This window comes from Ammospiza caudacuta, chromosome 5, assembly GCF_027887145.1.
Source record: "Ammospiza caudacuta isolate bAmmCau1 chromosome 5, bAmmCau1.pri, whole genome shotgun sequence".
In the NCBI taxonomy this organism is placed as follows: Eukaryota; Metazoa; Chordata; class Aves; order Passeriformes; family Passerellidae; genus Ammospiza; species Ammospiza caudacuta.
Window position 1 is genome coordinate 29,365,550 of NC_080597.1, and position 69,978 is coordinate 29,435,527.

At 46.3% G+C, this 69,978-nt stretch overlaps 2 protein-coding genes across 9 annotated transcripts in view; both read left to right on the forward strand.

The window, feature by feature from the left end:
• The first annotated feature begins 2,467 nt into the window (after positions 1-2,467).
• Positions 2,468-49,648, forward strand: ZC3H7B (zinc finger CCCH-type containing 7B). 4 transcript variants are annotated; one of them, XM_058804439.1, is made up of 23 exons: positions 2,468-2,703; positions 8,857-8,917; positions 10,833-10,866; positions 11,250-11,447; positions 12,301-12,459; positions 15,062-15,142; positions 16,595-16,654; positions 18,009-18,051; positions 22,069-22,328; positions 23,791-24,139; positions 25,058-25,167; positions 26,023-26,185; positions 26,271-26,432; positions 27,263-27,468; positions 28,930-29,030; positions 29,714-29,895; positions 33,441-33,526; positions 38,952-39,085; positions 40,662-40,767; positions 41,829-41,937; positions 43,644-43,777; positions 44,493-44,656; positions 45,420-49,648. In XM_058804439.1, exons 2-23 carry the CDS (start codon positions 8,865-8,867, stop codon positions 45,610-45,612), a joined length of 3,087 nt encoding a protein of 1,028 aa, XP_058660422.1. In that variant the 5' UTR covers positions 2,468-2,703; positions 8,857-8,864; the 3' UTR covers positions 45,613-49,648. The 4 variants fall into 4 exon arrangements, with proteins under 4 accessions (XP_058660422.1, XP_058660423.1, XP_058660424.1 ...); XM_058804440.1 differs by having other exon boundaries at positions 25,058-25,116; XM_058804441.1 differs by having other exon boundaries at positions 16,598-16,654.
• Positions 49,649-57,856: 8,208 nt separating this feature from the next.
• Positions 57,857-69,978, forward strand: part of TEF (TEF transcription factor, PAR bZIP family member) — a 22,126-nt gene continuing 10,004 nt past the window's right edge. For 3 of the 5 annotated variants that reach the window (XR_009274791.1, XM_058805894.1, XM_058805896.1), the window contains exons 1-2: positions 62,632-62,870; positions 68,386-68,712. Coding sequence is in view for 4 of the 5 variants with exons in the window: in XM_058805894.1 (XP_058661877.1) it covers positions 62,699-62,870; positions 68,386-68,712 (499 nt within the window). In the remaining variant the exon portion in view is untranslated. Of the gene's footprint in view, positions 58,148-62,631; positions 62,871-68,385; positions 68,713-69,978 lie in introns of those variants that run through there. The other 2 variants (XM_058805898.1, XM_058805897.1) reach the window with 1 other exon arrangement.

Consider the following 69,978-nt stretch of genomic DNA (forward strand, 5'->3'; position numbering starts at 1 on the left):
AATATAAGCAAGAAATTTGGCACTGGATATTACTTCTTCACAATTTTTAGTAAAACAGGATCTTATCAAATACATTGATCCATATATTCATTCTTCCTAAAAAATAGCTTTACAAATCAAAGCAACTTCTATGACATTGTATGTGGTTTGTAGCAGGGATTTGCAGTGTTTGACTCTTGCTGACTACCTACACATGAGACTAAGACCTCAATAACAGCACTTGCAACCTGTGAAAATCTTCATTTTAACAGCTAAGGAAAGATTTTACTTCATGAGAGGAGTGGTGCATGCCCCATGACCTTGCAGGACACCTCTCAGTCTTACAGACAAAGGAAATTGGGATGGAGAAAAGCATAACTTGACTTTCAATTGAGAAATGCAGTCCTGGAAATGAATGCTCTTAAATTAAAAGCTAGTGTTTATTCCAGCATAACTCTTGATTGTGTGTACATTTTGGTTTTGTTCCTCTTTTTTCTCATCTCCTCTTAACCTTTCTTCTCATCCAGCAGTGATGTCTTTTCCTTTCACAGGTGCTGCAGGGTTGGAGGTGTCCTGGGCTCTGTGACTCATTTAGTGATGGCTCTGTAGGGCTGCCCTCCCACTGTCTGGTATATCTGCTCTCACTGTGTTTGCTTTCTGCCTCCAGACCTGCTCCACCTTTCTTCTGTCCAAAACTACTCCATCAGTAGGGTTTGTCATTTAATGTACATTTTACCCTGCAGCTTCTGCACCAGAGGCCCAGCTTAGTTTAGGTTCTAGACATTGTCACAGTGTCACCACCTTAAATTAAGAAATAACAAATCTTCTGAAGAGTTAATGAAAATAAACATTATCCATAGATAGTAGCAATATTTGGAGCAAAACCAATACCTAAAAATGTGCATTGTTATAAAATATTGTGAAGAGCATTAGATAATGCTCTCCAGTGTCATAAGGTACACTATACAAGTCACAGCCTGTATTTCATAAATTATCAGTTTAATGTGTTGGCAATGCTGTCAGAAGCCAATCCTACCCAGTATAATAAAGTCTTTCCTTTTCTGATCAATGCATTTTAAATATCAAGCAAGGCTAGTATACTTCAGATGTTCCTTCTATCTGCCTTTGAATCTTGGCAGAGTACCCCATTGCAAAGCACAAGCTGACATTCTTGTGGGTCACTGTAAATAGAGAAGTGAGACACTCAGGAGTAAACATGTCACTGATTAGATTGGAAAAAAGCTGGTAATTTAAGCCAGTGTCAGTCTGGAAATTATTAATCTAAGGATAGACAGAATCCTTTAGGGAGAGGGAAACTATTCTACCAGGGAGGCTGTAGGAGCATAAAACTCCTTGCAGAGGGTTATTTGAAGATAGCGGAGCTGGGTGGGGATGGGTGACCCCCCAGCTAAGGTGGTCTGTGCATCTGGATCTTCACAACCCATGGTAGAACAGGTCCCACTCAGCCTCCCTTTCCACCAGCAGTTCTCTTCCTGGAGCTCTGCTAGCATGGACTGCTTGGAGATTCAGTCCACTTTTGGAAAATATTGAGGGATTTGGGATGAAAACAAGCAAAAAATCCAATTCAAAAAAGTGTCTAAACTCACATGTGTATGCATAAACATAAAAAAATGTATGCATCCACATAGATATAATAAATATGTTGATTGTATATTACCCAATCATATAAAATTTAATATTAATATGGTTTATTAATGCTGCATATATGCATCTACATCTATATAACATATATTGTACAATCTACGTGTGTGTATATATATAAAATATATGTAGATTATATAATATCCAGGCATATAAAATATAGTATTAATTGAGATTTAATTTTTTTGTTTGTTTTATTTTTGTGTTTAGTTTGGTTTTGTTGTCGTTGTTTTGTTTTTTGGTTTTTTGTTTTTTGGTTTTGTTTAGTTGTTGTTTTGGTTTTCTTTCTTTTTTCTTTTTTTAATGCATATTCCCTTCCACCCAAATATTTGTGTTTTCAGATTATTTTATTTACAGGGCACCCCCTCAGCAGTGCAGGGTGGAGTAAGGAAGGTCTGGCTGGAGCAGATTATTGCCCGGCCATCAGCGATGGCCCTGGCCCCCGTCCAGCGAACAGAAATGGGTGGGCACAAGGGTCACTGCTTCACGGATGTGATAATCCCGGGGGGGTCTCACAATTCCTCCCCGCGTTCGTATGCATGCATTCCCTCTGCAGAGGCAGCTTTGCTTTCTCTTGGGGTATATTTTTTTGTATCAGCAAAAACAACCAGGAAGAAAAAAAATGTTTCATTAAAATTAGAACGGAGAATCGACTGCTGAAGCGCTTGATTTTTTAGATTTTTTTGTTTTTGTTTTTAAAGCCTAATTCACCTTAAAGAATCTCAAAAGCAGCCTCAAGGGAAAGATCTGTGATTTTTTGTAATGGAAAGCGGTAGCCTCTAGGGCCCAGAGGATATGCAGGGAGGCATTTTCTCCTGCTGGTGCAGCTGAGAGCCAGCGAGAGAGAGCGAGACCTGGAAATGAAAGTAAAGAGATCAGGAGGCACATGGAGGGAGCTGCAGGGGCAGCCGATCCAGAAGCAGAATGCTGCCTTCTATAATTAAATAGCACTTACTATTATTATTACTTCTAGTAATAATACATTAATAATATCTCTAGTAATACAATACCATTTATCAAGGAAAGTTTATGCCTAGTGTGGGAGGGAAAACCCGAGGAGAGGTGAGTTATTTATTATTATTTTGGGGGGATTATTTTTGTCTTAAATCAATTCTCTGTGTGTTTGTGTATGTAGAAAGGGGTGGACTTGAGTAACAAGAAATTCTGGATGTTGCTTCATTAGAAAGTAAAGGTTTCAGATAGTAGCTGCATAGATGAAAGGTTGTGTAATTGGAAATGTAAAGAAAATGTGGTGAAAAATAATACGGGTGAGATTTTGAAGCTAAACCCTCTTCCGCCAAAAATGTGGGGTTTGCAAAAAAAAATTTTGTCAAAGATCCTAATCCCACCCCCTGGAAAAAAATGTGGTAGTCTAAAATTGCATAGCTAGGGGGAAAGACCCTGGGTTTACGTGGAAAACTTAGTATTAATCGCGTTTGTGCCTGTTTGTGTTTTGTTCGTTCGGGATGTGTATTCTGGTCTGTATTTAGGCTGCAGTTTCCCCCTCTTGTTTAGTCCAAACCCCATGAAACGGCAGAGAAGCCCATTTGGAATTGCTTTTTAGATGGACTTTCCGTGGGGTCTCCTAAAGTTTATCAAATAAGAAGACTGTGCTTTTTTGGGTTTTGTTTTGTTTGTTTTGGTTTTAATTCTTTAATGTTTTAGACAGTTTCCGGGTGGCAGGGGACGTTATGTGTTGGATTTTGGTGGGTTTTTTTCCTCTTAAAGCTGTCTCCCAGACTCTTGGAGACGCGTGATTTTTATCTAAGTGGATGGGGGTGGGGAAGGAGGAAGAGTATGTTTTGGTTTGTTTTCCTTTTCCCGGGGAAACATGGATGTCTTCTGCCCTGGGAGACCCCTCCCAGCAGGGCTGCAGTGTTGGAGTGCCGGGGTGCCGGCGTTCGGCAGAGTCGCGGGGGTGCGGGAGGCGCCGCCGGCCCCTCTCCGCTCCAGCGGCCGAGGTGGCGCCTCTCCCGGCTGCGGCCTCTACGCAAGGCCGGGGACCCGCGGCCTAGTGCGGGCAGCGGGGGGAGGGAGCGAGCCAGGGCTCCCGCGCCATCCGTGTGGGAACGAGCCCCCGGATTTAGTTTTTCAAATGAGGCACAGGAATGCGAGCTGGGTGGGCAGAAACCCAAGAGCAAGTGGCTTAGGGATAGGCAGCATTAGCCCACAGCTCTCTCCTTGCTCCTTGGCTGCGCTGCGGTGGGGACAGGAGGAAGGGTGGTCTGTGGTACATGAAGGTGTTACGTATGGAGTGGTTATGTGTGGAGCTACTATGGAAGGGCTATGTGTGGAACACAAGGCTGAAGGGGCTGGAAAATGAAGTAATGGGGGTTGATGTGGTCAGTTGAGGCTTTAGCCCCCACTACCATCCCCCTCTCAGGGAAACTTAAGAGTCACAGCTTTTATTTTCACTGGGGGGTGAGCTGGTTGTTGCTACCTTGCTTTGCATTCACTGGGTGCAGTGAATATTGCTGGGTGCAGCTGGTGACACCCCAGCGACCCCAGTGATGGTGCAAAGCAGGTGTGGCACTAGTGGGGTGCTGGGATGTGAGATGGTGGCCATGGAAGTTCCTTGGGGCGGCGGGTGTGGGGAGGGACACAGGAGTCTGCCCTGGTGGGCACCGCACAGTGGTGGGGAATCCAAGAGCGATTGGCTGAGAGAAGTAGTGAAACCCAGGGAGTGGGACATGGCAGAAGGCAGCTGCAGGAGTGAGCAAGAGCCCAAGTTTGTAGTGGGTTCTGCAGTTTGTCCTTTACTTGATGTGTGTTAGCTATTGTGCCGTACCACTAAGGTGGCCAAACTTCAGGCAGTGAAAGACTCCCATGTTTCAGACCAGTGTATCCTGGAGCCTTTTTCCTGGGCAGCTCCAGTGTCAGCTCTGCAACCTGCAACTTGCATCTGAGTGTGCTTATTTCTAGCTGAAATGTTACAGTCAATGCCTGGAAGTCAATCAAGTGTCAGCTCATTGCCATCTTATAATACAGTGTGAAAAACTTTGCCCAAATTCAGTTCTGACAGGGTTATGAATAAGAGCTGTCCTTGATAAGACGAATTCAAGTCTTTCCGTTCATCTCATGTTTCTACCATCTACCCATCTAGATATCCACCCAATTTGTGATTCAGTCACCCAGTTTACTGCCTCATGCTTCCTTCTTAAGGCAAGAAAACGGTTTTGCCTGTCTGTAGCATTATATTCCTCTCTGGCAAATGGTTTGTAATTTATTGACAAACTGAATAAAGTTTTCTCTCGATGCTGGACCTCTATCCAGGGAGGATAAATGTCTCTGGACTGAAAGGATGAGAGTTTTGTAATGGAGATATAAATACTCGGTATTTGAATTTTGCTGGTGATTTGAGTGGACAAGTCTGGACAGAGAGATTTGGTGGGGGAGAGAAAAGGGATCCTTATATACAGTGCTTCATCAAATGTTTTCTATTGTGTTTCTAAAATTATTTAAAAGCTCAAGAAAACAAAAGCTAAACAAGCTTTGCACTTAAAATTAATTATGCGGTAGCTGTGGTATAGTGTGCAGCAGAACTGAAGTGTTGCTCATGTGGGTGGCTCACTGTGTGTTGGGTTTGCTGGTGTAAGAAGTGCATGGCTTGGTCTGAGTGTTAAATGCAACACAGTGAAGAGGCTGGAATGATGGGAGAGACAGAAGTGACTGGGTTTGCTGGTGAGGTAGTGGAGGAGGAGGTGTGAGGAGCAAAAGGAGGAGTCTGACTGGCAGCCTCCTGCAGTGGTTGGGGCAGGTAGGACAGATGAAGGATCTGCCACACGTGAAGGAGATTGTTGGTATGGAGTCACATTGAAGGGGAAAGAAAGGTAGTTGTTCCTGAGAGATGTGCAAGAAGTTGTTGGGTAGCAGCACATGGTGAGTGCTTTGAAGGTGCTGCCATGAGGGGATGAGTCTTATGTGCAAAGTCATGACTTAAGCCTGGAGGTGTGACAGACCTGTAGCAGAGAAAGCTGGTCACCCACTTGCAGGGAGGGAGGAATGTGGGGCAGTACCAGGGAACAACAGTCTAGAGTGGAGATCAGGACTGTGGTTTATGTTTAAAGAAGGCAATGGAGGGTTTTGGGTTGAAGAACATTCACTCTGAAGATAAGCGTCAAACTGCAGAGCACCAACAGCATGCAGGGCACAGAAGGTTGTCTTTTACCACGGTTTTATAACAAGGAGCAAATTGTAGCTGTGTATTGTGGAACTTACAGAGATGCAGTAGGCTGGTCAGCCATCCAGGTGAAACAAGGATGGGGATATTCATGCTAGATGCAGTGGCAGTAGTGATGAGGAGAGAAAAAACCAGAAAGGGAGCTTCAGGATGCAAGAAGAGTTAGGTAACTCTAGAAAGGAGACATTCTGTAGCCATTCCCAGTAGTCCTTTGGCTGCACTCCAGGTTTGGGTCAGTAACTTTTGAATGCCCTTCTCTCTGGGCAAGCAACAGTAATCAGTTCTCACTGTAACACAGACTCACATTGTGCTGTGTAGGATGTTTTAGCAGTGGGGTCAGGGTAACTGTGAGAACAGGTATGGATCTCCTCTCCTTGCAGAGTGTTTTAAAGGCTGAGCTCAGAAACAGAAGTAGACCATGTGTATTGAAAGTTTTTTAAGGTGGTGATGTGTTTTGTGGATATACACAGTTGTAAAGGTGTGCCTGGCATCTTTGGAATGCAGCCATTGCCTTGGTGGTGACCAGCCAGTGTTCAGCTGCCCTCCTCAGGGTCGCCAATAATCTCCCTTTTAATCAGATCTGTGGGCTTCTGCTTCACTTCCCTGACTTAGGTTCCCTCCAGCATGACTCAGGGAGCAGCAAGAACAGGGCTGCACCTCCAGGCAGGACAAATGAGTAGCAGCAGAAGGTGATGGCAGTCACCAGCAATGCCCTCACTCACAGGCTACAGTCCCACCACACGTGAACAGTGTAGGCAGAACTAGATGCCAATAGGAGTGGTGCATCAACAGTCCCAAAGAAGATGAGGTGGTGAATCTAGTCCAGGTCCACTCAGTGAGTCCAGTGGTAGGAGATGGTGCCAGAGACAGGACTGGAGACAAGCTGCCTGCAATGAAGATCTGAGATTTGTCCCAGAGGTAGACCTGAGGACTAGTTCACCTACAGCATGGCTCAGACAAGGCAGGACCTCGACCTGGACTGAAATGGAGCTTCTAGACTATGGACAGAGGGCCATAGGTGGGGGTCCAAGGTGAGGCTGTTTGGAATGCTTCAAGACTTTTAGTGTATTTAGCTAGAAAATCTTCCTCCCTGTGCTTTCCCCATGAGCCTTTGGGAGGGTCCATTTGACTCTTTTGCCTTCTCTTCTCCCCCAGAGTTTCTCTCTTGTCATTTCTTATGGAGGCCCTTTCCTCACTCTTGTCTCAGATGGCCCTACAGTGATCTGGGGTGGCTCTGTCCTTTCATGTCTTTCACTGCTGCCTTTGTGGAAATGGTTCCTTCTGCTCCTCTTCCGCTTCTCTGTTCTCTCTTTCTTCCTCTGTCTTTGCAGAATTTCACACAGGGAGAAAAAAATAAATTAATTATCTCTCTCTTTGTCTACCTCTCAAGCCTGTCTGCCTGTATCGTTAGTGATCATATTAACCTCACAATCTCCTTGTTAAATTTCCTTCTTTCTTCCTGATTGCTCATTATCCAGGCTATTTATGAATCAATGCAGGCATTCTGTTGATGTTGTACTGAAGTGTATCAGCTCTTCTCCATCACTTCTGTTTAAAAGCCTTTGTAGAGATGCTGATCATCCCTCACCTTGGCTATTGGCTTTCCCTTTCTTGCTGCACTACCCATCCTGTTCCAAGTTCAGCTGCTTAAAGTCTCCTACCTGCTGCTTGAACCAGGTTGCTCCCAAATTTACTGTCTGATGACTTAGAAACTGCAAAGTATCACTTTCAAGTTCTTGCTTCCTTCTGCTGCCACTTTCTCTCACTCCAGTCTTTCCTGCTTCCCCCCACTCTTCTTGTTGGTAAAGGGCAGTTCAGTTCTACATTTTGCATGGCACAGAGCACAATCAGTTAAGGGCGTGCTGGGTTGTCAGAATTGATTCTTATACCTTAAGATTCTTGTACCTTAAAGGCCCCTTCAACCTGTGTCATTGATACTGCAAGATATCTTAGAATGATAGAGATGGTCTTAATGTAGGAGCTGGATGATAATCCTCTCCAAGCTGTTGTAGTGTAGAGGTGGAGAAATTACTTTAGTATCTTCTTAGAGGCGGTCCTGGGTTGGGAAGGTATAAGGTCTTCATCTCCATCTCATTTCAGTGTTTCTGTACTTGCTGCCTTTGTCCCCAAGTTCCTGTTCCTCAAATGCTGAGCATTATTTGTGGTCACAGCTGGTTGATGAGAAATTTGCTGTCATCAGCAGCTCAGTTTTACCACAAAGTGCCATCCTTTCTTGCCTTCATTATTCTTTTCTTGTGCTACAGGCCTGTGTACCTTGGAGAAAGGTCACTGGGGAACCATTCCAAAATTTACTTCCAAACTGCAGAGGATGAAGTGCAGATAACTCTTGAGCCTTCATAAGGGTGATGCCCACCCCAGTTTAAAGCACTGCAGGATAGGGCTCTGTTCCCTCTCCAAAGTGTTCCCCAGTCTGTGCTGCTCTTGCCTGCTGATTTTCAGCATGAAATCCTCATTGCATGCATTCAGTGCTGTGCTTTTATGTGGACCACAGCAAGCAATTTCATCTCCCTTTGTGCTGTATCTCCATAAACCTTATGTAGATAAGGTATATTTCATATGCTGTGCAGTAAACTAGTTTAAAGCTGTCCCAGATAAATAGTGGTCAGAATTGTGTATCATGGGAGGGTCTAAGCACAAATTCCTGAAATGACTGCCAGTACAGGCAAAGATGGTATTTGGTTTCTTCCCTTTCCTAGAAGGCAGTCATGATAACAGTTGGTTCCCATTGCTTTATTTACTGGCAGCCTAAGCAGAGAGCTCAAATTGAAGTAATTCCTCTTTGCCCCTGCATCCTGTCAGTGGCATGTGAGAAAAAGCAGATACTTGGTAGCGAGCTGCTTGCCGTGCTGTATCTGCAGTGTGGATAAATCATGGGCTTTGCTGTTCAGGGCATCAGGTCTGGAACATTTTGTTAGTAGTAAATTCAGGCACAAACAAAATACTTTGCTGTTTAATTGCCAGCAAGACCTAAAATGACTCACTTTGTGTTGTTTCTTTTTCTTCTTCCTCCACAGCAACCATAATGGAGAGGCAGAAGAGAAAACAAGAAATAGAGAAAGGACTACAGTTCATTCAGTAAGTGGACAACCTCAGGGTTCCCCATGGATTTGGAGGTGGTCATCTTTCTGTTGAGGATTGCAGGAACTGAGTTTTTCCTATTCACTGCTTTGGGTTTGCTGCATGGGAAAGAAATACTGTCCTGAGGATTTTGACTGTGATTTTTTTCAGGGTGTTTCTTGTCCTGTTAACTTAAAATTCTGTAATTTTAATTTCCTTTGGTTTTGCCCTCCACTGCAGTTCCAGGATTATCTTTACAGTCAGCATAATGCTAATAGTACTTGGATCTTCTACATCATCTTCAGTATGAAGATCTCAAAGTGCTCTCTTAATAAGGCTGTCCCACCTTTGTTAGGAAGGGAGATAGTGTTTCAGCTCTACAGGTGGGGACACAAGGTACATAACTTGTTAGGCCCCCCCATATGGTGCCTATAGGAAAAATAGATAACCTGGGTTCTTTTACAGTTGCCAACCTGCAACTGTAGAGTTTCGGATCACTCCTCTATGAATGTCATGTGGCCTTCTAGAGCTTGAAGTTGCTCATGTAGTAGTTACAAATCCTAGTACTTCCTTATCAGATACAGTAGTATTTCTCCCTCCCATATTTGACTTAGCAGAGGCCTCAAACTCAGGTCCAGGTTCCATGGTGAGTAAGGAAGTAGTAAGATTGTAATCAGATAGGTTTCAGGTTTTTTTAAGGTCTGCTTTGTGTCCTGCAATTATTATGCCTGAAATCTGTGCCACTACAATAGGAAAGCCCCTAGATCTTCCATGTTACATATTTGTATCCTGTAATAGGACCATGATATTTTCATCCCAGTCTGAGACTAAATAGGGCTCATAGCCCGGTTTTGGAGAGGTAACATTGAGATTTATATTGGTAGCACTTATAAAAATGCATGAGATTCTGGAGAAGAAAATAATTTAGAAATATGAGATGTAGTTCATGCATCTGGGGCATATCTTGCACTCTGAACCAGGAGCAGTGCCATATGTTGGTTTGTTTTGATGTGAAAGAGGGAGTCCAAATATGTAAGCAGCATGAATATTTCTTACAAAGCCATGACATTTCCTGTTGTTAATTTTAAGGAGTGATTAGGTGAAATCTAAAACATGTTTATTCTGTTACCAGTAAGATCATGTATGCACTGTGGGTGAGAAAAGCTATGAAAGGTGCTGAGGATTCCTCTAGGGCCTATTGATTTGTTCTTGAAGAGAAACAATGAATATATGTGGACCAAGCCTGGATGAATTGGGTAGTCCAATTTGAAGAACAGAACATTTCTCTTAAGTCTCAGTGCTATTGTAGGGTAGGTGTTATCCTCACAAGCTCTGCCAGCATTTGTGGTTCAGCCTTGGCCAAGAAAGTGTGGAGGTTCAGAACTGGACTCCTGAACCTGCACTGTTTTCTCCCTTCCTTTTGTGGGGTAGGCCTAAAGGCATGTGGCTAAGTTAAGGCAGAGAAAAGTGATTGCATTTATCTCTGTGTGTGTGTCTCTGGTCTCACAAAGAATTTGAAGAGGTCTTGGAGTGCCACTCTGGTGCCTCTCATTAGAGCCAGATGCACATAAAATACACTTGTATTCTTCATGGCAGTCTCTCATGGGACTTTAATAAAGATGGGTTTTTTAGGTGACTGTCAGAAGGCACATTACAAAGGATCATGTATGCACAGAAAATAAATGAAAATAAGACTCCTCTAGTCTCAAGTCCCTCTTAGATGTGACCATTGCTTGACACCACTATGAGTGTCACTGAGCATAATGCTCCCTAGTTGTGCTCTCTTTGCCTCAGCTGCCTTTGCAGTGATAAAACGTTCAGTAACTTACTGAGGTCACCAGCACAGGACTAGAAAAAGGATCTCTTCATCAGACAAAAGCCCTTGTTTGCATAGATGCCTGTTTCATGAGTATTTTCTCTTCTTTTTCTTCAGGTCCACATTACCCCTAAGCCAAGAAGATTATGAGGTAATGGAGATTTTGTTTGTTGAAGCTGGGAGCCCTCTGGTTAGCAAGATTTGTTCTGTTGAACAGCCATTAGTTTACATGCCAAAAGTGAAGAATGTGGGATGCTCTGTCACAATTTACCTGTGACTTAAAGTTTTAAGGTTCTGATGATGACAACTTTCAGGGAAAGGAGAAGACACTGAAGTACTCAAGAAGAATGGGAATTTGACTGGATTATTCTCCTCTACCAAAAAACCTGATGTTTTACAGTAGGGTAGGGATGAAGGAGTATCTTAGCGGGCAAGCAGTTTGCTAAAAGATACAGAAAGGAATGGGAAATTGGGAAGCCTGTCCTGTCTCTGAATATCCATTTGAGTCTTATTTGTTCTCTCCCTGCTGCCCAGGCCTTTTTGCAGAAGCTGGTGAGAAACTTGTTTGCAGAGGGCAATGATTTGTTCCGAGAGAAGGATTTCAAGCTTTCCCTGGTCCAGTACGTAGAAGGGCTGAATGTGGCAGATTATGCAGCCTCTGATGAGGTGACCATCCCAAAGGAACTCCTCTGCAAGCTCCATGTCAACCGAGCTGCCTGCTACTTTGCCATGGTGAGTGCTTTCCCAAGTCATGCCCAGGAGCCAGGGTTACAGTGCTGTGCAGTTGGAAAAGATGTCATGAGATATTTCAGCTGGTTTTGTCCACTCCCTGTTCAAACACTGGAGGAGCCAACAACACACTGAAAAGTCTGCATTCTCCTCACAATTGCACTATGTCTTGCAAGACCAGAGGAAGGATGTGAGGAGAGGGGGCCAGGCCTAAGGTTCTAAGAACAATGCAGTTCTGCTCTTCAGTGGTGAGGAGTTAGAACTGTCCAGTGTCTTCCAGTGTTGAACAAGCATTTTTCTGGAATACTGTGTATTGTTCTGGAGGCTCTTGCCTCCTCCATTGAGACACTGGAAGACAGTAAGAAGGCTTTGGGTCTTGAAGGAACTTATGCAGCATACACATGGAAAGGGATTCTGAAATACCAGGCTTTGAAAGGTTGCATGTTTCCATTTTACTCAGGGATGTAACAGCTTTTCCTCATGGCACAACCCCAGAGCCAGCCTGTCCTGTTTGTAAGGACACTGAGTCCCTTGAAAATTAGCAAGCAGTCACATAATTAAAGACTTTCAAGTGTAACATGCTCAGGATAGAGGGGGAGACAAGATAAGGTTGCTCAAGCAACCTTAGTTCTGTCATTCCTTGACTTTGAAGTGTTTTGAGTTTTGCAAGATTTAACAAAATGTTCTGTTAATGTAGGTGTGTTTGCACGCTGGTCTGTGCATGAGGTAACATATGTACTTCCACCTGCTGCTTGTATTCCTGCTTTTTGCTGAGAGATAGAACATTTGCATTCACAGAGAAGGACAAGTTAGCCTGCTGTGCCTTAGCTGACTGCAGGTGGTCTGTTCCATGCAGGGGTTGTATGAGAAGGCGCTGGAAGACAGCGAGAAGGCTTTGAGTCTCGACAAGGAGAACATCCGAGCGCTGTTCCGGAAGGCCCGTTCCTTAAATGAACTTGGAAGACACAAAGAAGCGTATGAGTGCAACAGCCGATGCTTGCTGTCCCTCCCACATGTAAGTTTTTGACATACAACCCATCTTGGGTTTTGTGGCTCACAGTCTTTGTCTCCTCAACATGCTTAGTGTGAGGCAAGAGGATAGTGGAAGAGAAATTTTGTCTGTTCCCAAGAACATGCTTGTGCCCAGAAATTCTGTCTCTCTGACTCAAAGTTGTTTGTCCTCACATGTTTCTTCAGGCCTAATTACCTCTTACAGATAGTGCCAGCCAAGGACACCAGCTAGTGATAGCAGGTTCATGGTCTGTTTGTGAAGAACAAACCCCTACTCTAACAAAAGGTGAACTAAAGCCATGAGAATGTTTTAATTGGCTGGTTTTTTATCTCTAATAAAAGTGACAAGGATAAATGGGAACTGAAGCTCTGAAAGGAAAACTTGTATGGTTTTCCTGTGTTGGATATAAATGTCTCACATTTCACTTACTGATTGCTAAGGCAAAGTGATCAAGCTTTTTATTTCTTGAGGAACATGCAAAGGTGTTGTTGACATCACATGGCACAGTTATTTTTGTGTTCAGGGGTGTGCAAATTTTTGCATGCGGAGAGGACTGTCTGCATATACTAGGAGCTAAATATTTTCCTGATAGTGTTTTTGAGCATCCTCTTAGGCCAGATATTGATCTGGAAAGCAAACTGTGATTACATGGATTCAAGTGAGCACTTTGCTGATGTTGGTTCTGATCCATCACAGTAATGTTGTTAGAAGAAAAATGCTTCCACCTTAGCAGGAGAAGTTAACTTTCCTTTATTATTAGTGGTATAGAAGCAATCTTTGAAAGCCTTGTTAGCAGTTAGTTATTCCTTTTGTGCTTGTAAATTCTAGCTTCTTTACTTGGGCAGAACAGGGTGACCAAACCATGTTAAAGATATCATTTTTGGGGAGTCCCAAGGAACTGTTTTATAAACAAACCTTTGATTAACAAAAGCATCTAGTGTAGGTGTTCTTGTAAAGCTATATTTTACATTGCAGTTGAGCCACTTAATTTATATTTTAACTATATAGTTATGTTTACATAGCTGCCATTATTATCATTACTTTATCAAACTTCTCTGTGCCAGGAAAGTTCAGCCTAAAAATTTCCATATTGAGTGATCTGTGTTTCCTATTGTAAACAATTCAGCCTTGTAAATTAACAAACATAAATTAACATTGTCTTGTTACCTGCTTAACAGAAATCATAAGCCTTCTCTGCATCAAAGGCAATTCATGCTATGCATCATTTCACTCCTGTTTCCATTACCCTCTGGAGCACATGGGTACTTCCATCTTCGCATTGGTGTAATTGCTGACAACTCTGTTGTGTTCAGAACAGAGCCGTCTTAAAACTTCTGATGATAAAGGATGTGCCACTCATTTGGCTGTCTGTCAGAGTAAACTTATTTCTGGGTGCAGACACTCAATGCTGCTAGTTTGCAGAAGTTCTCAGTTTGGTGAAGTTAATACTTCTCTGTGGTACACTTGTGTTTGGTATGGCATGAGGTGTTTTAGAAGAAGAAATAGACAAGCTAGATTTTGTTTTCACCAAGTTCAGTGAAGATAGTGCCAAGTCTAATGTTGAAGGTGTGGGGGAACACAATCAAAAAGTGGCACTCCAGATTGAAGGGAAAAGTTACTGATATGGTGGGCTGGAAGAACCAGAGGCTTCTCAGCCCTTGAAAGTGAAAGGACTCAACCTGCAAGGAGAAGGAGACAGGAAAGACCAGCATGGCAAGTAGAGAGAAGAGGGCAAGCTTCAAGGTTGGACATGAGGGGGGAAATTCTGGGAGGTTAAGGTGAGCTATCACAACAGGTTGGCCAGATGGATACCTTTTTTCTTCTTTGAAAAAACTGTTGAAGTACTCTGATGTTTTTGCAAACAGGGAGAGAGAGGAAAACAGAAGGAAACAGTTGCTGGTGATATATAAGTGTAGAAGACTGTGGCAGGTTGTTAGGCTGGGCAGGAAGCCCATGGTGGTGTGTGAGTGGGCATGGACACTGGGCAGGGAGGATGGTAAAATGCTACACAACAGAGAAAGCTCAAGATCTGCTTGACTAAGCTGAGGCAGTTTAGCTGGAGCTGGAGACAGTCAAAATGCCTTCTAGCTAGTAGGTTGAAAACTGAGACGGTTTCAGCTTTAAAAACAAACAAGCAAAACAGGCTAGTGGGTACTGTCTGCATATCAAAACTGATGATTAACTCTGCAGCTAGCAGAGAGGGAAGACATGCAGGTTCCTTCCCAGGCATGGAGACCTTGTGGAAGCTGTATCAGCTGCCAGCCTTTGCAGCTCCTTCCGCCAACTTGCCCGCAGGACTCCTGAACCCTCTTTTCACAGAGTGGGTGCTTTGTTGGAAGCAGGTACTTGATTCTGATTTTCTGCAGCATTGAATGAGTGTAGGGCAAAACTCCTGGTGCAACTGCAGCATCTTGGCAGGACTAAATGACAAGAATGCTGAAGTCTGTTTGGCTCTCTGAGGCTGTTCTGGAAATTATCTATCTGCTGCTGTCTGAAGTTGAGGCTTGGTGCAGCCCAATGTGCATAACTGCATTCCTCTTTATTTTTTGTTCTGTGTGACAAAAAGGCAAAACTGAAAGTGTCCCATCAATTGTTTTGCCCCCAGGATGAAAGTGTCACACAACTGGGGCAGGAGCTTGCTCAGAAGCTGGGACTGAGGGTTCGAAAAGCATACAAAAGACCTCAGGTATGACTTCTTTTGTCTTAAAAGCTATCCTTTGCTTGTACAAATTTTACTTTTGCAGAAGTGGTAGGTGCTGCTCTGCAGTTACAGACATGTGTACACAACCCTGCAAGCTCTAGCAGGCTGCTGGCAACCCTCCTTGTCCTGACCCTCTGACTCACTTTGCCTTGATCCATTTCTAACCCCAGTGCTGCTCTGTGTCTACTGCCAGGATGTTTTCTGAGTCCCCAGTTGGTGCTGCAGGAGAAACTTCCAACACAGCAGATGCCTGCTGTGTTTTTGCAGGAGAGGAACGTGTGACCTGATCCCAAAGCAGGTTTTGCATCACAATCCTCTCCCTGTTATGAGATGAGAAGGATGGGATCCTCTGCTTTGGAGGCATGGCTGGTTTTGTAGTGCATTGGGTTCCTGCCCCTTTTCTAGATGTACACTTCTTTGTGGTGGGGGAAAGGCTTGGCTTTGGGAGAGCAATGGGTACACACCTGGTCAGAAGCTAATTGACCCCAGTGACTGGATCTGTTACTTTACAAGGAGGTGCTGTAGGTGTTCAAATGTGTACCCTGGGATGGAGCTAGAGGGCGTTAGGCCACTGCCAGGGATAAAGCTGCTCTCCCATAAGCTGCCTTGGTCACAGCTTTTGCTCTCAGGAGCAGAGAACATGAGCTAGTAGTGGAGGCTGATGTTTGTGTTTGCATCCTCAGCCCCAAGCACGGCAGTGTTAAACAAACAGCGTGTTCCATCTGCAGAGGGGCACCTCTGTAGCATGAGGTGGAATGATTGGTGGGAATCTGGTTTGCAGAGAGCTTTTAGGGTAAATCTGGCTGTAACATGTTAATCCTCTCCCCAACAAACCTCACGTGTGATTTGCCTACGCTAAGAAAACTCCTTGATCTCATAGCAGCTTTCCACACTCCAAAATGTTTCTGTCTCAAAAAAAGGGAAGTTTATGTGGAAATACTTTTTGTAGCTCTTCACTGTATTGGCCTTGCCACCTTTTTTGCCACTGTCATGTTACTCAGCTGAGATGGGTTTAAACCACCTGTATGTTAGAAATTTAAAAATTAAACACTCTAGAATGCTTTTTATTATTTGAAATTCTGTGATTGGTATTTTGTTAACACTTTTGATCTTTTGTGTTGAGTTCCAGCTTTCACTCCAGTGTGGTAATGGCTTCCCAAAGTAATAATTTCTTAACGAAAAGCAAACCCATCTGTTTCTCAAGGAAGTTTTTTGCCTCCTGGTTGTGGGTTGGATGTTCTGAGGTGTACAGAACAATTAAATGTCCTTTTTCAGTGTTGACAAACGTGCACTCTTGTGTCACAGTGGAGTAACCTTTCGGGGTGACTTTTATTTTTGGGCAGTGCTTGGAAGGAAACCATAGTGTAACCCAGCTTTACCTAGTTCATGAGCATTCACAGGCTGAATTCTGCTCTAAGACCTCTCTCTTCCTTGCAGCAGGAGTTGGAAACATTCTCACTACTCAGTAATGGCACTTCAATCAATTCATCAAACCAGGTAGAGTTTGCATCCTGTGGTTGTTACTGTTTATGGATTGTGCCACTAGAATGCTTTAAAGTTTTATTTACATGCAAATTTATAACTGTCTTTTAAGTTTTCACTGTTTCAATTAGTGTTTTCTGCTCTTAAGGGATATTTCCCAGAAATTAATTTCTTTGAAAACGTTTCAGCGGACATAATTTTTGTGTTGGTAATTAGATCACCAATGATGGTTATTTTTCTTAGTTATTGTGGATGTTTGCTATCTCTTGCATTTTAAATAATTTTTTGTTTTCAAGTTTCGAATATCTAACAACAATGCTAAGTAAAAGTCAGAAAGTGCAACTGCTGAAGAAACATACAGAATTAAATCCTGTGATGTACTGAGTAAGGTACATACATAGTTTATGTATTGTTTGTTTTGTCCTGGGAGACCCAGCTGGGCAGGGCAGTAAGGTAAAATATAAGAAATTTCTGGTTTCCTTGGTCTACCACTGGGCAAGAAAAAGTCACAACAAGCACTTGCTGTTTTTACAGTCTGTTTGGTATTCCACAATGCTCCTTAAGGCAATTAAACAATAAAACTATAAACATCGTAATTTTGTACAGCAAACTACTAAAGAACTACTCTACCTCTCACTGTTCAGTGATTTGGCTTCACATCTTTCTAGGAAGGCCAGTCAACTTTCTTTATTAGTTGCACCGAGTTTTTAAATTCAAAATACTTTCCTTTTATAAGAATTGAAAATAGTGCAAACCCCACTGTAATAGATGCAATATTACAAGACAAATGCTTTACTTGTGCCTTTTTAAGCTTAATCTGAAGGCACATGTACTTACCTCTATTTATGTTTCTGTAAAATATGGACTCAATTTATTCCTTGCCTTGAGCTCCAAGTCAGCAGTTGTCTTGGCAGAAACATTTTCCTGTTTTGAATTTGCTGTAGAAGTTTGTGGTTGTTAGATTGCAAAATATGTGAACTAAGAAGAGGAACGTTGTGTAATATTGGGCTAATCAGATCTCCCATGCAGTGGGCTGACCAATTGATGTGTCCTGGGACTTGGGACACAGTGTTCTCATCCACACATGAAATACCCTGTTCTATGTATGGAGTTGCTCACATGGTTGGTATTGTGCAGACATGGTTTTCTTGTAGCAAAAGGATTTGTCGTCTGCTGAAGGCAAACATGAATAGATTCCTTGGATCAATGGCCTCCTAAAGTTTATTGGTTTTACTGTTCCAGCACAGAAAGAGGCCATAAAGGAAAAGAAGGAGTAGTGAAGAGTCCCATATGTAAAGTACGGATGTCTATTTAAAGATTACCTTCTCACAATATTTTTTGTCTCCCTTTTCCTACATCCTCTTTGCAGGCTACTTCCAATGGATTGGGCTCAATAGATGACATTGAAACAGGTAAAGATACCTCCTCAGATATCTTGTGGCTTCAGTATAGTATGTGATCAGGCTGGCAGGCTTGAGAGGTTCATCACCTGCATTTGTGTCTCTTCTGCACACTCCTAACTTTGGTAACTGGGAGAAGGAAAAAGTGGTGCAAAGCAAGAGTGTTTTTCTTGCAAAACCAGCTTTTTGTCCAGGCCCTGTGAGAGACGTGTGTGGGAGTTAAAAGGGTCTGCTGAGGTGCACAGCTCTCTCCAGTTGTGCTTTCTTGAAGCTGCTCTTGGCAAAGCTTCTGAAATTCTGCTCCAAGACAAAACAGTCCAGATAAAGTGAAGTTAAGGTTGTTTTGCTCTGAGTGCATGTGGTCCTCCAAGACATTGAGGTGGAAGAATTGAAAACAAAGGAGTTGGGAGGAACCCAGGGAGAGCCGAGTTCAGGGTTAGGCACCCAGGAGGAGAAGGAAGATTAACAGGGTTGCTTTTCTCATGCTGGGAAACAAGTGACCTTAACTCTGCCCCTGTAGAAAGGCTTGCTACCTTGTGTGCTGGAGCACTGAACTTCTGCCTCTGAGCACATCAGTCTTTGTTCCTTTGTGAAGTAGCTCTGTGTGCATAAAGGTAAGTGTGAGGACTTAATACCACAAATAGCAATTGCTCTTTTTATAGAAAACAACTAATTTAATTATTAGGATACTTTGGAAAGCATGTTAGTTCTCTGTTGAATGCCAGTTTAGTATCTGCTTGCTATATGAGATCATGAGACCCAGTTCTGTGAATTAATGAGAGTTTTTCACATTATCTTGCTGTACTAAAATTAACTGGACTCCTCCTACAGACTAACGAATGACCACATCCAGTAAGCTCTTTATCTAATCTGGATTTGGTGTAAGAACAGCATGCCACCTTTACTGCAGATCAGGCAGACAGAACCTTTACTGCTAGGAAATCTTTGTAAAAGCACTGGAATTATGTTATCCAATTGCCTTGAGCATGGTGTGGTACCAGGACGACTGTGGCTGCTGGTACCCTGAGAGTTTCAGATTAGAAGAGTTTTTTTAGCAAGGATTTCTGTGGTTGTGTTTTGTTTTGTTTTAAAGTGCAGACTCTTGAAGCCTTTTCCTCCATGTTTTGCTTGAAGTTATCTGATTAACTCAGCCCAGTCCTGCAGAGAGATCATGGCTCAGTTCTGGCTCAGTATGGCCATTGGCCAACTAATGCACCAGGGAACCACTGCTGTTTTGGAGAGCAGAGCTAGAAACAGTGCTTTTAAAAGCTCTGTGCTTGCCCCTCGGGGACAGGCAGGTGTATGGCCAGAGAAGCTACCAGCTGGGGGGGGGCTTGGTATGACAGACTTGGTTCATGGGTGTGTATGGACAAGCCCCATGTTGGCCTTATGACAATAGCGGGGCTGACTGTGATGGCAGGGGCAGAAATCAGCAGGTGTGGGTGTGCCTATGAGCTACTCATCAGAGAAAGCTGTTTTATTCTTTTAAGATGGAGTAAAAGTTAGGGGAATGCAGAGGGTGCCTGAGCATTCTGTAAGGAGAGTATGTGAGATGTGGGTATCACAGCTGGTGAGTGAGGTCAGCAGATCTGGTGTCCTGAGGAAAGCAGGAATGGGAAAGGAGAGACAGGGAAAAAAATTGGACAAAGTAGAGTGGGAGGAAGTGGCTGAAGGAATAACAGTGTTTGGGTGGTCAGGGAGAGGGGAGTGGACATCTTCCCTCTTCCACTTGCAAGTAGTGGAACCTGTTGGTCCCTGCTCTTTTCCTTGCCCTTCACATGCATTGAGCTGTGGGGGTCTCATGTTATTGTCTGCCTTTTGGTCATGCATTCAGCATTTCTGGGTTTGGGGCCTCTTAGGGTGTGTGAGGGCCTCTTTTCTTTGCTTCCTAGTCTGAGTGGAAAATGCAGGGCCTCATTCATTCCTCAGAGAAGGTCTGAACTGCTGGATCCTTTGGGGCCCTGTCATTGTGCATCCTTTTGCTCCCCGCTGCACGTGTCCCCATCCCTTCCGGCATGTTCTGAACTTCTTGTTGGCCTCTGTAGGGTTCTTGACAGTACTCCAGATTTAAACATCTGAAAAATGGGAACGCACAAGCCATCCCTTTGTACTGCAGGGAATCTGGCCAAGCTTCCAGCCATGAGAAAAGCTGGATAGCTGGCTCCCTGGTGGCTGGGGGTTCTGCACCAAAGGATGAGATGAGATGAGATGAGATGAGATGAGATGAGATGAGATGAGATGAGATGAGAAAGTCATTGCAAAGGGGGCATGGGGTTGGAGCTGAGCCTGATTGGTGGGGCAGCTTCAAAACTAAGGACATGCACAGCCTGTGGGAAATGCATTCAGCTGCACACTGAAATCCTGTGTTGGATCCCATAAGGTACAGCATGTGTTTGCCTTCAATGGCATGCCTGAGGATGTGGAGAGGGACCTGTGTCTGTTCCTTGCCACTTCCCCTGCTTCCCTGTCTTTGTCATGGCTCAGCCTCCAGTGCCTTGCACAGTGACCTTTGCTGAAGTCCATCCATGTGGACCATTCACAACAAATACTGGAGGAAAGGTTGCAGAGGTTGGTGCTGTGCTCCAGGTGAGGTTAGAGATAAGGGGGCATGCCTGTGTTTGTCATCTCTGCTGTTGTTTTGTTCAGGACTTGGGGGTTTGCTGGAATTGCTAATTTGCTGAGCTCTCTGAGAAGAAGCTCTCAGTTTGCAGCCAGTAACAGGGCTCACTCGCCTGGTGCCTGATGCAGAGGGATGGCCAAGTTCTTATGGAGGCTGAGTGAACAGACCTGCTACAGACAGGATGCAGCATTTCTTGCTGGATCAAGTTTTGTGTCTGAAGCTTGTCTAGTTTCTTTCCCAATTTTATCAGTCTTTCTAATAAAAGCTATTGTCTCTCCTTCCAAACTTTGACTTGCTTTTATAGCCTTACTCTGTTGCAGTTACAGTGCAGCCAATGGAATACTGATGAAGAAAGTAGCACCTTTGTCTTACTTCTTTTCTTTTATTCCAGGACATCTGCACAGGGGCAGAATTAAGGTAGTTTGGGTGCTTGGTTTGAGAACTGCAAATGTAACGCTGCATTTTCCAAATTTCTAACATTTGAACTTTTTTTTAACCTTTAATTTTTTTGAGAATAAAAGCTCTTCTGTGAAGAACATGTGCTTGCAACCTTAACTTCACTTAACAGAGGTTTATATTGCATGATGGGAACATCTTACTACTTCAGTAGTGTACTGGAGAGGGGAAGAAACATTAGGGAAAACCACTACCTCTTTCCTGTCTCAGCCCTGCCTCACATGAGTTCCCAAGGGCATGTTTGCTGATCAGATATTTAGGGGGAAAATGAGTAGCAACCTCCCACTTTTGGACATCAGGAAGGACTGAAGAGCAGGGAATTTACTTGGGCAAAGACAGCTGAGTGAGTCTGATGGGGATTTTTGGGACACATTGTTAGCACAACCTGTTCTCACCACTCAATCTCTGACTCTCCTCTCAACAGGGCCTTGTGTTTTTTGTCTTCTTCCATTTAGGATGCCTGGGTTTTTAGAGGGGGTGTGCAAGTAAGCAAGCTTTCAGCTGGGATATCAAAGCTCCAGGGAGTAGAGAAGGCAGTGATCTCTGCCAAATGCATTAGTGAGGAACATTAAAGAAAAACACCAGGTGGAAGGTTATAGAGAAATTGCATTATGTGTCCCTGGCCTTTAGTCCTGGCCATAATGAATTTGGTAACTGCTCAGCCACAGGTTTGGTGTTGTTCTTGGTTGCTGTAGGTGCCTGCCAAATCTTGACAGTCAGACTGGGCACTGGCCCTTAGAATGTATTTCAGCTCTTGGTGAGCCATTGGAGAGTGGGAACAAAAATGAAAGGGCAAGTACTCTTCAGAGTAGAGCCTCTCCTCTCAGAAAATTGGCATATTTGGTTTTTGTGATTTGATGGAGTTGTACAATATTGTTTTTGCCATGTTGTGCTCTATTTGTCTCCTGCAAGAGGCTCTCCTGGTGACTGGCTCTGTTTCTCTCTCATCACAGACTGCTCTATGGACCTGCAGTGCCCCCCAGCTCCTGTGGCCACCTCCATCCCTGTGAATGAGGGGCAGGCCCCTTTGCCTCCTGACTCAGATGCAAAGGGCTTGCCCACCTCGCTTCCTGCTGCCAGCTTGCTTCCATCTTCAGACTGTGTACCCTTGCCAGTGCCTGAGAACACAGAGGACTTCACAGATGGGGACATCATTGGGGAAGAACTAGACTCCCTCCTGGATTCACTTGCTGAAGGGACACCATATCCTCTGGTAACAGCGGGTGCTGCATGGGTCTGCTGCTTCTTTGTTTCTTGGAAGTCCTTGGAGCATGAGATGTGCATGCTGCCTCTCATTCTCTTTCTGTAATTCTTTTCTCCTATCTGTTCCTCTGGAAAAACTCATTCATTCTTTCCTTTATTTCTGCTGCTGTGAGTATGTAGAGTCCTCCTCCAAGCATGCTTTGCTGTGTGCAGCTTCAGGGAGCTGCCTCTCAAAATATACCCAAGGTAGCCCTTCCCTGACATCTTCCACCTGGTCTCTCATGTCTGTGAAGTTGGAGGAAGTCTGAGAGTAGTAAAAGGAGTATGGTGAAGCAGGAATGATGGATGTATTTTATACAGTGGGCATACTCTAATCTCCTTGTATTTTGTGCTGGTTGCACTCAGCCTAAGCTCATTGAACAGGTCTGTGAGCTGCATAAACAATCTGTATTCATACTTATGTTGGATTTTAGTTGCCAGTGTTGCTTATGTGACTCACCTTGGATCTGGAGGCAGTATAATGACTTTCATGTTGGAAAAGCCCTGGTGAGGGATGCCACAGGTTGTGATCATTACCCTGACCTTTACACTGGGTGTACTCAGCTGCCTTGTTTCTCAACCTGAGCTAGTTTAAGTGCCCAGCGCAGGGCACTGCCTTGCAGACTGATGAACTCAGGTATCCCAACACCTCCTCAGAGATCCTGGTCCAGATTGTTTGCAGTACAGAAAAATTGGGAGGACTGTGGAAAGTCTGCAGATGGATTGAGCTGCCAGGTATCCTTTTGCTCCAGCTAGTACAACACGCCCTTCACTGGGAGCCTGTTCCTCTCTGTTGTCATGGTTTGACCCCAGTCAGCAACTAAGTACCAGACAGATGCTCACTCACTTTCTTCCTGCCCCTTCTCCAGTGAGGAGGATAATTGAAAAAAACCCAAACTTGTGGCTTAAGATAAGAACAGCTTAATAATTGAAACAAAATAAAATACAATATTAACAACAACAATAATAATAGAAAAGGAGAGGGAGGAATAAAACCCAAGAGAAACAAGTGATGCACAGTAGAGCAGCTCACTACTTGCTGACCAGTGCCCAGCCTTCCTTAAGCAGCAGTCAGTGACCCTGCCCAACTTCCCTCAGTTTGTATCCTGGGCATGATGTTCTGTGGTATGGAATATCCCCTTGGCTTGTTCAGATCAGCTCTCCTGGCCATGTTCTCCCCCATCTTCTTGTGCACCTGCTCACTGGCAGAGCATGGGAAATGGAAAGTCCTTGACTTTGAGTAAGCATGACTTAGCAATAACCCAGACATCAATGTGTTATCAACATTATTCTCATGCTAAATCCAAAACACAGTGCTGTACCAGCTACTAAGAAGAAAATTAACTCTGTGCTGGCCAAAACCAGGACATCTCTTTTCAGTTTTGCTCCTCAATACTAATTCACTATTTTTCCTCCTTTCTGCTCCCCTGAAGTCTCTGGTCCAGGGCACCATTCCCACCAGCCTACCAACAGAGATGCCCCAGTTGATTCCTGTGTTTCCGGGGGGAACTCCACTGCTGCCTCCAGTTGTGACAGCTAGCATCCCTGTCTCTACCCCTCTGCCACCTGCCTCCTTTGGCCTGGTGATGGATCCCACCAAGCAGCTCTCCTCCTCCTCTGTCCTGGATGCCTTTGAGGCCCCACCAGGAGGAAGTGGCAGCTCCACTTTAGATTCGCTGGATTCCCTGGATCTGCTTCCATACACAGATACAAGGCTTGATGCCCTGGACTCCTTTGGGACAAGCAGGAGTTCGCTGGATACCTTGGATTCCTTTGCCATTGGTAGGTGCAGGGTGATGTGGTTTTGTGTTGCCTTAGCTGCCAGAATTATTTCCTTCAATGCTGAGGACATATGTCTTGTCACTTTCTCTGCTCATGTGGCAGAACAGGAATATAAATGTAGAAGAGAGCTGTGAATTGTCTTGGACAGCGTGACTGATAATGTTTAGCTCAAAAGTAATGAGAAAAAGCTAGGTATGTTATCCCAGATAACCAGTACCTGCATGGAGTGAAATCTAAAGAGGAGAAAGGAACATCAAGGTGTATAATGATGAATGATGAGATTTGAACTTGCCTTGGTGTCCAGAACACCTCCCTTGGCACAATTTGCTGGACTATAGCATTATTCCTCCACCTTCCTTCTCAATGACTCTGACATTTTGCACAAAGTGAGCAGAATGGTGGTGACTGTTTTAGATAGTACAGGACCTCACTGTGCTGGGCAGAATGGTAGAGGCCAAAGTAGGTCTTTCCCATCTCTGGATTCAGGGCAATGAGTGTCCTCTTGAATGGAGCTCTGAACTCTCATGTCATAAGGAGAAAAGCTGTGGAGGATGGTGGGCAAAGACTAAGTTGCCTCCTGTTCAGGAGGGAAGTGGGCTTCTTCTTGGTTAATTTGTTCCCAGTATTGCAGTATATTGGCAACAAAAGTATTTTGAGAACAGCAGAGATTGGCCAGTCAGCACTTGAACACTCACATTCACCTCAGCTTTGGGTTGCCACCTTAGTAATGCCAGTTCTCAGCAGCAAAGAGTTGGATTCAGTAGGATTTCGGGGACAAGAAAGCATTTCCTGGAGTTTTTCTGATTATAGACAGATGCTTTGGGAAGAAAGTAGAACTTTCTTTGTGAGTAGAACTGCCTCTGAGAGGGAAATGATTGTTTTTGTTTTGTGGGGCTCTTTTCCCCTTCTTTTGCCCAGAAGAAACTAGCTCTCAGGAACTGCGACACCCACCTGGCAGCCAAAAACCAGCCCCAGTGGTGAGTGAGCTACTGCCCCGTGCTGACGTCCCAGGGTGCTCTGGAACCAAGGTAGTAGTGGTGGTGGTAGTGGTCACTTGGGTAATGTAGGTAATTTGGGCCCCTCCTCTTATCCTGCCCTGGTGAGTGTTGCCTCCCATGTTGTGGCAAGGCAGGTAAAGATTCCCACTGAGTCAGCAGGAAGACATTTGTCCCATCTTTGTTTTTATCCATAACTCCATATTGCCCAGGTAAACATGGTGTGACCAACACTGTAGGGTCAGCAGGGGGTCAGGGAAGCCGGGGTCCCACTGGATCTGGCAGCCACATAATGCTGAAGGATGGGGCAGAGTAAGCCAACTTCAACTTCAGGCTACTGAAGTTCTTTGTTGCTGTCTGCCCCGGTCAGGAGACTTCTCCAGATATTCTGCCTCTGTCCTGTATCTCCAGTCTTTGAGAAAAAGGGGAGGATTAGTAAGCTTGGAACAAAAGTTATTCTTGAGTTCCTGTCACCTGCTGGCCCTGTTAACATCAATGTGAATATCCCTGAAGATTGATGATAAGCAGTTTGGGGTTTTTTGTAGCTTGGGATAAGGTTGATTTAAAAGTCTTTCATTGCAGAGTAGATTGTGATGGAAGGAATGGGAAGGAGTGAGGAGGGCATTTTGTCCTGTGGCTCGTGATAGAAAACTGAGGTCTCTTACCAGTGGGAAAGAGTCCTGTCTTGTTGACGTGAACACACCACAGTGTTCATTCTCTTTGAAAAAGTTGCAGTCATCTCTTGGAAATGTCATTTCAGATGTGAACGTTATGATGAGAGAGGAAATGAGAAGGGTTTTGAGAGACTGGATTGGGGCAGGGGTTGGAGAGGTCTCTTGCCTGTGTGGTTGCAGAGCTGAACAGAGAGGTGTGTGTGTTTTCACTCAGGTCAGCCTTGGTGGAGGGAGTCACCCAGCTGTGCCCAAGGCCACCGAGCACCTGCTGTCCCAGCCAGAACCAGTAATGCCCAACACGGCTCTGCTGGTGAAGAACCCACTGGCGTCTACTCATGTTTTCAAACAAGCCTGTCATATCTGCTACCCCAAAACAGGTGATGCATTTGCTCTGCCACCAGAGCACTGGCACAGACTAGGAATTGGCTTTCCCCAGGCTGATGGGGTTATTCTCTCTGGCAGGGCCCAAGGCAGGTGATTACACCTATCGGGAAGGCTTGGACCACAAGTGCAAGCGGGACATCCTGCTGGGCAGGCTGAAGAGCTCTGAAGATAAGACCTGGAAGAGGATCCGTCCTCGCCCAACCAAAACCAACTTTGTAGGATCCTATTATCTGTGCAAAGGTGATCTGTGGCAGTTGGTCACTGAGAAAGGGCTGTGCCAGGGGAGACTGGGAGGGAAATTCTGTTTGATGTTGCCTGCTGGCTCTAGGGTGTCCTGTTCCATCAGTAGCCTGTGGACTGGATGGCTCAGTACAGTGAAGCGCAATGAGCTGCCATATCGTGGAGAGCAGGCAGCTTCTAAAGTGGTGGAGCAGAAGAGTTCCAAAGGCTCAGTGAGTTGAGTGCTCAGAGCTGCTCTGCTGACATGGGCTTTACTGAGAACCTGCCTCCTGCACATGTGCTCACATTAGTCCCACTCAACCCAGCTGCCCATGGCCGGGCTGTGGTTCTGCCTAGGGAAAAGCATTCTCTGCCTGCTCCTTTGCTCCGCCTCATCCCACAGTACATGCAGGCAGTGTGACCAGACTGGTATCCCAAGGCAGTGTCATTACAAAGTACCTAATGAGTGGGGAGATTGCAAAAGCCACGCTAAAATGGCTCCTTACTGCTGGGCCTATGGGAGAACTTAATCTGTATTTGCTTTAAAAGGAGTTAGATAAGTCATTATTCAGGCCAGGCACTGAATGAAAGCTGGTCTCTTGTTTTGAGACAGTTTCCCCCATAGCAGCATTACTGGAGATTGTCACCATTCAGTAGTTTGCATTAACTCCTGAATGTCTTGATAGAGGTGAACTTGGGAGGAGATGTCTTTTCATTCTTCTTTTAGCTCTCTGTTTTCTTGCTTTCAGTTCCATGTGAGGCGTGGGCAGTGGGAGAAGACAAGAGAGAGTTTAGTTTCTGACTGGGCCGCCCTGCCTGTGTGGTGGTGTGTGCTGTTTGTTGCTTTGTAGATATGCTTAACAAGCAGGACTGTAAGTACGGGGATAACTGCACCTTCGCGTACCACCAGGAAGAGATCGACGTGTGGACGGAGGAGAGGAAGGGGACCCTCAACCGTGACCTCCTCTTTGACCCGCTAGGTGGGATCAAGCAGAGCAGCCTCACAATTGCCAAGCTCCTCAAGGAACATCAGGGCATCTTCACCTTCCTCTGTGAGGTACGGAACTGGTGGGAGGGGGCAGGCATCCATCATCTCTTCAGTATGTGTCTGGACCACTGATATGTTGGTAGTTGCCACCACGAAAATATGGTGGGATGACTTGCACAACTGGAATAACTTGCAATGGAAACTCTTCAGGAGGGACAGGTGAGGAAGGAGAGGCAGTGGGGGAGCCCTGTGTGTTAGGGACAGTTTTCACTATCTAGAGTTTAACGATGATGAAGATAGGCTTGAGTGGTTATGGGTAGGAGCTGGGGGAAGGCCAATAAGGTGAGAGTCTGTTACAGGCCATCCAACCAGGGTGAAGAGGCAGACAAAATATTCTGTAGGCAGATGGGATAAGTCTCATCATTGCTGGCCCTTTTTCTTGTGGGGAACTTCAACTTACCAGGTGTCTGCTGTAAGTACAGCACAGCAGAGAAGAAACAGTCCAGGAGGTTCCTGGAGTGTGTGGAAGAGAACTCCTGACACAGCTGGTGAGGGTGACAACTAGGGAAGGCATCCACTGGGTCTGGTGTTTGTGAACAGAGAAGGACTGGTGGGTGATACAATGGTTGGAAGCCGTCTTGGGCACAGCAGTCATGCAATGGTAGAGTTTTCAGTTATTTGAGAAATAAGGAGAGGGGTCAGCAGAGCTGCCACCTTGCCACTTCACCTTCTGAAGGGCAGACTTTAGCCTCTTTAGGAGCCTGGTTGGCAGAGTACCTTGGGAGGCAGTCCTGAAGGAAAAAGAGTCCAGGAATGTTGGACATTCTTCAAGAAGGAAATCTTAAAGGTGCAGGAGCAAGCCATCTGTAACTCTGTGTGTCCCAGCCAGTGCCCTGCTCCCAGAACGACAGTGAGCATTGTACATAGGAGTGTGCAGGAGAAAGGAGTAGTTTCCCTCCTTAGCCCTGCAGCTGAACCAGGTGCCCACAGCCTCATGGGATCACCTGTCTCTTCCCCTATCTTGACATACTGCTTTGAATTGTAATTTAGCCCAAGTTAGTTTAGAAATCAGAATTCCGTAATGCAACAAATTCCTACTTGATGTCTGTGCAGAGCTACTGAGTTGGTCAGTTGAGAATTGCTTCATACCATCTTAATGCTCTGCAGCACAGTTTCCCATGTTGGCCGTGCATGCAAAGGGACGTGTTCTTTGCTGTGAAGTGGCTGTTCTTTTTTCTCCCTTGTTCTTGTTCTGTTGGCTAACAGGGAAAGAATATGCGTCTCTGACCAAAATTTTTCCAACCACAATGGAAAATACTGTGGAGAATAAGCCAAAAAATGTTGTCCGGAAGCTCTTCCAGAGATTGACTTGCTTTATTTTAAGCCCTACCACAAAGTTTTCACCACACATCTTTCTAACTTTGAACATTAGAATAGGCTGGCTCTGGTTCTTCTTTCTCCTCTAAGTGAAGTCGCTCTGGTTCACTGCTCTCTAAGATTTTCCCAGTGTGCTACTTCTTCTCTTCTCAGATTTGCTTTGACAGCAAACCCCGGATTATCAGCAAAGGGACCAAGGACACACCATCTGTCTGCTCCAACCTTTCTGCAAAACACATTTTCCATGACAACAAGTGAGTGAATGATTTTTTCTCCTGATGGGAACCATGTCTCACAAGTCCAGCCAGTTTAACTCCAGGGCTCTGGTCTCTTTCTTCTTTCTTCCCTATGGGTTCCAATCATAGGACAGCTCAAATCATGATAAATCGCACTATGGGCTTCACCCTGCATGTGTGCTTCTGGTACTGAGGGATTTCAGGCATCAGCAAAGCCCTTTGGAGTCACTCTGTTAATAAGTTTTCCATTGACTTAATTTGACTTTCAGTTTGGCCTTTACAAAAAGGTCAAAACAACGATCCTCCAGCTCAGGATCCTGCCTCTGACTGTCTAGTAATGAATGTTTAGGAAAACAAGTATAACAAACATGTCAAGTACACAGTCATACAATTCCTTCTGGTTCCTGCCAACCTCAGCTGTGGGGAGATGCTGAACCAGAGGACTTGGTATCTTTGCTGCATATTTTTAAACTTGTCTGCTCTCTGAACTTAGGCAGAGCATCACCCATGTGCTCAGGGTGAAAATAACTACCCAGGCTTGATAGGGTGGGAGGGCAGGGGTTTGCTTTTCCCAGAGGGAATCTGTCTCTCCTGGTGTCGATTTTTTTGTGTCCTTTGCCTGCCCAGTCAAATGTCTGGATATCATATGTAAGGAGGAGGGGGGAGGGTTTGATCCTCTGGTGCTTTGTATTTTTCTGCAGGTGTCTGGTCCACATTGTGCGTTCCACCTCCCTGAAATATTCCAAGATCCGTCAGTTCCAGGAGCACTTCCAGTTTGACGTGTGCCGACACGAGGTGCGTTATGGCTGCCTGCGTGAGGACAGCTGCCACTTTGCTCACAGTTTTATTGAGCTCAAGGTCTGGCTGCTGCAGCAATATTCAGGTGAGTGGGACTTGGCTGGTGTTGTGTTCACCTGAGTTTCTACCAGTGTGTACCCAGGGCCAGTTGAGAGGGACAGAAGGTGGTTTGGGACTACTGAGAAGGTGTCGCTCGCTCCTGCATATTACTTACTCTGCCTCCTCAGGGACACAAAAGAGAGGACCAAGGTGTTCTGTGAGGTGATTTGGCCCTTGTCCATTTATAGAAACAGGGCGATTATAATTTGCAGACCTTTCCCTTGGGAAAGGAAAACCTTTCCCTTGGGACCAGCTGAATAAAATTAAAATAATTAGGAAGATAGAGCTGAATCCCAAGAGCTGTTTGGTGCTTAGATCTTGTGCAAATAGCAGCTGGACCCCTGAGTGAACATGTCTTGCAGTGAGAATGGCGGCACAGGTGATGAAGCAGTTGGTTATATAAAGAAGGCTGTGAATCTCCAGTTTCTCAAAACAGATTCACCAACAGCAGGAAATCGCAAGATACTTTGTGTTTCCCAAAAAGCCTTTGATGACATGCCTCAGGAGAGGGTTTTATGGAGATTATACTCAGGGAAATCATATAGTGACATTGCCACATCTGGCACTTTCAGTCCTGTCACTTTGTCTCATCTGATATATTGGAGGTTTTCTCTGGCTGCTGGCCTGTTGGCTGTGTAGATATTAGTCCACCCACAGTGCTACCTACATGTTTTTTCACCACAGGGTCTCATTTAGTGCAGCACCCAGCCTGGTAATGGGAGTACTTCAGAGAGGAAACATATTATGCATGTTTCTCACTATTCTTTGATGTCATAATTGATGTTCAGTGCAGTCCTTGGCCTTGGCTTCAGCTCATGAGGGAGAGTGATGAACAAGGCAAATGGCATCTTTAATCTTTCTGTTTGCCCTCATTTACTTGTGGCCTCAGAAAATTAAAAAATTACAGCTCTGGAATTTCTAGAGCACATTGCCTGTGAGTCATGGGCCACCATTGCTGCCCTGCGTGCTTGTGATACAGCTCATTGTACTCTGGGCACTCTAATATTCAAGTACCTTGCTTTTATCTGCATCCCATGGTTGGTTTATTTTAGTTGTTTTGGTCAAGTTTTGTTACTTGAAAAGCTTCTTTGCTCCCTTCTTCCTTCCCTCTGTGTTCCTTCCTCTTCATCCTGCAGAACAAATAAACTGATTTTTTTCTTCTTTCCTTCTTTATTTGAAGAAATCATTTCAAAGGGAAAGCTGAGGAGATGAAACAAGCCATGAGTTAAGCTGCAGAGTTGATCACTAAGCCTTGTGCTTAATGATCCACCTTTTCCAACAATAGGACAGACATTATCTTGTGGGGCTTTTTTCTGCAGGGCTGTATATATGAGCCTGCTTTCCTTGTTAGTTTGCCTCTCTCAAGTGTAGCCTTCATTATGGAAACTGAGATTAAAGGTAGTTGTTGCCATTCTCTGGGAATACTTTAGCTTTGGAGTAGGAAGTTTCATTTGAGCACTATTTGCTCAGCAAGAATAGGAAGAGGGCAGCTTACATTTGAAACGCTTCACAGCCATTTGAGCATTTACAGAGCTTTTGGCTTTGTTCATGGGGATAAAGGATTGTATTACTGGAGTGAAGGTTCCCAAGATCTGAAAATTGGACAGGTAAGACTGTTTTCTTGTTCACTGTGGCTTTTCACAGGCATCTCTTGCTATCTTCTTCAACCAGTGGTAATAACAGACTCTTTGTCTTCACTAATGATATTGCAAAAGATGCCGAAATATTATGAGTAATCAACACATGGGCCTTTTGGTTCCCAGCTCATTTCTTTGTGACAGTTCCTGCTTTGAAAAGCTGGCAGATTGGAAACCATCCTTTCGCATTTGTGAGGGTTTTTCTTTCCCAACCACCACATTTCTAGCTTGTATTGTTGAGATAGTTCAGAAATTTAGAACTGGAAGAAGGCAGTCACAAGAACTACATTTGAAATTCAGTTTTCTGACAAGACCTGTATATGCTTCTCCCTTTGGTTCTGCACCCCATGGATCACAGGTGTGCAGAATGGAGAAGGTGGGAGCTGCTTCAGACCTTTTCCAGCCAGGTCCAGTGCAGCATGTAAATTTTTTGTTGTGGTTTTCCCAGATTTAGAGTTTTTGTTCCCAAAATACTAATCATCATTGTGTCTGACCCTGGAATACTTGGACATGGAAGAGGAAGTTGCAATTTTTCTAACTCTACACCATTTCTTCTGGGATTAAGGGTTAAGAGGTAGACTATTCACCAACAGCTCTGATCTGTGAGCAATACCAGTTATGCAGTGGCTGCCATTTTAAAGACCTGAGCAAATATTCTTGAAGAATGGTGAAGTTTTCTGAGTGCTTTTATTCCTGTTCAAACCCTGGTGCAAATAGTAGTAGTGGTGCATGATGGGGACATGAACAGCCAAAATCAGAGACAGTAAAACTGAGGTCAGGAATGCTGTGACTTTCCCAAGCTACACACAGCCTAAGCTGAGATGAAAATTTTGTTTGGTGGCCCTTAAGTTCTGGAATGTGCTGTCTCCCAGATCAGTGATTATGTTCATGTAATACTCCTGGGGAACACCTCACTTCAGTAATAAAAGCTGTAGCAACCAAATCAGCAAAGCAACAAAATTTGCAATGTCTGTGTCCTGGGGATGCATCATGGCCATCCTCAGCACCCCCCTTGCATTCGGCTCCCTGTGCAAGATATTTGCTTCAGTTTGTTTTGGCAGCTGACTTGGGTCTTTAGAGCACTTAATAACTCGAATGCACATCTAGCTGGCTGGTGCTAACAGAGGCTGTTCCCTCACCACTTGAGCTGGTTAGGAGCTAGTTCCTTAGATAAGGTCTGACCAATCCTTTTTCTTGTTGTCTGATGTTGTATTTCTGATATCTGAGACCTTGAGAATCTTTCCTTGCTGGTTATTTACTAGCAGCTGTTCCTTGGTTAGTTTTGCACTGCTGCCTTGCTTGTGCTTGGCATCTATTTTTGTTGAATTTCACCTTTCTCTTTGCCTATGGGGGGCCCTCTCAACTTGAAGGTGTAACAGGCTAATTAATCCCAGCAGGTAATAGGTGAGACTTCTGGGGTCTTGCAGATGCTAGATGTCTCTGGGTGTCTGTGATCCTCCAAGCTAGAAGCAAAAACATATACAGTAGGTCAATAGTAACAAAGCATTGCCTTTAGGACCTTGGTAAAATCTGCTGATATGGGGGTCGGGGACAGCCTTGGTCAAGCTCTTGACCCTTGTGAAGAATTATTGGCTTGGAAGCAGTGTCTGGGTTCTTTGCAGACTGCCTGAGCAGAAAGCCAAGTCTGAACAAGTCCAGGAGACTGAACTCTTCTTTTGTTTTGCTTGTGTAGAGAGGAGCTTGCTTAGCAAGGGATTAGACATATTCTGTGGTGCATTCTGTCACAACTCAGTCCTGATATTACCAGGGGGACTGCTGGGAGCTGTCAGCTACTTAGGGGTTACTAAGCCCAAACTAAAAAGTTGTGCAAGCCCTCCCTCTCTTCTCTTGGCCAAAGGAGTGTAGCTCAGTTCTGTCTCCTTTTTGTTCCCAGGAATGACCCACGAAGATATTGTGCAGGAGTCCAAGAAGTACTGGCAGCAGATGGAGGCGCATGCCAGCAAACCAGCCAACAGCGTGGTAAGTAAGGTCCATCGAGGGCTTGGAGGCAGATTTTGCTCCCAACAGTTCCAGCCCTTTCTCTCTTTTCCTCCCACGATTGTGCCTGACAGGTCCCAGGCAGACCAGGCCGGCCAGGTGAGGAGAGCTGAGGTGGAGGAGATCTGAGAGCTTTCCTGGTTGCAGTGCTGGTGTTGAGCTTTGTGCCTTGTTTTGCAGTGTTGTGATCTGCTCTGTTCCCTGCTAGGGTGAAGCCTCCAGGTCACCGAGGGCAACACACCCAAGAATGTTGTTTCCTGTGACACTTGCTGGTGAAACTGGGAGATTTTGGGGCAATGGTCACATAGTGGGGACCAAATGTGTCCTGCTGCCCTTTAGTGGCCAAGGGGCAGTAGAGCAGTTTGAAGGACTTCTAAGGAATGACTCATGATGTCTGATCTGAATGCAGGAGTGGGTGGAACTGGCAGCCCAGGTGCTGTTGAGGGTGACAGAGAACTTAGTGGTGCTTTACCAGGAGGAGGCTGAGAACTTTGCCTTTTTTTTTGCCACCAGTCTCTCAGTGTGGAGGGCTGAACCCTCCAGCACTGCCAAGAGCATACCAGGGTAGTGTGAGAGGGTTAGAAGCAAAGGGCTTTTTCTTTCTTTGCTTTTCTCTGTCTTGTTGGCTATGGGCAGTTCTGTCTTATTATTTTTTTTTTTTTTATCCCAGAAGGGATTTCTGTACTGTAGGAGCAGAGCCCACCCAGTGAGACAGTTCCCAGCCCAGTCCTGAGGTCGAAATAAAGCACTTTTTGCCATTAGAACAGGACAATGGTGGGGAAAGTGGTGTAAATCCTTTTTGTTCCCATTTGACAGCTTTCTTTAACCTTGGCAAACCTGAGCTTGCCATCCCTTGGCCTGTGCCTTACTGTCTGAGCAAGAGTGTTTCACCTTTGTGTGGGATCTATCACCCAAGAGTTCCTCTGCAGAGACCAGTGCCAAGTACAGCCTGTGAGCACCCTGTGGAGGAGGTCTTTTATAGGAGAGGAATCTGAGTCACTCATGTGATGTTTAGCTGCTGTTTTTTTGTCTTGGTTGTGTGCCATCAAAAGTGTTCTTCAGGCTGCTGGGGAAGCATCTGTGGGAAGGTCTGATGGGCATAGCTTAGCCTAACAGAAAAGATGCAGGTGACTGCACTGACACTTGTAGTGGGCTCTGTGTCCACCTATGCACTGGTTATGCTGCATGAGATGGATTCATCTTCAAGCGGATGCTCAGCAATAAACCTGTGCAGCTGTTGTGGTCTGAAACAGTTGGAGGAGAGGAATGGGAAGCAGCAGTCCAGAATAAGCAAGAATAACCAAGGTCTGTAGTTCCCAGGACTGTCTGACTTGCTTAAGGAATATGTTCTAACCTCTCAGGAAGCTAAGCAGGACAAGTTTCTACATCCTGTATTATATGAGAAGTGGATGATCTGAACGCTCCCTGCAACCAGAGCTGGCTGTGATCTCTTTCTGCCTGGTGTGGGGACAGAAGCAGTGGCATGCATCTCCACATGGGAGGAAACTAGATGTGAATTTGCAGCAGATTGTGACAGCAGTTGAATTTATATCAGCAATCCCTGCTCCATATGTGCCTTGCAAGAGCACAGTCCAGAGATTGGTTCTGTCCTGTCTGCTGTGAATTTCCCTGCATTTTCAAGAAATCTCTGTCTTGCCATTCTCTGTGCATAATGAGGGGATTAAAGAAAAGATAAATGGACAGCTGTTTTCCTGTAAGCCTTGCAGCTTCAAATTCACCTTTGTCTGGAGGTGCTGCTGCTGGAAGAATAAGCTGTACAGCGGGCATGGTCAGAGCATGTCCTCTGAAGTCTGTGGGATTTGGATGCTAAGTGAGGGCTCCATTTCTGGCTGCTGGGCCTTGCAAGGGGCAGAGGATCAGGAAAGGAAATGCCGGGCCTTTCAAGGGGCAGAGGATCAGGAAAGGAAATGCCAGAGCCTGCTAAATCAGGGGATGGGTAGAGAGCTACAGTTTCTGGGCCCTGTGGACAGTGCTAGGGCTAATGACCAATGGCAAAGTCTGGCTGTGCCTCACAAATGCCTGTCACAGATCTGACTGCACCCACAGCCCTTCCAGGGTGCAGAGGCAAAGCAGTAGCCATGTTGGTACAGTGAGAGAGTGCCTCCCAGCAGCACCACCAGCCGTCCCTAAGGATTGGCAGCACTGGCACTGGCACTGTGCAGGGAGACAGTCAAGTCAGTCAGATGCATGTGTTTGCAGTAGCACACCATGGCTTTGGCAGCAGCACGTCCTCAGCCAGAGGGCTGTGCTCTGGGATGAGACTCGGGCTTGCTGCCGAAGGCCCTGCGGGCAGGACTCGCTATCTGCTGAGAGGTGTTTACTTTTGCCATTGTTTTCTCCTGTCCAAGCAGGCTAACGTGACTCAGAGTTTTCTCAGCAGCCTTCCAGCTTTCAAAGTTGGCTGCCTGGCAAAGACAACTTCCCAGGAGTGCTGTAAAAACAGACCCCTCCTTCCCACCATCCCGTGTGATCCACTCTCACTCCAGTGCCCTCTGGTCAGCGGAAACGAAGTCACTCTGGGGAATTTTGCTGCAGTTTTGTCACAGCTGCCAGCTGGACTCACCACCCAGGGCTGTCCAGTATGGAGAAAAGAGGCAGGCAGCATGCAGGGGCCCAGTAGCTGTGACAGTGAAGGTCAGGAGGCTTTGCAAGAAATGAAAAATGAAGATACGCTGCTTGCCAACCACCTGCCGGGAATCTTGCACTTGGCCCCACAAATTTGGCCTCACAGCAGCTGCTGTAGGAGGAAAGCCACAGACTGAAGAGCCACAGATTGAAGAGCCAGTCTGCAGGAAGGGCTGTTGCAGGGAGCTGGGTGTCCTCTCGTCGCATCCTAGCAAACTGAGGGGTTGTAGCCCTCATTTTTTCTGGTTTTCAAGAGCTGCTTTGTTTTTATTCCCCTAGCCTGCACCAGAATCCCCATGAAAGTCAGAATTATCAATTTAAGCATGGAGAGGAAAAAACCTCTCCATTAAGGAGTACTTGCACCTAAGTACTACGCACTCAGTTAGGTGGCTGAGTAACCTGGGCTCCTCATACAGTCCCCTGAGGTGTGTGGCTCCTCCAGAGAACATTTCAGTATCACGTAGAGGAGTTCCTGAGGATGGGAGACATGAATGGCTGTGCAGGGTCTGTTGTTTTCTGCAGAGCCTGAAGTAGAGAGCTGCCGTGCCAGAGACTTGTATTTATTTGGTTGCCATGGAGCACAGCTAGCACTATATTGTCTGGCTTCATAGCAAGGGGTGGTGCCATAGCCCACGGCACTTGTGCCTGGCTTCGTCTGCTGGAGCCTCATGTGATATAATTTCCACACTGTTGGTTATCAGCAGCCTGCCAGGTATGTGTCTTGCCTTTACAAATACAGTCATGTAGCATTAACAGGAGCCGCTTTGAATTTCTGCTTGGTTCCTAATCCCCTGGGAGCACACATGCCCGCTGGATTGACCAGCAGTTTGCATGACTCAGATGAAGAAATGCACAGGGCTTCTTTTGGTTAAGAATTTGTGGAAAAAGCAGCCCAGATTACCAGAACTACCTGAGAGATATTTTCTTTCTCTCTGATCTCTTGTCTCTTCTGCAGACACTCAGTGTTTAGTTTTGCTGGGTCAGTAGATTTGAGCAGAGCTTCCTGGCTGTGCTGAGAGAGATGTCACCAGAGGATAGCATGGGGTTGATAAAAGGGAATATGCCAGCAGTGCCATTTTGTTACCATAGGCCTGTTGGTTTGATGGGTCAGTAGTGAGCGGTCGTGGAATTTCCTTTGGAGACAAAGTGGAGATTAAAGCTACTGTTGAAAGGCCACATATCTGAGAGGGAGGCGCCTTATTACCTTTCATGTTAGCCCAAATCTCTACTCTGCTCATTTCACACTTGAAGTGTTCTTGGTGGTCACCAGCGCAGGTGACAGCTGACAGCAAGTGGTGAACGAGTCGTGCTGGGAGCCACCAGCAAGGTCATTCTCCCAGATGAGAGATTGCCCTCTTTAAAAACAGATTTTCTCTTTCAAAAGAGATGCTGGTTCTCTCAGAGGGTCCTTTTGCTGGGACATCAGAGAACCGATGGCCTCATGTATGCAGCACAGGTGAGGTCAGCTCCCCAGTCAGCTTTTCACAGTGACAGAGGACTCTTTATATGCCAGCTCTGGTTCTCCAAAAGACTGTGTCTGGAGGATGCAGAGTGGTAGTTGATAGCTGATGTGGTGTCTCCTGGGAAATGCTTCGATTCTGTGCTGCCTATGCTTGCTGTTTTCCCTTCACCAAGGGGTGCAGCCAGGCTCCAAGCTGCTGCTAATCAATTGCTGGCAGAAACCTGCTCTTCAGGGGCACAGCTGGCATGTGTGGTTATTGTGAGATGCTTAGTGTTAAAGTCAAGGCATGGCATGTGGCACAGGCTGCTGATGTGGCTGACAGTCAGAGAATTGTTTTGCTGGTGCATGACCTTTGTGCTTCATGGCCAGCTCAATGACCAGGGTGTTATCTTGTACTCTCACATACTCCTGTGCCCAGGGCCACTGGCATCCAGTAGGGTTTATTTTTTGGTTTGGAAATGAACTGGAGACACCAGCCTCGTGTTCTTCCAGTGGTGATACAAAATGCAAACAGTTTTCCAGAGATTTGCTCAGAAAACATGAGGCAGCGATGATATGAGATTGGCTCCTTTTCTTTTCCTTCTCCACAATCTGTTAGTCATAATCCCAAACTAGCCTTTTCAGGTGGGGTGGGGGCAATAAGTTCAATGGCTGACAAGATATGAAATATGGGCATTGTACCTCTGTCCAGAGACTGTGCTTCAACTGCTTGTGAAATGCAGTGCAGAGAAACTGTGAGAGACAGAAACCTGCCCAGAAAAGGCTTGGAAGGTTATCAACAAGAGGACCCAGCTCTGACTTCATTGTGTCAAATGTTAGGTGTGACACAAAGTTCTTGGTGCAAAAGTAGGAGTTTTGTGTCCTGCGCTGTGATATGGTCCAGCTTCCTCGCAAGGGGCCTCTCTTAGCTGTGTGACCAAGGGCTCTCCACAGGCAGTGGGACATGGATTGCCCTCTCTGCAGGGAAGTGGGGATTAAGCACTGGGGCAAGTCTCACAGAGCTTGTCTGTATACAGAGGTACACAGCCAGGGTTTCACAGCCAGGCCTGGTCAGTGCTGGAAGCTGCCAGGCTGTCTGTGCTTTTGGCCAGATGTCAAAGCCCAGGAAATCATGCTGAAGCACGAAGGTTTTGCTTCTGTCTGGTATCTCATTGGGCCACTGGCTAACACCAGCAAAAGAGCTGATTTAATCTGGCTTGTTGCTGGCACTCAGCGTGCAGGGAGCTGCCAGCATCTCTGTGGCAGGTTTGGGGGTGCATTTTGCCTCTGTTCTACTGAGGCTGTGGTTCTTTTCCCCAGGCTTCTCCCCGGAATCCCATGTCAAGCACCTTTGACCTCCAGATGAAATTTGTGTGTGGCCAGTGCTGGTCGAACGGACAGCTGGTGGAGCCAGATAAAGACCTCAAGTACTGTAGTGCCAAAGCCCCCCACTGGTGAGCAACTCAACCTTCTCTTTCCTCTACCTCTCTTCAAGGGCAGGAATTTTTCATCCTACCTTCTCCATGGCTTCATTTGGCATCTTTGGAAGAGGCTGTAAGGTTTCCTAGCAGCCTCTCACTGCTCAGGGTGTTTGTCACTATAGCAGGCATTGCAGATAGCTGTTTTCCAGCTTCCTTCTCTCTTTACTGTGTGTATTTGTTGCCAGCATTGTGCAGACTGTTACTCCTGGCACAGGCAGTCCAGATCCCACAATTCCCTTTTCTCCCAGTTCCTATAATTTCTTTTTACCAAGGCCACTAACAGAGTTCTCCTCTACATGTATTTATGCACTTAGCTGTTTGCAGATGTCTGTCAGGTCACAATTAGAAATGATTCAAGATACCCTGCTTCCTTTTAAATTAGTTTCCCTTGGCTCTTTCATTGCTTTGGTTGCTCCTCTACCATGGATCTTATGTCTGTTTGCACCTCTTGACTCCTTGGGGCCCATGAGAATGTTTGGTGTGATAGAAGCATTGAATCCTAGAACAGTTTGGATTGGGAGAGACCTTTAAAGGTCATCTAATCCAGCCATCCTGCAATGAGCAGGCACATCTTCAACTAGATCAGGTTGCTCAGCCTGACCTTGAATGTTTCCAGGAATGAGGCATCCACCGCCTCTCTGGGTTGTGCCAGTGTTTCAACACCCTCATCATAAAAAATTCCTTCCTTACGTCTTGTCTGAATCTACCCTCTTTCAGTTTCAAGACACTACCCCTTGTCCCAACACTACAGGCCCCACTAAAAAAAATTGTCCCCATCTGTCTTATAAGCCCCCTAGAAGGGAAATATTGGCTGGTAAGTCACTGTTTGGTCATGGAAACTGTGGCCTGTGTCACCTAGGCAGCCTGCAGGGATAGGATGGAAGGGTTGATAGAACTTGTCTTCCCATAACACAAACCACAAAAGCACAGTCCAGCTTAATATTGTAAATGTAAAACTTTTGTTGAAGAAGAGACAGAAGCAGCAGTTTCTGGAGGAAGTAAGTGGGTGAGGATTGCTTCCTCGGATGTGAAAAATAACACCTCTTTGTGCAGCTGCTGAATAGAGTTGGAGTTTTTGCTTAGGGTATCTCCTGGTGATCCCTTGCTGGAGCTGAAGGAGAAGAAATACTTCCTGGCACTGTTCATAAGGTAGTGCTTGTAATGACTTGCATTTCTATTGCACCTTTCAAGCAGAAAATATTCCCAAGTGTTCTTCATGGATCTGATTGCACAAGAATAGGCTGTGTCAAAGGAATGCAGCTGTTTAATAATCCGTGGTGATGCCATGAGAGATTTGGTGGAGACTTTTGTGGCTTTATGAAAGGAGGTACCCCAGGAAATAGGTAATATTTACAGGGAGAAGTCCTCCTAAAGCAGCCTTCTTGTGGCTTCTCCATCACAGATGTGCATGTCTAGGAACAACCAGATAGTGCAGGGACAAGCTGGACAGGAGAATCTACTCATCTCTCAGTATTTAGGGGTCTCTGAGGTAAAGAACATTTGTTCTGCTCTTTCTTGTGTCTCTCTTGATTTATTCTCTCTTCTTCAGCTGGACGAAGGAACGCCGTGTCCTGCTGGTGATGTCCAAAGCTAAGAAGAAGTGGGTGTCAGTCCGACCACTGCCTTCCATCCGTAACTTCCCACAGCAATATGATGTAAGCCCCACGCCCGCCGTGGCCAGGTGCCCTATCCCTTTCCCTTTCCCTTCCACCACGGTGCAGTGTTTTGAGGGCTGCTGCCTTGAAGATTTGTCAGGGAAGCAAGCACATGATGGCTGAGATGGGAGGTGAGGACAGACTGATGGGAGAAAAGTACATCCAGCAGAAAGATGGAGCAGAAGAAGGAGCAGTGCCCATTTAAACCACTCTGTGCACAAATGCAAGTTTCCAGTGTTGCTGTTAATGCATAACAAAAGCTGTTAATGCATCTCTGGCTGGCACAGGGTTTGGGAATGAAATTTAAGACTCCCCTTAGGTCAGGGTTTCTCAATGTGGGTGAGAGGCAAGATGTTTAGGAGAAGCCTATCCCTGCCTTTGCTGTGACTGTGCTATAGATTGTGAAACTTGCTCACAATGGGTTTTGAAAGCAAAACTAAGAACTCAGCTAAAAAGCCACGTGCTGAGGAAAATTACAGATATCCAGCCTCCAACCCCAGCCCCAAATGTTGTGATAGTTTCTCTCTCCCTCTCCTTTCTTTTTTCTCTGGAAGGAGAAAGCTCCTTCCCCCTACCCTGTGGTAGGTCTTCCTTTTGTGACAGGGGGAGAAAAGATGATGAGTAAATATTATGTTTAGAAAGTTTCACATTTTCTCTGGCAATGATGCTGTTGGTAGCTGTGTGTGTACCAGTGTGGTCTAAGCAATCTGTAAGGCCACTCTTCACTCACTCAGAGAAGGTGGGGAATGAGTCACCTTTGGGGACCAGCAGCTTCATCAGTAGGAAACACTATTGGGTCAATCCAGGATGCTCCTGCTGTTGGCCTGTATCTGCACCCAGTCACCTATGGAAATGGCAGCAGCTGCTGAACTGCCTGTGTGCTTATGTCATCAGGAGACTTTGGAAAAGAATCATGGAATCATGAGTTAATTATATATAAAGTGTCCTGTTTGCAACCTCTCCTGTGCAATTTAATGCCCCAGCTGGTTATCAAACCCACTTTCCCCTCTAGCAAGGACTGACTGTGCAGATGCTAAATTTTTCTCTCTGTCTTTTAACAGTTGTGTATCCACGCACAGAATGGCAGGAGATGCCAGTATGTGGGCAACTGCTCCTTTGCCCACAGCCCTGAGGAGAGAGACTTATGGACCTTCATGAAGGAAAATAAAAGTAAGTGCGGGGAGGGAAATTAGAAATTAAAAAGGGCGGGGGGGGAATGTGGACCAAAGAGTTTGGGGAGAGGGAAGAGGACATCTGGGCATCTGGAGGGTCTGTTAAGACATATTCTTGACAACAGAGATGGAGCTGCTGCCATGAGTTTATGTGGGATTGTGTGTCAGGTCTGTCTACAGCTGCTCTTTTCATAAATGGGCATGTATCTCTTGAGTCCCTTGCTGTGGGACTAGTGCACAATAGTTTTATGTCTTACATTGCTTCACTGCTGCCCTCTCTTTCTGCATCACTTTTGAATCCACCCTGTACTGTCCTTCCAGTTGCCTGCAGTGTCCCAGGCCTGGCTCTGTATGGAGCTCTGCCAAAGCACCAGTCCTGGCCTGTAGCTGCTCCTGTATCTTTCTTGTGTATCTGCCTTGGCTGTCTTACTTATTTCTGCTCATATTCCTTGGTCTTGGGCTGTGGCACTCCCTGCTCGTGGCATTGTATTCAAAGAGGTGGAGTTGAGATCCTGAATGAGAACATCGCTGGGTGGTGCCTTTGTGGAGGAACTAGTCTATATTTAATTCTGCAGGTTTACCTTTTTGGGCAATAGTTGGGGGGGGTTGCCCATATCCTGGACAGCCAGCTCTGTGGCAGAAATCCTTGTTTATTCAGATCAACAGGAGGCTGGGGAAAAAAGGCCAGCTGTCCGGGTGCTCATCTACCTGTGTTGGAGCTGCTGAAAAGCCTGAAGGATTTCAGGCCTGCCCTGAGTTTTTTTTGGTTCTGTAGGGTCCTTCTCTCTGCTGAGCCAAACTGTTACATGTTGCAGTTCAAAGCATTTCATTGCTGGGGCCTTTAAAGCACATCAGTCTGTGTGTGTTTTGCTCAAGCACAAAGGTGAATCTTCAAACAACAGCGTTGTCTCAGTTTGGGGGAATTTGCATTCATTATCCCCAGTTACCCCAAGTTCCTCAATCACTCATTTAGCAAGGAGAAAATCACTAATGCATCACACTTAGAGCATCATATTGATATCTACAAACATAAATGTTTCCATAGCCTCTCTCAGGAGCTAATCTTGCAAAGACAGATGTCTAGTTAAAGCTTCCACCTCAAATTTCCCTTCCCAGAAGTATGTTGAATGGCTTTTAAATCAAAAGCCATGAGAGACATTGACTGCAGTTCTCTGGGCAGGTTTTGAACTTAGAGCAAGCTATCATTAGGTCTTCCTCCCCTCTGCAGTGCTTCCTGTGGCCAACTTGCTTAGGAGCTCTCCTCCCTCTCTAGTGCTGAGGATGAAGCTTGGGCTTAGAGGGAAGAGATGGATCTGAAACCAGCCATGCCTTAGCTTCCTGACTGGATGTCTCCTGAGGTTAAGTAGAATCAGGCCTCTTGGAGAATCATCTTGTAGGATGAATTCCAATGAGATCTTGCAGCACTTTGCCATCTTTCTGAAAAGTTTGTGTGGCTGTTGTCACAGTTGCCCCTGGACTGACAGAAGACCCCCCCCCCCCCCCCCGTGCCAGGTGGTGTGCTGTGAATTTGGCTCCTCTCCCCAGGGGTCCTGTCTGAGGAGGTGACATGGGGCACAGCCCTTCAGTCTGGTGCTGCTGCACAGGCGAGGGGAGGGAAGGGCTGCCCCAGCACTTGTCCTTTTCTCGTAGCTTGTGCACCAAGTGGGAGGTTGTTGAGTGGCTTCATGTGTCACCTTTGTGCAGTACTAGATATGCAGCAGACCTATGACATGTGGCTAAAGAAACACAATCCTGGGAAGCCTGGAGAAGGAACACCACTCACCTCGCGAGAAGGGGAGAAACAGATCCAGATGCCCACTGACTATGCGGACATCATGGTAATAAGCTGACCTCTTGTCCTTCATTCCTCCTCCTCCTCCTCCTCCTCCTCAGTGCTGCCAGCCTGCCTCTCTCCTGTGCTCCAGGTGTGGCTAGCGGGACTGCATTTCTCTAGTGGAACAGAGCCTGTATTAACACAGGTTAAATGGACAGCAGGGGCAGCACAGCTGAAGTGGGAAAAGATCGACCTGGGGTCAACAAGGCTATACAATGGCTTTTCTGTTAATCCCCAAGTCATTAAGAGTTTACCTTAGGTTCCCTTTTGTATGAGCTCAGCCTCTCTCCAGGGTTCCTGCCTGCTCCTGGGCAAGCTGGCAAAACCATTGCAGGCCTGTCAGAAGAGGGAGAAACTTGGAGAATAGCTGTCACAGAAGCCTTGAAAAACTAGAGGCAGATGTGTTTCCTTATGCCATGGGTGGTACTGATGTAAGGGTGTGTGCTGCTGAAGAGTCCTGCATGAACTGAGCTGCCCTGTCCCCTAAGCCTGTTTGAGCCATAGATAAACTCTGACAGAGCATCTCCTCTGTTCCCCTTTAGTGTCAGCACAGTTCCTCAAAGACAATATGGCAGAGAAGTGTGGATAGTCATAGACTGAGTGGAGCCTTCCAAAATGCTCTGGAAGAAGAGAGGGAGAGGCAGTGCCAGCATAGGGAATGCCAATGGACATGAATGTTATTGCACTGACTGGCCTTTTTCCCTGTGTGCACTGTTTAGATGGGCTACCACTGCTGGCTCTGTGGGAAAAACAGCAATAGCAAGAAGCAATGGCAGCAGCACATCCAGTCGGAGAAGCACAAGGAGAAGGTCTTCACCTCAGACAGTGACTCCAGCTGCTGGAGCTACCGCTTCCCCATGGGCGAATTCCGGCTCTGCGAGAGGTACCATTGTCTCACCTCCCTCCTGTGCTGCTGCTGCTGCAGGGACAGGGTAACAGGCCCAGGGCCTCAGCCATCCCTCCTCATCCTCTCACAGAGTTCTTGGTGATTTCTGCATGGAGGAGGAGTGGGATGAGATGACAGGTTTGGGTGACAGTGAGGCTGCTGTTTGATCACAGAGGTACTCAGCCACAATACTGAGGGATAAAAACACATTCCTGAGCATGTGTCTTTAGAAAAGGAGAGCTTCCTGTCTGCACCTGTGCTCTTCATAGCCAGGATGCTCTCTGCTCTCAGGCTGCTGAACAGTCTCCTTGGCCCAGTGCTTGGGGGAATCCCAGGTGCCTTATTAAATGGTTTGAATGTATCACGCCCTCTGAATCAGCACCTTAAGGTGCCTTCAGAAAGCTTGTGATGGTTAAAAATGCCACTTTGGTTAGCAAGAAGGTTCTTGTCTTTCATGTTGGTTACCTGGCATTTCCTCTCTTGTGCATTATTTTTTTCTCATCCCTGCTGGTCCAGTTCCAGCTCACATTTTTTTGTGCTCTTGACTAAATCCCCTTGTAGCCACTGCTGGTTTTGCTGCTGTTTTTTTCCCAGCCTTGATGTCTTTCCCACCTGCACATGGGTTTGTAGGACAATCAGCTCACCCTTAAAAAGGAGAGTTCACAGCATGTTTCAGTGGGTCCTGCTCAAGTATCCCAGACAGAGAGCTCCAACTGCTGTACTGGGGGTGCCCTCCTGACTGTGCTCCTTGTGCTGGCAGGTTCCAGAAGAACAAGGCCTGTCCTGAGGGAGAGGAGTGTCGCTACGCCCATGGGCAGGACGAGCTGACCGAGTGGCTGGACCGGAGGGAAGTGCTGAAACAGAAACTGGCCAAAGCTCGCAAGGACATGCTGCTCTGCCCCAGGGATGACGACTTTGGGAAATACAACTTCCTATTGCGGGATGACGTATAGTGTGAGCCGGGGGGAGTCTGTCAGCTGCAGAAACACGGGGTGGGTTTTCCGAGGGGCAGTAGCAGGGAGAGCGAGATCTGTGTCTCGCAATGAGAACCTTTTCTTTTCTTTTGTTTTAAGATTATGAGACAATGATTTATTAGTGATTGAATTTGTGAATTTAATTCTCGTTGGCCAGCGACGCCACGCTCACTGAGTTTGTGATCCATCTTTTCTCTCTTCTTTCCCCCAAATTCCCCTTCCACTTCATCTTTTTGTTTTCACTGTCCTTCATTCAAAGGAATTAATTCAGTCTGTATTGGGCTGCAAATCAGAGTATTTCTCCTTGTGTCATTCTTCTGTCTTTCAATTCAGAGTATGACTGCAGAAGTCTGGAGGACAAAGCTGAGAGAGGGGGACAGAAAAGTTGTGGATGCCCCATCCCTGGAACTGTTCAAGGCCAGGTTGGATAGAGCTCTGAGCAATGTGGTCTAGAAGGTGTCCTTCTAAATGGCAGGGGGATTGAAACTAGATGATCTTAAGGTCCCTTCCAGCCCAGACTGTTCTATGATTTTATGAAATCTGGTTAAAAGGAGGTGACCAGAATTTCCTATGTTCCTTTTCTCAGTGCTGCAGACTAAGTGCCACTTACTCTGCTGCAGCCCTTCTGCTCTTCTGGGAGTTTGGTACCAAAAGAAATAGAAATTGTGGTGCAAAGAAGGAAAACCACTAGATTTGGCTGAAGAGATCTAGGCTTGTGCTCTAGCTGTCTGTATTGCCCTGAGGCATCAGCTGGTGCTGAGGAGGATAACAGCTGTGTGGTATAAGGAGTGCAAGGTAAAAGCAGCAAAGTAATGAAACTGCTTGCAGCAGCAGGAACCAGGTTGTAGGTGACTTCAAACTTCAGCTGACTGTACTCAGAAAGCAAGTTGGTGACTTCTCATTAGATGTCTTTTTCAGTGTATGGCAGGTATTCAGGGCAGATAGCTTGGGTTTGTTTTTTTTGGCTGGTGTGACTGGTGCAAGTAAAACAGAACCCATCTAGGAGGTGTAGTGGAGTCTGTGACACACTGTGTGTCACTGAAGTCCACACAGCAGCAGGATCAGTCAGGAGGGAGGTGGTCACCAAAAGGAGCCTGTGTTTCTGTGTTGCCTTGTGTCCTGAATAAAGGGAGGGAGGGAGGTAATGGTGTTCTTTCTTACTCTTTAAATGGCATGTGTTTCTGGTTACTTAGAGCTGCATTTTTCCCTGCACTGCCAGAAGAACTGGGTGGGGACCCATTTAAAAGGCCACCATTGCGCAGCACAGGCGAAGTTAAGCTTATGGGAATCCAGCAGGAGGTGCTTACCAGTACCAGAGGTCCAGTTCCCTCCTCCTCAGAGCCAGAGCAGGGAGCTTGTGGATGCACAGTGCAACCAGCATGTGACCCAGAGCAGGGACAGTGGTGGAAAATGAGTGGGACCCAGCCATGGCCTGCTCTTGTGCTGCCTCATGTGTGCTTTGATGAGGTAATCAGTAATGCTGAACTCTGGGACAGAAGTTTTGCTTTTATAAGGGGCAGCAGTGAGAAGCAGTACTGCTCTGCATGCCAGCCTTGTTCTTTCTGGCAGTCTCATCCTGTAAGCAGTAAATGTGTTCCCTGTTCTGAGCTTCCCTCTCCTTCTCTCTTCTGCAGTCCAGCTGTGCTCTGCAGTTTTGCATGCATGGATGGCACCATCCAGTCAAACACAAACACATCTCTCTCCCAGCCTTCATCAGGGATGTCTTTTTCATACAGATTCTCCTGGGACAGCAGTCTCAGAGCCCTTGGGGCTGGCAGGGCTGTATCCATGGTAAATACAATCTGGCCGTGAACTGCTTGGTGTTTTGGCATTGCTGCATCCTCCCATTCCTCTCTGCTCCCATATCCTTGGGGTTCAGAGCTTCAGGAGAGATGGGATGAGGAAATCGGGAGATGTGGAGATGGTGTGGGGCAGCTGTCATCTTTCTAAACCAGCCTTCAGGAGGGTGCTTCATCTCCACTGGGATAGTTCGGGTCCAGTTACAGAGCAGAGTGCTGGAATCTCTCCAGAGACACAGCGTGCTGTAAGCAAACTGAATGCACTTCTGCATTAGAATCATTTAGTTGAAAAAGAACCTCAAAGATCATCAAGTCCAGCTGTTAACCTGGCACTGCCAGCTCCCAGACTAAACCATGTCCCAAAGTGCTACATCTACATGTATTTTTAAATACCTCTGGGGGTGGGGATTCAGCCTCTTTCCTGGGCAGCTTAACCACTTTTCTGCTGAGCTTTATTTCTTCTCCCTTAAAATATGGATGGTAGTCTCTGGTTTGCTATGAGCAATATCAGACATGGCAGTTTTTGAGTGGTCAGGTGCTGTATTTTCTCCTCTGTTCTTCGTGGTAACTATGGTACCTTCTCCTGGTCATCCTTGTGCTCAAGTGGTCAGCTTTACAGATGGGAGGAGACAGGCATCAGCTCCTGGGTTATCTTGCTCTGCTCTTCTTGGCAGAGATGCCAAGGAAGGAAATCTGGATTGGGGGACACTGGAATGTGGCTTTTATTTTTAAAACAAACCTGCATCTCTAGTGTGACTGGCATTCACTGAGCCATGACTTCTCATGTAACCTAAACAAGTTACAGAGTGAGTCACTCTCCCCTCTCCCCATCTCTGCAATGAGAGCTGAGCTGCTCAGTGGGGCTTCAGAGGTTCAGGCTGGGGCTGAGATGGGGAGAGGGTGGGGTGAGAGTGAGGAGAGGTGAGGTGAGGTAGGCCCACAGTCATGGGGGTTGCATCAAGTGTCTCTTTGTTTTCCCTGATATGATAACCTGGTCTGTGGTGTTGCAGTACTTCGTCACCAGACCTGTTTTAGTGTGTATATATGTGACCCTTCCCATGAAGCATATATACACAGGTATTAAATATATCGCTCTATATTATATTATATGTGTGTGGTATCGAAGGAATCTTTTAAATGAGGGTAAAAGAAAAGGACTCAAGCCAGGAAACGCAGCATCTCCAGTTTAATTATGAAGCCTATTATTTGAGATAGGGAAAAGGAAATAACAAAAGAGGAGAGGGTTTTATATAGATAGGTATAAGCTTTGAGATGGGACAGGTTTCGCTGTTCACATTTTTGAAACCCTTTAGGATGTCCTTGCAGTCCCATCTCAGTGAGAGAGTGTTATACTGCTAACTAGTGAGTAAAGTTTTAATATAAGGCTTTGCTTATATTATTTAAAGGGACATTGTGAAAGGCAGGAAGTTTCACACTTGACTTCTCAGGCTTGCTTTATCAAGCCAAGAGGGTTTTCTTCAGCACATTATATGCTCTCAGCAGAAATGCTCAGTGCTCGCAGCTCTACAGCAGATAAACCACGAGTTGTAGAGGCTGCTTTAGTGGTGTGTTCACAAGACCCTGTGATAACTCTCTGCTTTATTTGTGTGAGAGAGGAAGAAGAAAATTTTGCAGCAAAGAATCAAATTTGAGAGTTTTTAACAAAGGAAGTGATGTTTTAATTTTATAACATTAGAAGAAAATCTCATATCCTGTAAAATAACTACAGACATTCACACAGAGCAGAAGCTTATTAAATGCTGAAGGACTTAGTGAAAATCTTTTCCCAAATTCTTTGGTAGGGGCAGGGATTTAAATGACACTGGCATTGGCGTTAACCAGGCCTTTACAGAGAGAAGTAAAAAAAAACCAACACAAACCAACAACCAACAAAAAATACCCTACTTAGATTGTATGAAACTGTATGTCAAAAATTGATGGGTTTTAGCAAGTGAAAGGAAAAGATAGCAAGGGGATGCTGCAGTTCTGAGCTGGGTAGTAATGATTTTGAGTCCTTTAATATGTCTTCATATTAATATAATTTAAGAATACCACGCTTTACTATTAAAAAAAGAACTTAGTATCTTTCATAAGGTCTAGTATAAGGATAAATATGTAGATGTTTTAACAACATTTTTGTTTTTGTTCTTAAATAAAGAAAGAAAAACCAAACTTGCTTCTTTTAGCCTTTGTAATAGAAAATAAAAGTGTGCACTTTAAACCCTCTCCTGATCCAGAGTGTGTTTGTGTTTTTCAAACAGCCTGCACAGGATTTTATCTTGCTTTCGGTTTTCCCTGCTGAGGAGGGAAGCAAAGGGAGCATGTCAAGCAGTGGACCACTGTGGCTTTCTCCCATCTTTAAGTATAATCTGCTACTCTTCTTGCTGAGTGGAAAATTACCTATGTGCATATTAACAGTTGATGCAGTTCTTCATCAGACACACAGTTCTAGTGAACTTTAGGTGTATTTAAGATGTTTTTCTTGCTCCCTAGTGCCAAGAATCCATGTGCTGTGCATTAACACATAGTTTCAGGTGTTTGGGTAACCTGTGTTTTGAAACCTCCAGTAATAGGGTAAACACCTTCATCTAGAAGTTCTTCTGTGTAGGCTGCTCTGTTCAACTGGGTTGGCCAGTTCTTTTGGCTGGCAGTGTGCACCCTGCTAGGGAACATGTCCTTAGTCCTGCTCACCAACTCGCACACAGCTTGGGCTATGGGAAGCATCCATGCCCTTACTTTCCTCCTAGAGAGGATGCTGTGTGAGGAAACTGCACTGGGGGAAGAGGTCACTGTGAAAACATTTATTAATAACCCCAGCTTCTTTATTTTTTGAATCCATCACGATGCAGATTAATCTAGATTCTTGATAAAATCAAAACTGGAGATGTGAAGACACGGGAGTCCCATAGATATGCCCTGTTACTGCTGTATAAACTGGTAGTGACCAGAATATCCAGTCATATCCAGTGAGGCCTGAAGAGACAAGATTTGTCACACTTCTCCTTGATGTGCCTTCATACACACATAAGAGCTCATGTCCTTCTGGCCAAAGAAGAGGTCTGAACACATTCTTGTAGTGCAGAGGGAATGAGGAGCTGTGTGCACTTCCAAGGTGCATCAATTAAATACATACAGTGTGAGAGACATTGATTTTACATTCCAAAGATTGTTGAGGCCATGCTGACAAGAGCTGAGGGTAGCTTTTCCAGTACAATTGAAACCAAAATTGTCAAATTGTGAGAAAGACAAAGAATCAGGAGAAGAACACCTGTTTTCCTTGTGGGTTTGAGCCTCAGCTGTAAACCATATTTCTTCACTGAAATAAACTTGTATTTTGGAGAGGAAGAAAAGGAGTGGTGATTTCAATAATCAGATCTTCCTAGGAACTTCAGCAGATACAAAGACAAGGCAGAAGAGACCCAGATCAGTCAGGAAAAATCCAGGTTCTGTGGAAGATTGAGAGGAGCAGGGTAGAAACCCCTGAGAGGTGGGAGGAAGGCTTCTCATTGAAGATGGTTAATGCCATCACACAGCAGCCTGGCAGAAGGGGTTTGCTGCAGATGAGAATCCTAAGCAATCCTGTAATGAAGTCTGCCTACTACATTAGAGAGAAATATTTCTGGGCAGTGACAGCAGATGATGCAAATGCTGTCATCCCCTTCATTGTGTTTGCTGCTGCCATCGCCACCAGGAACAGCGCCATGTTGTGTAGTGTCCTGTGCACAGTGAGCAGCACACAGTTCCTGACACGTATGAGCTGGGGAGGTGTGTTGGTCACTGGCTGGGCACAGAGGATGTAACTACGTAGGGCAGCTAGGGGGAAAAACATGGGCCAGAAAGCAACAAGCAACAAGCTAAATAGTCAGAGAGGCCTGGCTGGGAGTGACTAGTTGGAGGGAAGAGGAGGAGGAAAGGCTGTGGGCAAGCTGGCTGAAGCCCACAGCTGTTTGATATGTGGTGCAGGAAGGCACTGAACAGACTTGGTTGGGTTCTATGGGATGGCTCTGGGCAGAGGTCCTGTGGACACACAGCTATTGGGGCTTCCTGGAAAGCTGCGGGCTCTGGTCAGGAGCTGAGCCATATCTCATTCAGCCTCACCCTTTTCTCCCCAGGATGGGAGTGGACGGGACAAAACCTGTCCATTCCACATAACTTCTCTCCCTCCCAGATTGACGGTCACCTCGTGTTTCTTTGTGGTTCTTCCTCCAGGCAAGAGCAGTGTGTCCTGGTGCCTCTGGGACAGGAGTGGTGTTTCCTGAAAACAGCTCCAGGTGCAGCAAAGACAAGAGCAGGGACCAGACCAGATGAGAGCTCCAGCTGACTCATTTCCCACCACAACAGTCCTGTCCCTGGCAGCTCCCAAGACTGCCTCTTTCAGGAATGTTCGTATCTGCAGTTTATCTTGTGGATGGCAGTGCCCCAGAAAACTACTACTTGTTCCAGAGAGCCTTAGGAGGCACAAACACAGCAGAGACCCCATAAATAGGGTCATTCATAGCCATCTGAATTAATCCTCCAGAAAATTACATTTACCCAGGGGTGGGATAGAAGTCTCTAAAGCTAGATGCCAGAGTAGATTTGGCTTGCTTTGAATTGGAAAAACACTCGGCTCTGGAGGTGCTCTTTGGCCTTTTTCCTTTGTTCTCAGGATTTCCTGTGTCTTCCTTAGCTGTGGGCTTCCAATAGCGCTGCAGCCCTCCAGGCAGATGGCTGGGAAGGATGAAGAGCTGCATAGTTTTGCTAATTGAATACCAAGGCACATGCCCCCATCTGTACCCCAGCAAAGCTCTGAGAGAGAGAGGGAAAGTCCTGCTTCCATGGGACTGAGATGGCCTCAGTTTTCCTCAGCAAAATTGCTTGAGAATAACTGCAACACAGCTGGGCACTGCCCCTGGGAGCTGTGGTGGGGATTCAATACAGCAACAGCATTTCAAAAGAAGCTCTAGGCAGCCTGGAGCTTCTCCTGTTTGAGACCATTCATGTCTTGGTTTTGGGGTATCAGTGGCAGCCAAACTGTCAAAGCCTTTTTAAGGGTCATTGTTTACTTTCAGCCCACACACCTTCCCCAGACTCAGCTGACTCCTGTATCTTTCTGTCCAGCTTATACCTTTTGTGCTACAATGCTGCAGGATCCCTGCTCTTGCTGGGGACCATGTTGTCCTTAGCAGATGTGAGTAGGAAGAGACGACTGACAGACAGCCTAGGTCCTTACAGACAGCCTTGGTTTTGAGAGAGAAGCAGCCACAGGAATGTGTCTCTTGCTGTCTCATCCAATGATCTCCCATGGCCCAACATCACAGGCCTTGGATTTACCCATTCTGATTTCAACCCCTTGGTTTATTGCTGCTCTTGGCACCTCCTGGGCTCTGCCTCCTGCCAAGGCTTGTTCCAAGAGCTCCCAAGACTGTCTGTCCAGGCTGCCAGAGTGTTTTCAGAGCAGGGAAATGCAAAAAGGCAGCTCTAGGTGTCCTTCCTGCCCAGGACAGTAAAACTTCTGGTGATCCCAAGGCCCTTTCTCACGTTTTCTCCTTGCCTAGCACCTAGTTCTCTGACAAATGGCACCTCACAAGGGAAGGCCACGTGCAGAGAAGCAGAGCCATGGTGAGCCCAGCTGCCATGTGAACACCCCAAGAAGGGGGAGAAGTCTTGGCGGGAGTGGTGGGGAAGCAAAGCTCATTAACTTTTTGACACTCGTTTTGGGGAATTAGTTTTTAGAAATTCTATTGCCTCAGGCAGGAGGTGCAGGCACGTCCTTCCACTGAAGTTCACTGCTTGCCTGGGAGATCCCAGCGCTGCTCCTCCCCACAGGGAGGCAGGCAGGCACATTTGTACACACACATAGGCACATGTATGCATGCCATACCCTGCTGGGGAAGGAAGTCCCTTCAGAGGAGGGGAGGGAGCTCTGAGGAGCGAGATGTCTGTGTCACATGTTGCTAACATCAAAAGTACCCAAAGGCTTGCATGCCCATGTTGCAGGCACCAGGCAGGATCTTTAGCCAATACAGAGCCCTGGTCCCACTTTTTCCTCAGCTGTACACCCTCCCATGCTGGCTTCATTACTCCTTCTCTCACCTCTTTTCCTTCAAATTAATCCACTGTGGATGCTGACACCCCTGTGGTCTGGCCACAGCCTTCCCTGCTGCTGCTGTTCTGGGTATTCCTGCAGCTCCATGGATGTTTGTTGGCACTAGCATAATCTCAACCCAGAGGAAGACAAGTTTCTGGGATATGGTGCAAGTGTCCTTTCAGAATGGCCATGGTGAAACTCAGCCTGCAGGCCTCTGCCAAGGTGAGAAAAATTCCCTACCAAGCCAAATGTACCACACAAATAAAGAGTTAAATCTGGAAGCTGTAAGGGGAATGTACAATTGTCCTAGGAACTAGTACAAGAACAAAAAATTGTAAAGATCTCTGCAAAGAAGCAGTGATTAACCTCTGGCAAAGGGTTTGCTTGCATAAAAGAAAGAGGAAACCACTTACCAAGCTGGGTTTGGTGCAAGAATCAAACCCTGTGGGTGGGCCTGGAGCCTCCACAGAGACTTTGAACAGTAGGCTTGATTTGTGGGATGTGCAGCAGAAGACATCTCATGTGAGAAGGAACGAAAATTTCCAAGTAATGGCTATGCTGACAATGTGAATGGTCTTGGGTGACTGAAAGAAATGGAAAAAAAAAAAGGAAAATAGTCTTGCTTCAAGAACAGCAGAATTTGCAAATTTTCTAGAGGTTTCTAAACGTTTTAATCCTTTTTTCCAGATTCACTTCAGGGGAATGTCATCTTGGATGCCACCACCAAGTCCCTTCAGTACTGCTGGCTTCTGCCTGTCCCTTGTCACTGCCAATGGGCCCCAGATCGTACAGAACACATAACAGCAGGTTTTATCTCTGGGGATATTAATTTGCATTAATTTGACTCTCCTCTTCCTAGCTTAGCTTCCAAACAGAATAAGATATTTAAATGTATTTATCTCTTTGCCAAGGTGGGGTAGTATGCTTGGGGATGGATGGATGGATGGATGGATGGATGGATGGATGGATGGATGGATGGATGGATGGATGGATGGATAATACTGTTGCATAAGCTTTATGTCCTTAGAAAATAAGACAAAAAGTTTTTATTTTCTAAGAGGACACATTCCATTAGATTACCAAGGCAAACTTCCACCTTATTGGAGGAAGCTGAGATAAAAGCAATTAGTAATAACAACCACTACTGCCTTTCTTTGGTCAAATGTCATTGCTGCTGCTGGGTTCCCCATCAGCTGTGCTTTCAGACACACCTGAGAAACAATTAAATTCCCTTTTGCGGTGGTGGCCTCATAAATCAATGAGCAGCCAAGGAGAAGACCCACAGCAATAATCTGCAGGAGTTTCTGACTGGGGAGGCACACAAGTGGCTCTTGGTTTTGGGTCTGAGGGAGGCTGCAAGACACTGGCAGGAGCAGAAACAGGGGAAGGGCTGCTCCAGAAGCGCTGTGAAAGTGGCCCTGTGGAGGAGTTGAGGGAATACTCCTGAGGCTGAGGGAAAGATGGCAACTTGGACCCATGCACAGAGAACCTCCATACCCAGCTCCTTATAATGAGTAGAGTTGTATCAGAGGTCTGAATGTCTGAAACAATTCTTCAGGGTCTCAAACTGCCAGCAAGGCTGTACCTATGAGTGGCACCTCAGCAGTGTTGCTCTACAGTTCTCTTTGGGCCAAATGGCACACCTCCCTAGAGAGGTCCTGTTAGAAACAGGAGTAGAATTAGAGGTTTTAAAAGAGACATTTACATGCTTTGGTGCCAGCAGAAGAACCTGAACACTGCAGGAAGCAAAGAGGTCAGAGGAAGGAAGGTACAAGAATTGGTTGCTTAAAAAAAAAAGAACAATTCTTTCAAATAAAAATGTAAAAGGAGGGAGAGTATGGACCTAGGCAAATGTTGAAGGACCCACAATCCTCCCCTCAGGACTGCTGAACACTCCTTGGGCAAATGTGCCGAGAGGTTCAGCCAGCACAGCTGGGTGGTGTGGGTAGATGCCCAAGAGACTGTAGAAAATACAGTGAAGCTAGCCCTGGTCTCTGCCAGTTAAATTGGTGCTCCTGGAGTTTGGCCTGTGCCATCACATTAGGTGCCTCCTTTTGTGTGCCATCCACTCAGGGACAGTATAAGTTGACTATGGCTGGTTGAGTCTGTGAGAAAAGTGTAGTTAAGGGCTGACTGGGCTTCTGAGTGATGGCTGGAGCAGAGCTGCTGGCACCTCCACTAAAATGGGATCACAAAACCAGTAAAAACATATCTGATCTGACAACAGTGCAGCCAGCACAAGTGATGCAATCTGTGGCCATGCCTGCATCTTTCCAGAGACAACATTTCAACTTCATTCACTAAAGCAGCTCAAATGCTCTGCTCTCCATGGCAGGGACATGGGGGCAGACAGACATTCCCTACTGCTATGACTCTACTCCATAGTATATTTTCTGATTTCCTGGGGCTTGAAGACAGGGTGGTTCCAGCTAGTGATGTTACCCAAGCTCTTCTGGTGGGCAGGAGCTCACTGTTCTGGTATTCTGAATCAAGAGGGACATGCAGTAAAGTAGGAGACTTTGTGGATATGGCAAACACCAGATGAGATGTTTATTTCGTCACTCTCAGATCTCTAGACAAAAATTAGAGATGTCCATTGCAGGCTAATAATTCAAACTGCTAAGAGACAATTTAGATGATCTTTAAGGTACTTTCCAATCCAAACCATTTCATGATTCTATGAATTTTCTCTGAATTAAGGTCTTCATTTTCTGAAGCCATAAATGTCAGTCAGTTGCTGCAGCAGTGGCTGTGAAGTTCCTGGGTCCCTCCAGGCATGTGGTCACATGTTTGTTCAGCTTTCATAACAAGTTTGAGCCTGGGACAAAATCAGGGAGTCCAGCTGCACCTGACACTGGATAGCTACCATGTTCCCAATGACTTTCCCATGCCAGCCTGTGATAAGAAGCAATACTAGGCATAATATGACAGTAGCTGTCCCAAACATCAATGATGCCTGGCATGACTGAATGGACTGGAAGATTTCAGGAAAGGACATGGATCTCCTGGCTGGCAGGCTGTGGTCCAGGAAGGAGAGATGTGATCAAGTCTCTTGCTCACAGGAGCCAGAATGCACTGACCATCTGCAGACTCTGCTGGCTCCAGCTTTGGGTGGGTGGAGAACACTGTAACAGCCCAGGTTAGTATGGTACTGTTCTCCCTGAATGGCTTCACCACTGATGGTTATGACTGGCTCAAAATCTGAAGGGGTTGTATCATAATTACAAATTCTACTAAACTAACTATTGTTAGGTGATTTCTGTTAGTTATTGATTTCTGAGCCTGATTAGATTAGGATCTAGATCACGAGTCTTCTCCAGCTAACTCAAATTCTCAACTACCCAACCTGGCTAGATAATTCCTTCCTTTTGGTTTCTACTGGGTTAAATCAAATGCATTTCCTTATGAAACCAAACACCACGCCTGATTTTGCTCGGCTGTGTCCAGTTGCTGTGGCTCACAGACCACTGTAGGAATACCTGGTTTCTACCGACTCACAGTGGCACTCTAAGGCTGAGCCTGGCAAAATGGACAGGAACAAACTGAGAAATAAAGGCATTTCTGTTGAAATACCACACTCAGCAAAAGAAAAGACCACACCACATGTAAGATGCTTCTTCTCACACCAGGTTCTGAAAAAGAGGATCAGACCTTTATCCTCCTGTCTCCAGTCCTTTTCTCCATGCTAAAAATTTCACTGACAGGAGAAGAGGGGCTTTGTGTGCTCAAGGTCTTACTTAACCAGCTGTTACCACGGTATTTGCAGGGTTCATGAACTCTCTTCCTGTATAGCAGTGCTCTAAGAGGAGGCTGTTTGTTTCCTGATAAAATTCTGTGGCACTTCAGAAGCAAAATTCTATATTTTGGGGATGATGCACACTTATAAGAATGAAACCTTGTGCTATTATCAATATTAACTTAGGAGGGACACACAGTAATTTTTGCATCACATACAAATAATGTCACTATCTTCATCTCAGCTAAAAAGTTAGCAGGCAGATGCAGACAGCATGTGTATCTCCCTGTAACAGCCTGCACAGCCTGGAGCTCCTCAGAGCCTCCCAAGAACATGCCAGAGGATCCCTCTCCTGTTGTGTTTGCAGCCAACATGCACCCCTAACAGCACGCACTTGCTTTTTTTCCCCTTCAGACACATGTATTTGTTATAACACCTTGGGAAGGAAAAGGGTGCTGCCTTTGCAAAGTTAGATAACTGGCCCAGTTCTTTGCTGCCGGATTGGCTGGGAGAGGCCCTGTAAAACCACGCTGGCCAGGCGCCCAGCCCAGCCCTGCAAGGCTGCAAGCTATTTCCACAATTGGCCACTTCAGAGTGGGAGAGGGGGAGGTGAAGACAACCAGGCAAGCTGTATCTCTGCCAGGCTGCTTCCCATTCTCCTTGTTTTTCCTGAGCCAGAGCATTCGGCACACCCGCTCCGGGTGCCTCCGAGCCCATCTCACAACGCCCAAGATAGTGGGGTGTGAGGCTGGTGGCCAGGCACCTGGCCCTCCCTTAGCTCTGCTGGCACAGTCCCAGGACAGGACATGTCAAGCTGCAACACCCCTGGGGGCCCCACTGCCCTGGACTTTCCGGAAGTCCTGAAGTCCCTACTGGAGTATTCCTTGCCCTGGACCAACAAGATGACAGGTAGGATTGAGGAAATATGTACGGGGGGTTCTGTTTTGATTTCTCCATCCCCTCCTTCAGTTGCAAGGTGAGAAAGGGGCAGATCTTGTTTGCTGCAAGCCCTTCCAGGGTGTGTTTCCTCAAAGTGTCCAAGTCAGACAGGGAATCCTGGCACTGTGCATGTTGTGCAGCTAGGAGGAAAACCAGCAGCAATGGATTGATTATAAAATCATGCTGAGCTCCTGATCCTTTTAATCTCTGTGCTCAGCTACTTTGTGGAAACCCTCAAAGATTCACGCACAGAAAAGGCTTGGGCACTAATGTTCATGCTCATATAGAAGCAACTTCCAGGATTGCCATTCGTCGTTGTCCTATGGTTAATAACCACTAAGTCTCCAGACATTGCCTTTTCCCAGACTCAGACTGTCCAGAGAGCCTGCATGGGGCAGGCTGACTGTGCAAACTTTGTTTAATTGTTTATCAGTGAAAAGCTGGGATAGAGAACATAGCAAATGCTGCATTTTCTTTGCAAGAGCACTTCTGTACTCCTAGGCTTTCTTACTCTCTGTACAGCATCCTAGAAAACAATGAGAAGGACCCAGGAGGTTATTTAGTCTGGGCTTTCCCTGTGCTGAACACTTTGCTCATGCTGCACTCATGGCTTTGCTAATGCTAGGTCTGCTCCAAGCACCCATCACAGTTTGAGTACTCTCTGGTTTTGGATAGGATGCTACAGACCCTTGACAAGCTGCTTATTGGTTGCTGTGTTTTAATGTTTGCTGCACAGAGCTGGGGAGGTGTATGGGAACACCTCAGCTCAACAAGCCTATGTCTGGGCATGAGAGAGTTGAGCTCACAGAAACAAACATGCACAGTGCTTGCTCGTCTGTAGGAAGTTGCTACCAGGACATCCAGGCAGCTCTGCAGTGTTGAAGGGCAGCAGAACCCAGGAGCAGAAAAGCCAGACACAGTGTGGAGAGGGACCCTGCTCTCACTCCAGGGTCAGTGGGAGAAAGGGCTGCTCCTGTGACAGTAAAGCATTCCTGTAAGGAAAGGCATCTGCCTACACCTGCTGTAATACAGTGAGCCCTACGGCACAGGCACAGCTCCCTGGGGAAAAGGGAAATAGGGCAAGGGGACTGCCCCACCCCTAAGGGCTCATTTTGTCACATTGCTCTGCTGCTGCCTCCTGTGAGCTCTCTCTCTCTCTTTGCTGAGACTGCCCACTAAGAGGTGTGTTTACATACCACACATATGAAGTCCCACTGTTTGTGTGGACCAGGGCATGTTTTCCCAGCTGACTGTACACAGGTAGAAAGTGGAACTGTCTGGGAGGAGGCAGTAACAGCCAAGGGCAGCTCATGTGGTGCAGAGCCTTGCTGTGGCTAAGCTGAGTTTGGCTGCTTTTCTGGGATCTCTGCTCTCCACAGCCAAGTGGATTCAATTAATCCAAAGGAGGAGTGCAGCAAAACCTATCTGTTTAGAGTAGGGAGTAGAGGAGAGATCAATGATTTGAGAGAATAATTTAGCCTTAACTGAATGTGACTTATTTGGCAGCTGAGAATGCTGTTTTGTGGCAGCTTTCTTCCTCAGCTCCAGGACCACCCTGCCTTTCCACATCACTTCCCGTAGTCCTCAGAACTGTCTCTATTATTTTGCCTCCCTCTCCAGACCAGCATTCCCATCATGGCCCTCTTCCCACAGAGCTCAGTTCTCTCCTTCTGGGCTTCCATACTTGGACAGCACTCATCTGGATTTGCTAGTTCTCAGGCCTCTCTCTGAAATTCTCTATTCTGCTATTCAAACCTCCCAGTTGGGCTCACTGTACATCTCTCCCTCACACCCTGTGCCCAGCAGTGAGCTGCTTATCACTTGCCTCCCTCCCTGCTGCACCCCAGAACTGGGCTGTTCTGTATCATCTGGCCCTGACAAGGCTCCCAGCAGCAACAGCCAAGGCTGCTGCATTCCTCTCCTCACATCTCATTGTCCTCCACTCTTCCTTCTCAGCTGCAGAGTGAAAGCAAATGTAAAAATCCCAGGCAGATCCCCGCTTAACCAAGAGGGTAAAGCTTGTGGTACAGTGCCTGCTTTCTGTTGGCAGTTGCTTTGAACACCTAATCCCCAGAGGCAGTGAGGAAAAGCTCTCAGGGCAGCCTGCCTCCTAGCTGGCAGGGCAGTGCTAATGCTGGAGCAGGGTGATGTGAGAAGCAACCCACAGGAATGTTCCTCAGGAACTCCCTCCCTCCTTCCTGCCTTTGGGAAGAGCAGCTAACGCTGTGTAGTCTAGATCATTTCCAAGGAAAGTCACAACTCACAGTGGTGCAGAACAAAACTTCGTACAGTGGAGCATGGGTGCAAATGTGCTGGAGGAAGAACATGGTCAATCTAAAGGGAAAAGCTCTGGAGTAAAAGCTGCTGAGTGGTTTTAATAACCTCCCTTCATACAGACATTACCCAGCAAAGCAGCTGCCATTGAGCTCTGCAGGGGTGATGTGCGCAGACCCTGTTCCTTGAAGGAGTGTTTACATTACTGAGGCACAGCATCATCCTTGGGGGCCACCAGCATTGACAACAATGGAACAAAGTGACCATGAGAGCCACAACTGAATGGGAAGCCTGCAGTCTGCCCCACTTTGTCTGCATCTACTTGCCTAAAAGCTGCTCCTTTGTGACCTCACTCGCTTGTGTTCCCTATCACCTATCAGTAGCTGTTTCCTAGACAAAAGCATCACTGCGGGCTTGCTGCCCCTTGCCAAGCTGCCTGTGCTGCCTCTGTCGTGTGTGGTCTGACATCTGTGTCTCATCACCCTCTGTGAAGTGGCATCTCCCTTTCACACATGTGCCTTTTCTTCCTGCCAGCTGAGCTTGGCAAGGCGGAGGGAGTCCATGGAGGGCACGTAGCAGCCCTGGAGCACACTGGGCAGCAGAGCATGACGTGCTCTGCCTGCTTCTTGCAACTGGATTTATCAGCCTTGATAAATGATGCATTAACCTGCGCCGTTGCAGCCTATACTAACAGGGTGGCCTTTTCCAAGCTTCCCGTTGGGCAGCATGTGTGCAGGAGTTGCATCGGGAGTCCCGCCCATTCCCTGTGAAGGAGGGAGCAGATTGGGCCTCCCTGCCCACGCAAGAGAAGTAGCTGCTGGGTAGGGCAGCTCCACATCTGCCCAGGTTGGGTGGAGATGGCCTCTGGTCCTCATTGCAGTAAGACAATGGAGAAAAACACCTACCCTGTGTGACTTCACATTCCATTCCTTTTCCTGGGGCATGTGGAGAAGAGTTTAGACCTGATTTTGGTTTTAGTTTTTTGGGGTTTTTTTGTCACAAAGACCATCAGGGTTTATTAGTAAGGGTCAGGTAAAATCGTGCCTCGCCAATTAAATTAAATGTTTGAGGTTTGTGGCAGGGAAGTTCAACCAGGCAGATGCCCAAGTGTCTACCTGAGACAATGTCTTTATTTTCTGCTGGCACGGATGGGAATGCCTCTGCTCTGGCGGCTGTGCTGGACGCAGACGGGCCGACCCCAGCGGAGCACACCCCTCCCTTTCCCGTAGCTTCGCTGCAGCCCATCCTGCCGAGGGAAGAGCAGCCGCTGCTGACAGGAGAAGCCTGTGGCTGCAGCATGACACTTCTACGAATTTGTTCATTTGTGGGAGAGGCTCCTCAGTACCCACCTGTGCTGTCGGGAACGAAATTGGCAATATTTGCTCCCTTCTTGTGTTCAGCAGCTTAAATCCCAGCATGGCATCCTTACTGCTAAAGCAAGAGAGCCGCTTGGAGAATCACAAGAATTTCTTGTGATCATGACAATTTGGAAACGCGGCCTCTCCTCCCTTCCCCCAGCAGCCTGCCCATGCCAGCACTGCAGTGAAGTCCCTCTCCCTGCCCATGTTATGTAGGGCACGCCGCTGCGGGCATCGTGTGGGACGGAGGGAGATTAAATCCAGGGCACGCACGAAAGATGATTTTAGGATCCTAAATGAGGATACGCAAGGGCGGGCTGGAGCGCTGCTTTCGGGACAGGGCGGGGAGGGGGTTCGCAGCCGTCGCGCTGCCGGGACGGCCCTCACGGACGCCCGCTCGGCCGCGGCCCCCTCAAGCACCGGCGGGCGCGCGGAGGCGCAGGGGGCGCGCGGCCTCCGCCGCCTACGCGCGCGCTACCTCCCCCCGCCTCCTCCGCCCTCCTGACGGTGACGCAGCGCCCGCGGGAGGAGCGGCAGGGGGCGGTGCTCCGAATGCTAATGAACTCCGTTGAGGCCCCGCCCCTGCACGTGCCCTGGCGGGCGGGGGGCGCGTGCCCGCGCGGGCCGCGGGGAGGGCAGGGCGGGGAAGGCGGGGCCTTACCGCGCGGGGCCACCCCCCTCGGGGGCCACGGGCCAATCCCGGGGCGCGGAGAGGCCGGGCCAGGGCGGGGCCCCGGGGCTCATGAATACTGAAGCACGCGCCAGGCGTCAGCTGGCCGCGCCTGCGCCGTTCGCTCCGCGCTTCGCCTCTGCTGCCGCCGGGTCCCGGGGAGCCGCCGCAGCCCCGCGCCGCCGGTGACCGCTGACAGCCCGCCCGCCCGCGGGGAGTATGCCCGGCCGCGCCGCGCACCAGGAGGCGGCGGCGGCGGGAGGATCAGAGCCCACTGCAGCCGGGGGGAGCGCGGGAGCCGCCGCGCAGCAGGAGCGGCGGGGCCTGGCGGGCGCGTTCCCGCTGGTGCTGAAGAAGCTGATGGAGAACCCGCCGCGGGAGGCGCGCCTGGGTGAGCGCGGGGGCGCGCGCGGGGGCAGCGGGAGCGCGCGGCGCCCCCCAGTTATCCGCCCCCACCGCCCCCTTCCCGCCCCGTGGCTCGGAGGGCGGGACCCGCCGGGTCACGGCGGGACTGGCCGCGGGGGGAGCACCCGCGGGAGAGGCCGCACGCCCCGGCCCTCTCCCTCCGCCCCGTCCCTCCCTCCCTCCGCCCCCTGGCCGGCCGAGCCAAGAGCCGGCGGCGCGGGATCGCTCCCCGCCTCCCGGGGATCGCCCTCTCCGGAGCGTGTAGGTGCCTGCGCTGGGCAGAACCGAGCGCTGCGGGAGCGAGGGGTGGGCAGGAGCCGAGACGCGGCACGCTGGGTTTAGTCCCTCGGCTGTCTGCAGCCTCCCCCGCCTGTAGGAGCGTAGCTGGGAGCAGCAGTGAGAAGGTTTCCCGGCTTGCTTGACCTTAATTGCTGGGAAGTTGCCCGATGACACGAGTAAACAGCGGATCCCCTCAGATTAGGTTCGGTGATAATCCATAAGGGTATGAGTGACTGCCTGCACATGCAGTCCTGCATGGGCTGGAGCTGCCTCTCTGCCACTGCTGATGTGGACAGCAGCTGTGTAAATAGCAGTGCTGGTGCTTGTAGTCTTCGGTGCTCATGGCACACTTTCTTTTTTCTTGGCTTTTCTTTTCTTTCTTGTTTTTCCCCCTTCTCATCTGGCAGTATTTTTGCCTTTCTGAGTATCAATTTCATTTCGAGGAAGGCTCAGGATTGTCTGCACTGCTGTGCTAGTGTATAATAAAAGAAGTCCTTACACCTGTGAATTTTGAGGTTAAAATATTTTTTTGGAACAGTAGACAACATCCAGGGTAAACCACGGCATAAGCAAGGTTGTCAAGATTGTTGCCAATGAGGATCCTACCTACCTTGCATGTCTAATATTGCCCAATACCCTGTAAATCCATTTTGTGATTCTGGAGACTATCTTTTTCTCCTTTCTTCTAAAAAAAAGTCAGCTTGTGAGAAAGGTTTCAGTTATGTTGCTATGGTGCAGGATGCTGCAGCACACAGAATCTTGAATCTGCAAAATAATGGGATTTCTTAAGATATTTCTGCACCCAGTCCTTTTTAAAGACGTTAGCGCCAGCAGGAGCAATTTCAGTTCATGTATGGTTGCTGATAGGGATTTTGTGACTTTGTCTTGGGGCTGATTTCTGTGTGCAGAATCATGTGATGTGGCCTATGGAGATGTAAAATTCTGAAATTAATATGATTGTGAGGTAGTGCATTTTTCTAAAATTAGAAACATTTGATACTAGATTGATTACTAGATGACCCTGTTCCAGTTCATAAAGGTGCTCAGCTGAAGCTTGCTAGTGAGTCCATTTCATCTTGATTATCCCTCTCCATTCATGGTGTGATAAAGTTCAGGTTGTTCTTGTTCTTAAAATTTCTCCATAGATTTCCTTAGTTCACCTTGTTCTGTTTCACTCATACTTTGTGGAACTTGTTGCTCTGTGTTTATTTTGGTCTGATACTTGTTTGCATATTCAAGACAAAAGAAAGAATGCCTTCATTGTCAGCAGGTTTACAAAACTCCTAGTTTACAAAAGGCTCGTCAATAGACCTGTGACTCAATTGACTTCAGAGGGTCCATGATTATTTTCTGTTCTTTTCGTTGTGATACACTCCAAACGTTAAAAAATTACTCATTCACTTAATCCAGTGGTGCACTTTCAGCGAACTTTCTGAGAAAAGACCCTGTGCTTTTGTCTGGAATGCCTATTGACAAAACCACAGTTTTCTATCTTACTCTGTAAGGAATTGTATCAGCTAGCTGCAGTGTCTGTCCATTTGTAGTCTCTGCAAGATACCTGTGGGTTTTCCAACTGCTGTGGGTGATTTGACTACCCACTCAAAGCCAGCAGCTTTCTAATCCTCTGAGCAGCAGAGGAGGGAGGTCAGCCAGTTCCAGCAGAATGCCATCCCCTTGAACACCCTGCCATGGACCAGGTACAGCTCACCAGCCTTGCTGGGAGTTGGAAGGATTAAATAAATAACAATAATGATATTTCTATTAAAAAAGGAAAAGTCCCATGAGTTAAGGGAAGGCAATTATTATTTTGGAGCAGAAGTGTAGGTCTCTTCCATTAGTAAGGAGCTGCTGCATACTCTCCAAAGGATGCCTTAATCACCAGTTGCATGCTGCTGTGGCAGGAGAAATGCCTCAGCAAACATCACAGTAATGGGCATTAGGGGTAGGGAACCCTGCAACCTGCCTTGTTCCATCCTCACAAGTGGGACTAAAGACTTATGGAGCAATCAGCCCATACATACATACATACATACATATATATATATAGTGGTTTCAGTATAATTTGACAATATTTTGTTGGTGAACAAGAGGAAGTTTGTCAAATAAGTGTTTGTTCTGTTTGTTGCTGGGCTAGCTCTTGACAGCATGGTGGCCAAAAGCTTTTGGTTGGTTTTTGGTTTAGTTGGTTTTTTGGTTTTGAGGAAGAGCCAGGACAGGGAATAAAGCTCTTTTCATGCTGCTACTTATGGTTAAAACAGCAGTATTTCCAACAGTTCAGTAACTGAAATGGTCCACTTAAGTCACTGAGCATAAACTGGTGTCCTCACTGTTGACAGCAAATGTAGAGCCCAGTTAATAGGTCACAGTAGCAGAATGAGGGGGCTAAATCAGACATGAGCCATCATCTGCAGAAGTACAGTCCAGATTTATCAGGGTGACCTTGAATCACTGCAAATGGAGCTTCTTAGGATACTGCAGCTCTGCTGTCAGGTAATACCTGTTTACACTATAAATATCTTAAGAGAATTAATCTTTCAGGTCCCTGTGCTGAGGTAGGCAGAAACTTCCCCCTCAAGATGTAAGAAGTTAATTAGTGTTTCATTAGATGTGCGCCCAAGCAGGATGTTGTGTGGCAGAAATAAAGATTAAATTAATAGAACGAAACCCGTGGGAAAACATCAATGCAAAAATGATCATACAAAGGTTTTACCATGTTATATATCATCTTTGAAACAGATGAGCTCCCAATGTGTGTTAATTTCTGCTGTTTTATTTCAGATACTGTTAGAAGTGAGGGAGGAGAGAGAGACAGCATAGCTAAACAAAGACAGCGCTGAGAGCCCAGTGCTTGCTGAGTTGTCAGCTTGTAGCGAAAGGACAAAAAATTTCAGATGCTTTTCTCACGTGGAGGAAGGATCTAATGTGGTGTGAGCCAGGGACAATCACAAGAGGAAATTGGAGGAACCACAGTTTTTCCAGGTTACTGCAGGACAGCAGGGTGATCCTGCACATCCAAAGAGCATTAAAAGATCTGACAAGAGCCACATATCCAAGTACTGTAGTCTTTTTAGCTTCTACCTTCTGAAAAATATTTTTATGCCTTAATGTCCTATTAGATGTTGCAAAACAAAAGCACTATAAAAACTGACATAACTTATAATGGTGTACTGTTTTCCAGAGTTAAGAAATTTTTTCTTTTAGTTGACATTTTGACTTGACATTGCACAAGTTTTTTATCATGCTAATTAAAAATAGTTATTTACAAATAATTCATTAGTGTTGCTTGGATTTGTTTTGGTGCTACATTTGCTAGGATATCATCCACAATATCCAGTGCAAGTCTGGGTTTGCTTGTGCTGGGCACTATCAAGTGTTGGGGAGTACACAATCTCTATTCACAGGTGAAATGTTGGTTCCAATTTGGTGGCGTGTGCTCCAGTAGTAAGGGAAGTCCTCCTTAGATATGGAGCAGATGCTGTTTGTTTACTGGCTTCAAGTAGGAGCTGTTTAGAAGCATTCTGGTTATTTACACCATTACTGTTAATCTGCATGTTTGCTTTGTCCAAGCAAAGGGTAGGAAAGCTCCAGAACTCCCCATGGAAAGGAGTTTATAGCAGGAACAGGAGCTGGAAGATGGTGATTTGGAGGGAGTAGTGTGAAGTGGCAAGAAGGCCAAAAGCTACAAGGTGATATTACCAAAGCTTAGGTCCAGGAGCCACTGGTCTGAATTTAATGTATCCTTTAGATACTTGTTCTTGATCCCAAGCTGGTGGCTGGTGAATACTTTCTCGGCTGCTTGGTTTAAAATCAGTATCTTCTTTTGTATAAAATATTCAGAATACGGTAGATAATTTACTTTGTATGGCAGCACTGTTCTTTCAGCCATAAAAAGCTCTTTCAGCCACACATCCACACCAGCTAAGGCAACAGCGGAAGGAATGCCGCTTTTATCAGAATAGGTTTTATATAAATAGGCTTTTCTGATTTAGAGCCCAGTTTCACCCCCACTTCCACCCCCGATAAAGAAAAATGCTCCTTTAGCATGTTATAGCCAGTCTAGAAAACCCTAATGCCAAAGATTGGTGCATTTTATTGGGCTAATCTCTCTTAATACTGGAGATCTAAACTTGGTCCAGTGTATGTCCTTGGAGTCCCTGTTCTATTGAACTGAGTATTTGTTGGCTTCCATGGTAATGCCCAGTTTGCAGGTGATGAGGGTACAACTGGTGACTGTTCCTTCCTTTTGACAGCAGTGCTGGCTCAGTGCTGGCAGTACTAGCACTGCTTCTGGAATGCCTCCTTCACTACTGATCGAACTGCATGGAGAACTGGATCAGGAAAATGACTTGGATTTTTAATTTTTTTCTCTGCCAGCTTATTTTTATCTCTTAAATTATGTAATTATTCCATAACTTGAGTTTTCTGCTTGGATTCTGTCCCAGACAATTGTTAAGATTCAGTAGCTATGGGGAGCATAGAAACAGCCATTTTTCTGTAATATGTGCACTGTAGCACAGTAAATGGAGAAAAATTCATCAGTCTCTTGTGACTTGGGGGTGTGATGTGGGAGTGTGCCTTATTAGACATCTCCCCAAAGAGTGAAAATTATATGTAGGTACTCTGAACCATCTATAGTGAGCAGCACTTGGAGCTATTGCTTTCTGTGGACATGCTGAGTCATTTCAGAGAGAAATGCTTCTAAAATGCTGAACAATAAGCATCCAGGTCTCTGGTGTCCTATGGACCTTCTGACTGATTTTCAAATGTAATCTGAAAATCCATATTCCTCTCCCATTCGCATTTAAATTATTGTTCTGCACCTTTCTTCTTTGTGCATAGAATAAGCTACTCAGCCTTGTCAGAATTTTCTTAATGGTTTCCCATGTAATCCTGCTTAGGGACACTGACTTTCGTTGTCTTCTGAGGTGGGCATGTGAAACCCAGGCTGTGTTGCAGTGACTGGTTAATAAGCTCCATGCACCTTGGTAAGCTGTCAGCAAAGGTGCTGCTCTGCAGGGCTGCTCAGCTGCCTGGGGCCCAGCCATCATGGGGGGTTAGAGCCTTCCATACAGAAATGTTCCTTTTCAACATCTGGTTTTCCAGATCATGTCATGAGGCAGAGCCATGAGCTGAATTTTCTTTCATGGGGATTTTGTTTGACTCTTAAACCTTGAGTCTCTCCTGTGTTTCAGCTTGTACAGTGACCTACTTGTATTTTTCAGATAAAGAGAAGGAGAAAATAAAGCTTGAAGACGATGAGGCAGCAGCTGCCAGCACTATGGCAGTCTCAGCTTCCCTCATGCCACCCATTTGGGACAAAACTATTCCTTATGATGGCGAGTCTTTCCACCTGGAGTACATGGATCTGGATGAGTTCCTGCTGGAGAATGGAATTCCTTCCAGCCCTACTCACCTGGATTTGAACCAGAATCCACTCTTGCCTGTGGCTGAGTTGGAAGGGAAGGAATCTGCCGGTGCTTCCACTGGTTCTCCTGCATCTTCCTCTTCCACTGCAGTTTACCAGCAATCTGAAGCAGCCTCCAGCACAGGTATATGGAATAATATGTGCTCTGAGGGATTTCTGTTATTCTCATATTAAAAGATGGCTCTGTAGATCAAAAAGGAGATATGCTAACATGTCAGTGTTTGCTGTGGCAGGTTACAGTTAAACATGCTCAGTGTAGAGCCATAGTTCATGTGTCAATTCATGAAGATGCTGCCTCTCCTTTTCTTTCTCTCTTTCCATCCTATAAAGAATGAGTGTCTGTCAGTGTGCAGTCTGTTTGTCTATCAGTGTGCAGTCTGTTTTGCTTTTGAAATTATAAGAGCTGAAATAGCAACATAAAGTATTTGCTTTCTTGGTATTGTTAATACAGGATTTTCTCAACTTGTCCAGCTTCTTACTTTCTCAGGTAATTTTACAACAGATTTGATAGCTTGTCACAAGTCATTTTTATTACCTTGGTCTACTTGGGTGAACTTACGTGAACTTAATGTACCTCAAATAACAATGTTAAATAGAAAAACAATGAAGCAATCGTTATTGTGGTAGCCTGGGAAATGTGAAAACAGACACTTGGAAAAGGTGTTTTAATGATGCAGTTTGATGTTCTGTGGTGCTTTGAAGTGGGAATGGAGGAACAAACAAACAAAACTGTGCTTAAATGGTACTAGGAAACTTCATTTGTACTATGGAGATGTTCTCTTAAAGAATTCAGCTGCTCAGTTTGCCCTAGATTTAGAGTTTAAATATGATAGCCATCACAGTACTATTTTATGAGCAAGCTTTAAAGAAAGCATTTTGCTCTGGACCTCTTTTGTGAATCTCTGGGAAAGATAACATGGAATTCCTATGCAAAACTTATTGATCACTACTGCACATGGCAGTGACATGCAGTTTTGCAACTCATGTATATGAAGTTTTGTAAACAATAGATTAGTATGATAAAGCTCATATGAGCACTACCAGTGTCAGACATCTCTGTTGGGCCATTTATTTCCATGTGGAAAAGAAGAAGAATACTGTTGCATTTGTAGCAAATCCTCCTTTATTTAGTCAGCTGTTTGGAAGTCTACTTGTCTGACCTTTGAAGGTCCCAGGGACAGGGGTCTTTGGGCAGGCTTGTTTCTGTAAGGATTTGTATGGTACAAAACTCAGGCTGATACAAGTTTCTCCCTTCTTACTCCACTGAAGGTGCTTTTTGTGTGTGCAAAGCATGTAATTTTTGCCAAGGAAGCATTAACTCCTGTCCTGCATCTGTCTACTCATATCTGTTATTCTGGCATATGCTTCTAGGGTTATATTACAGACTGGA

What these genes read in the sequence shown, in the direction of transcription:
- ZC3H7B (XM_058804439.1), top strand. Translation starts at nt 8,865, where the DNA reads ATGGAGAGGCAGAAGAGAAAACAAGAAATAGAGAAAGGACTACAGTTC. An exon ending in CTGCCTGCTACTTTGCCATG is followed by an intron (nt 11,448 to 12,300) that starts GTGAGTGCTTTC and finishes TGTTCCATGCAG; the next exon opens with GGGTTGTATGAGAAGGCGCT. An exon ending in AAGGGACACCATATCCTCTG is followed by an intron (nt 22,329 to 23,790) that starts GTAACAGCGGGT and finishes GCTCCCCTGAAG; the next exon opens with TCTCTGGTCCAGGGCACCAT.